Below are 71,126 nucleotides of genomic sequence, written 5' to 3'. Positions count from 1 at the left end.
ATTGTTCTCACTAGGCTGGGTTGTGACTTGCAGATTTAATTCCTGTCTGGACATCAGACTTGCTTCATCCTCTTGAACTTGCCTGATGACCTGGATTCTTAAATGACCCTGACTACCTTCTCCACATAAGCCTTGTTGATCTTGTTCAGGTGCTGAAGGGTGAGATTGTAGCTGGTGGGTACTCTCACAAGCTTAGAGACCCATTTTTTTTTTGGATAAGAGCTACAGACTTCCCAGGGAAAGCTTTCTTTTACCCTTATAAATCAATAAGGGTTTTATCATGCAAGATGAAAGCTGCTTTTTAAAAGCCCTGTTGCCCTACTGCAGCAGAGGGGTTAGTAAGACAGATGGGGGGGATGAGGACTGTTATACAGGAGAAGATGAAAGAAACAGGCCTTGCCTAGTCTAACCAAATAAACTTCAGGAGAGGATATGACTGCTGTCTTAAAATATATCAACTGGGGAAAGAAGTCCCCTATTTATACTGCATAAAAATGTTGGCACAAGAACAAATAAGTAGAAATGGCCCTTGAAAAAAGCTGTCTTCAGAGATATTTTTAGTCTCTTGTTCAAGGCTGCAAGAACAAAAGTCTCAGTTTCTCTTCAGAGAAAGCCTGCCCAGGTTATAGGCTGTGGTCTCCGTGATGGAGAGGACTCGGTGGCTTGGAAACCCCCTGCCAACTCCAACATCCAAGAGAAGGTTAAATTTCTTAATTTCAAAATTCTGGGGAAGGAGGAAGACTGACCATTTGACAGACAAGTATCCTCATACATACTGAAAAAAAGAGTACTCAGTTTTCCCAGTTAGAGTATATACTTTTTGCTGTTCTAGAATAAGCCCAGACAAACAGAGTGTATGGTTAGCACATATACTGAATAAGATCATAAAGTACTTTTTTTAAATATGGTTGCTGTCTGAACATCTACCATAAGTTATCACTGAACTTGTTTCCATGTTGCCTTTCTTTATCTGTTGACACTATGTGAAAGCAGGAGGGCTATCTCTGGAAGATCCCCTCCTTCCCAACAGAGGCTGGGTAAGACTGACTCTGTCTCCTCATCACACTTTTCAAGATAACTATTAAATGGACATGTATTAACAAGTGCTTTCTCAGAGCTGGAGGCAGGGAAACCTTCTAGAAAAGTTAAAAATCCTTTAGAACATGTAAATCTGTATGATGATTTTTAAGACTTCATTGTAATGCCTAGATACAGGACGAATTTTAATAGAGATTATTCAACTTCCTAGCGAACTCGGAAATACTAAGAAGCATTGTTAATAGTTTTCTGAGTCATTCAAGCTTGCCTAATGGAGAGGAAACCCTAACAGCCTCTGTGTTTACTTTGCAGTTGATGCCCAAATTATTTCCTACTGGTGACAATGCTTCTGCATACCCAGAACTGGAGAGTGGTGACACCTGAACTTGAGTGAGAAATCGGCCAACAAAGTTGGGTATTTCCAGTGAAGTGTTGTAAGGCTAATCATGGTTGAACAGCTTTCCCAGAGAAGAAATGCATGTACTAAATAAACAGTAATCCCTGATGAAGTAGTTGACCTGGATTTGAAGTCAAACTACATCTGTCCAGTGCAGATTTCTGGGAAATGCTCTGATGATGATGAAGCCTTGCAATGCAGGGAACAACTCTGCTGCATCAATGCTCCTGTACTTGCCATATCCCAGAAGCTGGGGTGTTTACTGGTACCACAACCACCTGGCTGCCTTGCTTAAGGGCCAGGACTCCCACAGTAGCAGCTGTGCACAAGAAGAATGAAAAATATTTTTTCTCACCCTGGAAAAGCTTGCAAATGGGCAGCTTACATCAAAACTTGTGAAACACTGAACTTGTGGTTGATTTTGATCTTCCTCTAAACCCAAAGATCTCAAGACACCATCAGAAGCACAGCCTTAATAATATACTGGTCTAGTGGAGTTGGAGATATTGGTGTGAGTGGCAAACAACTTTCCCTGCCGGTGTGTCTGCAGCCAGAACTTGCTCTTCCCATCCCTGTACCACAGCATGGCTTTGCTAAATAGGTTTTCAGTGAACTGAAAAGCTCCCTTTTCCTAAGACTTGATGTACCTTTTACCAAACGCACAGTGAAGATTATGGGGGGGCTATGTGACTAGTTTCCTCGCTTCTTATTGTGCTTGTTGCATGTATTTCTTATTTAAATATTGGGGGTTGAATGCCATTTGGGTGGGTACAGATCGGGCAAAAGGGCAGCCAGGAGGGAATGTATGTGATGAAATTTTTTCTCTAATGGTATGTTTTTCATTTAGTTGTAAGTAAAATCACTTTAAAAATTTTGAGATTAGGTAGATGCTATTAAAACATGCTAACCCCCAAACTTTTAGGAAAACCTTTCCTTGCAGTTTAAGGGGATTTAGCTTTTAAAAAATTAGTCAAACCTTTTTTTGGGGGGATGATTCTCAGAGCTAAAACAAGATAACTGTCTTTGTATGTGTTTTACATGGTGCCATCTTAATTAAGTTTATTCTGGCTTGCTCTAAACTAGTAAACTCTTATCACTATCTTCACTGTTTTGTATTCTCTGTGCAGGATGTAAAGTAATTGCATTTCAGTTGCATTATGATTTAGCAGGTTCTAAGAGAAACCTGGAGAGAGCTGAAGTTGTTTTCTCATCTTCTAGATTGGGGTTTTAAATCACAGCCAGCTGCTGACTTGCATAGGGGAAGCTAGATGGGTACCACAATGCATAGCCCAATTCTGTACAGAGTTTAATTTGGAAATCTAGACACAAGTATCTACTTATCATGCACAGATGTAGTCTAGGAGGTCAACGGGGCCAGTGAGGCATAGTCTGCTTTTATAACTCAGATGAGTTTACAGTGCTTGAGCATTTTTCTTTGTTATGTTTCGATCTACATGCTTCTCAAAATGGTGTAGTATCATGAAGAAAAATCACATAACCCCAAGAAAACCAGAAAGAAAGAGGTATAGATAGAAGAATGCTTCACAGGAGGTCTGGACAGAGATGGAGGGTTGGTGAGCAGCTTTAAGGGACAAGTGGTCCAGGTGCAGGGGGGTGGTTTTTAAGGCAAAGGCTTGTGACAGTGATTTTACTAGGTGAAGGGAATGGATGAAGAGGTTCATGTGAATAAGTTTGGTGAAAAAGATATTTGCAAGTAAATGAAATGGGATGAGGCTGCACTATGCTTTTCCACCTGGAACCTGAAATGAGGGAGAAAATGGCCCCTGCCGGGAGAATGCCATGTTTTGATGTGGGAGATGGTGCTGTGGTGGGGGAAAATGAGCCTTGTGGTGGCCACAGGGAAGAGACAAGACAGGACACATGCAGCAGAGGCAGTGTTGAAACAGCGGGATACAGAGAGATGATGCAGAGATGGAGATACAGATCTGATGACCCAGGACACAAGGGGAAAAAGGAGGGTTACAACCCTGTTCCAGACAACATAGGTGAATGGGGAAGTTATTTTGTTGTTTATTTGAACTATGAGGATTAGAAATAAATAAACTTAATGTGAAGGCTTCTCTCTTGGCAGCGTGAGGCTATTGGAAAAACAAAGCCTGTGCTGAAGAATCAGAAACAACGCATTAAATGTGGGAAATACAATAGGCATGACATCAGATTCCAGATACTGCAGATGATGAATGAGACCAGCATGCTTTTTCTGCATCTGGTAGCTTGTTGTATTTGCTGTATGCTTGCAGTGAATTTGTCTTTCCAAGCTAAAAAAAATGGGGGGGATGATGGGGACCCAGAAATAACCTGTGGAGTAACTTTCAGAATACGACCTGTGTACCAGGAAAGGACAGCCCTGAGGTCCTGTGCTATTTTATGCCCAACTGTAGAACTACATGTTTGTATGAAAACATGGCACAATAGTGTGCTTGTATCAAAATGGTAAGGAGACTTTCAGAAATATAAAAAAAAAATTAACACTTTGAAAACACTTTGATTTTTTTCTTTAAATGAATAGGAATAGCTGTTAAGATATGAGAAATAAAGCGGGTTTGTTTGGTCTTATGTATTTCCTTGTGCTATTTGTTAATCACAATGTTTCAGGACAGTATAATGAAACTGAACCTGGTTTTATAGGCTAGAGGAATAAATTGACTAACTTTCATAATTCAAGTGAAGAGAACTGCCCAGAGGAGTCAAGCAATGTTGTAGAGGGGAAAAAAACCTGAGCTTTGTCTAACTGGGTAACTAACTCTACTAACTTCAGTCATAAAATTCTTTCTTGTCTAACAGTTTTGGTTAAGTTATTAAGCACAAGCTAGAAAATTCACATCTTTTTTTTTATCTTGGTTGCTTCTGGAAGGGATGGTTCAGTAGAACAGGTGACGATTTCAGTGTACACCTCTGCCTCCTAATTCAAAAGACTAAATCAGGCTTTAAAAAGACAGACCTAGTGGGGAAGTAAGCTTGACTGCACCAAGATCTGACTCTCTTGCTGTTCTCCTAGGACAGAGAATGAGCAGAATCAGTTTCAGTAAAAGCAATGATTCATCTTTAACCGAAATTTAGCCTTCCTCTATTACTGGGTTTTGGGTCAATTAGCCACAATGGCCCATTGCAGGATCTGTAGCTGCCCACGCGTCAGTGGAACAGTGTTTATTATGTACGTGCACATGTGCATTTCATGAAGTCATTTGGAATAAATTTTAAAAGTACTAAACACAGATATTGTCTTATTTAAGAAATATCTACTGAACTACTAGATCAAATAGCTTTCTGAGCATATGCTAATTGCAAATAAGGAATAAGAAAAGCAGTGTTTTTCCATGCCACCATAACACAAACATCTCTGTAAGAAGAACAGCAACAGAAGTATGACAATAACCCCATGGGAATGGCCAATGAGTTAAATTTCTGAACAGTAGTAATTATTATCCTTCTCTGAGCTGATATTTTGGACTGGGGCACATATACCATGAGAGGAAAAAAAAGAAATGCCAGCATAGACGTTGCCCATCTGGGTCCCCTTAGGCAGGAGGAGCCCATCTGAGGGCATTTCCTCATGGGCTCGCCCTCAACAGATATTAATAGCTGTTGCTTTACTTGTCGGTTTGTAAGCCTATAAGTAAAATTACAGTGAAACCTGCTGGACTGCTATTTTTGACACGTTTTCAGGTAGTTCCAACTTCGAGGGGCTGCCAAAGGGAGGCTGCAGAGCGTCGCAGCTGGGAGCCCACGAGAGATTTTGGGCCTACCTCCTTATCTAGCAGGGAGAGGGAGATTGAGCCGGCCCTCCCTGCTGTGTAAATAGGGGGGACGGACGGACGGACGGACAGACATACGGCCGCCCCCCGCCCCATTAAATCACTGCACGTCACTCGGAGACCGCCCACTCCCCGCTCCTCCCCGCCGGCAGGGGGCGCCCCACCCCGCCCTCCCAGCAGGGGGCGCTGCTCGCGTCCCCCCCGCACACACCCCTCCTCCCCCAGCAGGGGGCGGAGCGCCGCCATAAGAGGCGCGTTCCGATTGGCGGTAAGGCCCCCGGAGGAGCAGAGCGGGTATGAGAGCGGCGCTCTGATTGGTCGCGGGAACCCGAGGGGGGAGTAAAGGCCTGGGCAGGGGTGTCCCCCCCCTCCCCTCCCCGTGGATCGGGGCACCCCCTTGCTCCCCAGCCCCCTGACCTGGCCGCCTCCGAGTCTTTTCTTGAGGACTTTTGTGCCCCATCTTCGCAGGGCGGAGGCGTTTCAGCCAATCAGCGTGCGGCGCCGCGGCTTGTTGCCAGGCAGATTATGGTAATGAGGTCCGGGCGGCCGCCCCCCCTCCTGCTCTGCAGCTACCATTGTGAGGTGAGGACAGGTGGGGGGGTTGGGGCCGCAGCGGGGCCGGCGGCGGCGGCCGGGACGCGGCACCCGCACGGGACCCCCTCAGGTAACGCGATGGGACGGTCCGGGAGGGAAGCCCGATCCGGGGGCACCGCGGGGACCCGCCGGGGGTTTTGGACTTGTTGTTTTAGTCGCACCCAAGATGGCGCCCCGAGCTGGCGGCTCCTTAGCGCTGGGGACGGGATAAACCGTTCGCTCCCTCGAGTGGGGGGGGGGAGCAGGGCGCAGTCATTCCCCTTCCCCTCCTCGCGGGAGAGGTACAGTCCGCATCCCCCCCCCTCCCCGCCCCAGCCGGGATCCCCCACCCGCCCCGGACAGAGGGAGAAGGGGCTGCCCCCACCCCTGTTTCCCCCCCTCCCTGGATGGTACAGTCCGGGCCCCGGCACCTCAGTGGCGGAGGGGTGCAGGAGCCATCTTGTTCCCCACCCCCCAACACTGTGGGCGCCTCAGCCACCCCCCCCACCACATTGCTCTGGGCCGTTCGCTCCCCTCGCCCCGTGGTTCGACCAGCTCCCCTACCCTCGGCTGCCGGGCCGTCCCTTCTCCTCTGCCGGCCCGGCGCGGCCTGTCGCCGGCAGCCCCCGGGCCCCCCCGCCCAGGGCCGGAGTGGTTGGGGCTGACTGACCGTTGGGCGCCTTCACGGGGGGCTGATGGCGCCTCGCGCTTTCTCGGGGAGGGGCGGGGGGGGGGGGGCCGCGGTGGTTTCTCACACTGGGGAGCGGTGGAGGGAAGCGGGCGGGACGGAGGGGGGAAAACGACACCTGCGCCTCCTGATTGGCCGCATGCCTCGCGCCCATGCCTCTCATTGGCCTAGTTAGGGGAGGGGGGCGCGCGCCCCCTCCCCGGATTGGCTGCTGTTGATGGCGGTGGTGGGGCGCGGAGGGTATATAAGGGGGAGCGGGTGAGGGGGACTTACAGTGTGGTCTGGGGGCAGGGGGGGCAGGGCTGGTGTTCCATGGGCTCCCACCCCGTTCCAGGGTGCCCTTCGGCTACCCGTGTTGGCCCCGGTGGCGAAGTGCTGCGGCCCTGGTGCTTGGTGTGGAGGGAAGGGAGCCCTTTCCCCACCACCTTGAGGTGCCGGGATGGGTCTTGTGTGGACAGACTCGTTCAAGAGCAGAGCAGGACCAGGCTGGTGGTTTGGGCCTTCTGCAGACTCCCATCATGTGAGGTGGCTCCGTCCCTCCAGAAGCTGAAGGCAAGGGCAAGGCCCCTGTGCAAGCAGAAGCAGCTTTTGCAGGTGGAAGCGGCAGTGTTTGCCACCCCTCTGCTAGCGTTGGTCTTTGTGCCAGCGGTGGTGGTTGCCTCTGCCAAATACGCCTGGTTTTGTAGTCTGGGATACGGTTATAGTGTGTGGCTGCTTGATCTGGTGGACCTCTCGCTACCTAGGTTTTGGCATTGAGTTGCTGTGTAGCTCTTATGCCAGAGCTGTGTTAAAATGTTAATGGGAGCTTGTTAAGTTAACATAGGGAAACATGGAATGGAAAAATGGGGTTCTGGTGCTCTTTCAGAACTACTCACCCTAAAGCTACAACTCACCCTTCATAGGATTAATTTCTCTGTAGAAGACATTTCAAACTATGCAGGGTGACCTGTTACTTTTTCACTGCTCATTGCAGATCCTCAGAAGGGAGGGCGTCTGTAGGTCAGAGGTAAAACCTGGCTTAGGCTGCTGAGTTTCATGGTCTCGAGAATGAAATGAAGCATCGGTATTTGCGATGTGTATTACTGATGTATTTGTGGTTCTTACAGGCCTTTAAAGTGTGAACAAGCACAAAGCTGGCTTTCTATAAGATGCGTATCAAGGCTTCTCTTTTGGAGTTTCAATGGGAATAGAGACTACACCGAACTTTAGCTTTCTGCTATTATTTTTTAAATACTTTTTTTTCCTTTTTATTGTTTAAGTTGGAAGGTGAAATGCTGGTGAATCATTAACTGATTTTACAAGAGGGTTCTTTGTGTCTTTTGTGGAAATAAAATAACTGACAGTCTCAAGCCTTCTAATGCCTTCATTTCTAGGGATAAAAAAAAAAAAGTAAAAGGGTGTATTTCTTGAGTCAGTCCTCCAATGGAGAACTTACCTCCCGAATTGTGATGCTTTTTGGCACTTTGTTATATGCGTGCTTCTCTTGTGTGTTAGATGTTTAAAATGAAGACAGCTTTGTTACCTTGGTTGTAGAGTGAGATATCGATGTAATTGTTGATATCATTTTCTGATGGAATAACTGACAGTTTGTTTTTAGAGAGAAATGGGTTTTTGGTGTGGCTTGCTTTCCTCTGGCATGCTTACTACTGACCTGCAGAAGACAATCTGTGGATGAGCTCTTTCATGGTAATTTGCTCTGCAGTCAGCAGCTACTCTGAGGGTGTTGCTGACCACCTGCAGCTGCTGTCAGCTGTGTAAACTGAATTTTAATTGACTTCTAAGTGTAGCTAATTATGGGGGCTGTACTTAGTATTGTGAATTTTGTTTTGACTTAAACATGCCATCGGGGCTATTTGTCACTTTTGTTTCATGCTAGTAAAACATAACAGAAATAGATGTTGTGTTGTAGCCTGTAACTGGCATTATATGTTAGATCCTCACCTGTTTTAATGTACAGGTAGCCTCGTTTATTCTCTGTGGCATGCAGTACTTTTGAGAAGCAGCTATTCTAAAAGAGACAAGTTGGGTGGTTTTTTATGTGCAGAAACAAGGCAGTTTTGTTTTTCTAATTTTAAGAGCTTAAAGTAGAGAGGGGATTGAATTCAGAGGAGAGATGCAGAGGAGTGGGAGAGGGAGGGGAGAAGCAGCACCGTCGGCCTGCAGGAAGGGGAACAACCTCCTTCTGTAATTGACTGTAGCTTTGGGAAGAGTTGCCTGAGCAGCAGAAGGGATAGGAACCAAAAAGGATGGCAAAAGGAAGCTGGGGGGGAATGGAGCGATGTGGTGGTGTTGGTAGGGTTTTGTTTTTTTTCAGTAAAACTTGAGAGTGCCGCCTTGAAGGCTGCGTACGCAGCAGTGTAGCACAGGTTTTGCTACAGACCTCTTGTTTTCCTTTTTTGTCACGTTGTACTTTTAAATATGTGTTTTCCCTGTTTTCGTGCTTTATCGTACTTCACCCTCTGTCATCTATAAACCAAGTAAATTAAGTAGGCAGGGTCACTGCCTCAAGCAGCTGGAGCCTGAGAATCGCTGTCTATAGATGATGATATCATAGGGATCTCAGGATACGAAACATTTGAAGAAGATGACATAAAGAATGTGGTCACACATTCAGGAAGCCAAAGATGAGAGGAAGAAATTAGTTGCTGCAGTGGATGTGTAGATTGAACAAATGGGAGGAGAGGTGACTGAAGAAGAGCATGTGCGTATCCAGAAGCATCGTTAACTTGTCTCTTTGCCTGCTCAGAGGTGAAGGACAGATGCTGTGAGAAACGCTGGGTTACGCAAGAATTTGGATTAAACAGAGATGTTCTTGGAGCGGGAACTGCATCTCCGAGTAGGTCTGTAGTTCCCCAGGAGGATGTTGACCTCTCCTTGGGGCTCCCTTGGAGTGCTTGATCCTCTCCTCTATTTTCTGGTAGAAACAGTTAGGCTTTCAGCTACTTCTCTGATATTTTTTGAGAGAATAGTTGTAACAGACTGTCACGCTCTCACCTTTAGTGCTCGGGCACTGTGCCTTTAGGAGACGAACTGTGTGACGTGTTGGACGCAGTAGCAGAGGAGTGGCCTTGAAGATTTAAAAGATCTCCTCCAGCTCATTGTTGCTTTGATGATGGATGTGCCATAAGGATGTAGATAGATCGATTAATTATGCACAATTTGAATAAAGAGTGAGTTTGTGTTTGGCTGAGCTCTTCTATTTATTATGTGACTAAATAAATTGAAGTCATTTTTCCTTTTGTGGAAATAAATAACCTTTGCTGCCCCAGCCCTATGTATGATTTCCATTCCGAACTGGCCAGTAAAACATAAATATTGTGGTTATATATTACCTGATTATTAACATTCAGCCAAAATGCACCCGAGCCAGGGTTCCTTGAAACAATATGTGCATTTGATGGATGAGAATGCAGAGGAGACGGCGGTCGTGACTCAGTCCTCAATGAGGTTAGAAACCTTCTTGCTGCAATGAAAGCGTGTTCTTGCCAAGGGATCTCAGGAAATGCACCGACTCTGCCTTCTAGGCAAGCTGGGGTAATTAACTTAAGTGTGGGACACAGCTTTTTGCAGACACATGTGATGTTCCTTTTGAGCACAATAAATCATTTTCATATTAAAAGCTGGAGGAAGACCCGTAGTCCTAAAAACCCCTTTTGTAACAATTCTTGCTGTCCTTGCACATGGTTGGCGGTGAAAAAGAGTGGTCAGTGAGCTCAGTACTTAAAGGATTAAGCTAATAGCCCCTGCTATTATTGCTGCAGGGAACCCCAATCTGTATGCAAGCCTCTTTTACACTGGGGAGTAAATCACATTAGCTGTTTTATGCACCATTATTGTAAAGTGGATTCTCATTTGAGGTACTGCCGTGGCTTTATGGCTCCCTGAGCAGGGAGGTAGACTTTTCCCCTTGCCCAGCTTTACTGTTCCCCCATTCTGCCCGCCCCAGGGAAGGGACAGAAAGGAATGTTTGGCAGCCACTGGCTCGGATGCTTTTTCAGCAGAATGTCCTTAATGAGACTTGGCGGGGGTTGCTGCAGATGAAGTCCCCAGTGTTTTTGTCTGTGTATCTTCTCGTGTAGTCCCAGCTTTGAAAGAAAGTGTCATTCCTTAATAGCAGGTATGCCAAGAAAATATGAATACTGTTGACTTTTTGTTGTTGTTCCTTTTGGGGTGGTGCTTTTCTCTGAATTGCAGAGCCGAGCTTTCTTTTGAGGCACTGTGCGAGTTCACTGTATTTCACTCGTGTCAAAAACTCTTGCGTGCCAAATACGAAACAACAGTGACTTTGCGGTTATTGTAGGCTTTCTGTTCAAGCACCCATCACTCCCACTCCCGAGGTGTTCGAGGTCACAGGTGCACCGATGAGGTGACATGGCATGGGTGCTGAGATGGCTGAGGGTGGGGTGTCTTCTGCTGAGGACGGCAAAGCTAATGAGGATGTTGGATAGTGAATGAGGTGCTTTGCCCCTGAGTGGTGCTTTCTCATCCTCCGGAGCTGAATGCGGTGACCGGGGAAAGCTGCTGATTTAATAATACAGCTTCAGAGAACACAACATGCTGCGGGGACAGGAGAGAGGGCTATCGTGGCGGCCAAAAGAAATTTTCAAGTTAGATTTCCAAAAAGATGAAGAACTGTTCAGGCAATGGTGTGAAGGCGCTTTCCAGCTGCAGAGGAGAAGCATCAGGTTTTTTGGATTGGATGTAATAGGCAAGAACTAGAGGAAGGCCGTAGGTCTCCGACATCAGCAGGTCCCCAGAGGGTGTTGAGAAAAGGAAGGTAAATGTGAATGGCATACTGAAACAAACCTGTTTTGTCGTGAAGAGGTGGTGGATTTACTTGCACTTACCTGATGAGGCAGACAGCTGGGTATTACGGGTGCGCATGTAGAAGAATACTTGACTTGCCTTGTGTTTCTGCCGACCGCGCTCCAACTCTAAATCGGATGCTTTCTAGTTGTGGTTAGCACCAGGTTGTTCCTGCGCTGGTAAGCCTCGCCGAGAGATAAGCACAGCCGCACGCTAGTGTCGCTTCCTAACTCTGAGCGTGCTTCTACCTGTGCAAAACGTGGGCGTGTCATAGGGAGCTCAAGAGCAGCACCCATGGGTGCTGCCGTCTTGGAGAGAGCTCCAGCAAACACAAGGCAGAATGAGTTGATCTTCCACTGGAGCAGATACTTTGTGTGCCAGGATGTACACCAGAATTTGGCTATGTGCAAGGTAACATCAGTGTCAAATTTAGATGTGCCTTTCTTTTAAAGTAACGGGCATTTTGTGGGTTTTTGATTCACGTTAATGTCTTGCATCTTGATTCACGTTATAGCTGACATACTGCGTCCTGCCACTGACGTACTGGAGTGATACTGGGTTATATTTATACTTATTACCATTTCAGCTTGTGTCGTCACCAGCGTGGACAGGGTGAGGCACGCCTGCTATTTTGGGGGAGGAAAAGGCCATCTTCACAGTCTCTGTAAATGCTTTAGCATCTCACATGTTGGCATTGCTTCTCGCTCGTGCGTGTGCTGCTTACCAGCTTTGTACGCAAGCTTTGGGGTGGTGACAGAATTGCGTTTGACCTGTTGGGTGATAGGTCTGATTACGTGTCTGGGTCCCCCTTGGACGCTGCAGAACTTGCCATTGAGGTGCTTGCCATGGCATTTAGCTTGTCTGAAAATGTCTGATGCGTATGAGATACGGGGAGGAACAAATCAACAATTGCAAAGGATAATCCAGGGGCAAACAGTGCAGAGAGCAAGCAGAGATGAGCAGAGAGTGTTCCCTTGCATGCCAGCTATTCGGCAGTTGCTGATGCCCAAAGTTTCGCATTTATTTCTGCTAAAAAAACAGCCAAGCTTCCAGACAGACGCTTTGAGAAAATAAGTGTTTTCTTTAACTAGATCTCCCAAACTGGTATTGCGAACAGGCTCGGTGTAGAGGCACACATACCCTAATGTACTCATCACGATTCTTCTGCAGCTAATTTTCAAAATTATATTGTGGTTATGGGCTGAGCCGGACATCTGCCACTTCCTTGTGCAGTGACATGTCTCTGCTGAGAGAAGACCACAGGGAAATTGGTAAAATCTCGAGGTGCTGTGGCTGTCGGCGTCACAGCTGTAATGGGTATTGAGGGGGGACTTAAAGCAGAAACTAAAGTTATGCGGGATTAATGAGGGAGAGCATCCTGTGGAGGACTAGTGAGCAAAGTTATTTTGGTCTTTACTGTCATCAGTGTTAGAAAACTTACGCAGGTGTCTGTTTTCTGGCAGTTTTGTTGTCAGTGACTTTGGACCAGATCACGCTTTCCAGCTCCTGACCTTAACTGCAGGTCTTGTTTCACTACTGCCTTTCGTACCAGCCAAATTTCAGTTCTTGCTCCTGCCTCGTGCCCTCTTTGTTGCCTGGCCTTGGGACCTCTCTGGGATGTGGCCTGCCTGCTCTCGCACTGACTCCTCACTCCACGTTTCCAGGGAAACGTGCCTTTCTGTGTATTTTGGTGATGACAGAAGTGATGAGAATTCACGGAGATCCAGCCTTTGATAGGAATGCATACCAGAGGCGCAGGAATGTACTGCAAAATACAGCCCAGCATGTATTTTGAATTACAGAAGTTGAAAGCATCAGCAAATTCTGCAGCTCCTGATATAGTCTGATTGTTATTGCTACACAATTGGCTGGGTTGAGCAGTATATTTTTTCTAATTTCTGTGAAGAACAGCAATAATAGTACCATTTATAGAAACTGCACCACCGGGCTACTGAATTTGGCTCAACCTTGATTTTTATTTTTTTTTCCCCTGGGATTTGAGACGAGTGTTAACCTTCAGAACCGTGGCAAAACTTGAAATGACTGTCGTCTTCTTTCTTTTCCAACTTTTTGGTACAATTTTTTTCAAAGATGAATCTTAATGCCCAGTTTTGTCTATTAAAGACTTGTCTGAACCCTTCGGACTCCTTTCCAGTCAAGTTGTAAGTTAGTTGTGCCAAAATGAGTCTGCAGGAGTGAGTCAGCATCTTCCTTCAGACCTTCAGTGTCTGCTTGTAAGGGAAGGTCAGCCAAAAATTCTACTACTTGTTGCATCATGTGGAATTAGCCGGAACCTTGCCTTTCTCTTCATTCAGTAACTGGTTAATTTAATTGCATTATTACTAACAAGATAATTATATTTAAAAAAAAAAAACAAAACCCAAACCCAAACCACTGAAACTTGAAACCTCGAGCATGTATTTTTATTTTTTGAAGCAATTAGGTAATTGATTAAACTGCTGGCTATTGTTAGTGCAATTACCTGAATTGGCTCCTGATTAATAATGACAGTCAAGAAGGAACGCTTTGGGGTAAACCAGACAAAGAATATCAACAGGCATTGAATTTTATGCAAAATTTGTGGTTCAGATTATGTTACTGACATAAATGCTGTCACTTTTCACACAAGCAGTTCTGGACCCCTTGGTGATCATACACTTGAAAAAATGAGCGTTGGAGTTGAGTGAAGGTGGAAAATAGGATTAGGTATGAGAAAATCCCCTGAATTAATCCTTAATAACATAACAAGTAGCTTGGAGATAGCTGGATGAAAGGTACTATGTATGGATGGATGATATTTATTTATATATCGGAGCTGGTGTGTGCTGTAATATATATAAATAATATTTATTTGTAAGTGACCCTGGCTTTATCAGGCTAACCGTTGTTTGCTGCACTTCATTTTTCCATACTAATGAGATCCCTTAGCTAAAACGTTGCACGCAGGTACATGTGTTTCTTTCTTCCTTTTCTCCTCAGTGCTTTTTCTGGATGTTTTGTATCAAGTAATATTAACGGAGATAGGATTTCTGTTCCTTTATCCCAGAACCCAGGGATGTATGGGTCTAATAGGAAGTCAGAACAGCCGTCGCACCGCTGCTCAGTCTCTGCTGGCATGGGGGACCGCCTGGCACGCGTGTACTGGGTTGCTTGGCATGAGAAAGTAAACGTTAGGCTCTAGTCACCAATAATGGCATGACTTACTGTCTAGTGATGCCCAGAAATATCTTTCCCACAGTTTTTCTTTGTATACATGGAAGTAATATGATTTTCCCCCCCCCCCCCACCATGCGGTTCAGTGACGTTAGCCCGAGACTTTTCTGTTACTATTGATTTATACGTTCTGGCCAGGACCAGTGGTACAGTCAGTGCTCGGGTCTGCAAAGCGTGTTCGTTGTTGGCGAAATTAGAAGGCAGAAAGTGCCTGCTGCTTTTTTTTTTTTCCTCCCCTCATCTTTTTTTAGCTTGTCAATGACAAGCCAACTGCTAGCATTTATGGGAATAAATTATGACTAAAATAATTTGCGTTTAAAATGCAAATGAATGAAAGCGTCAGCAAGGAGCCTTCTGCTTGCTTCCTGGTGCACAGACGGGGTACTGGCATTGGATCAGCCCGCCGAGGCCCTCAGTATAAAATGAAGTTAATTGGACTAGCTGAAAAATTAAATGGGCTCAGCCTCATGCTAATTCCTGGGCCTGTGATTTAATATGACATTGGAGACGAAGAATTGGGAAGGTGCTGAACCACTGACTAAACCAATCACCAGAGCTGTAAATTACACCTCTGAGATTCCCAATGGCAGATTGAGAGGCCCCAATAAAATTACGAGAGGTGAATAAAACCTAGCTTGGAAGCAATTTGTCAGGATCTTTGGGCTCACATGAATTAGAGTTTAAGTTTCATTGTTCTTCTTCTAAAAGTTGTCTGTTGTAACATTGCCTGAATACCAACTGGGACTACAGTTTTTTGTACAAGCTGAAAGCTGCCTGTACATGTAAAGCCAGTTGGTTCTTGAACAAAACCTCTTTCAGACAAGCCGAGAAACTGTTGATGCATCTCTGAACGTAGTGTTTTCTTGTGGGAGGCTTAAGGTCAATTTTCTGCATCGTTTATTGATTTCTGGGCCTGTAGGTGCCAGCAGGGCAATGTGAAGAATATTTTGTGGACTGCCTGCGGCCAAGGAAAGACATGCAGGAGGAGTTAGGTATAATCTTTCTGTGCAGGAGGCATTCAGTATAATCCTTCAGTGCAATTGTAGCAATGGTTGACTTGTTTCCTCCTTAATAGGACCTGGAAAGTATTATACAGCAGAACTTGAGCATGGTAAATGAGAATGTGCATGTTTGTAAAGCCAAGCATGCCTTACCGTGGCTGTGTGTTTCTGTAGTGCAGTAGCTGATGATAAGACCTCCTATCTCTGTGCTCACATTTGTCTTAATATCTCCATCTCTTCTCTTTTTTTGTTTTGTAGTCATGTTACTGAAGATCACCTTGACTTCTGGAAGTAGAAACACAGTGAACAGATGAATCTATTCAGCCAGGCATTCCTCCAGTAGATCCCTCTCCTCATGGAGCACCACGGCAGGGAGGAGATGGACTCCAAAGAGCAAAGTCCTCAGGTGTGGGCTGACTCTGCTGAGCAGGAACAGAATACTGCTCAGGTGACTAGCGCCTTCCAGAGCTCTCGGTTTCTGCTCAGAGTGAATTGGACTCGGTGCGGTGGCTTAGCAAGCAGGCGTTCCCATTCAACTGTTTCTTACAGCTTTCATTTGAGGAGAAATACAGACATGTCTGTGGTGGTTTTGGATTAAAGCTTCAGAAAGTGAGCTGTGCAAACCGCAGCAGTGAATACACAGACATCTGAAACGAGCTAAACGAAACCGGCCAGCGGCTATAGAAGTTTCAGTGTTCAAATATATGTATAACCATGTGGGACAGTGAAAGGGTATTCAGGTGAATTAATATTAACAAAATCTGTGGTCTGTGGCAGCCCATTTTGATGGTAACAGTCAAATCTGTTGGAACTGTGGGTGGACCTTGGGGAAAGTAATCTGAATAATTTTTTCCAGTTAGACATCTGGGTAGTGGGGAAGGGAGAAATGTTAATTGTTAGTGACTAAGGCAGTCAGATTCTGATGTATGCAGCTAGTCTCTGTGTTTCGGGGACAATGCAGCTGAGAATTTCTAGAAGACTGTAAATTGATTTATTCATTGGAATACATTACGAAGAGGGTGTTGCGTGTCATTTGGCCCACAAGCTGAGAAATTCTGACTCTCCCGGTAATTTCCAGCTTTGCAATTTGCAAAGAAAGGCACTTCTCAATGGCCTGTGTTCCGTTACCTATACAACGGGATAACCATACTGTTGTTTGCATGTGGCAGTTATAAGGCTTAATTAGTGTTTGCAGAGTGCTCTCCAAATGTGAAACACTGCATCCTTCCTTACCGTAATGTTGGCATGAGGATTTATTGTACAGAATTGGCACTTAGCATCTGCAGGGGAGTACTGGGTGTCTTCTAAAACAAAAGCAAAAAGGTGAAACAAAGAAAATAAAATGATGCCACAGGGTTGTTTGTTTTTCCACATTTTTATGTGAAAACATTTTATGTGAATATGAATGTGGATACTAAAACTGGGTTTCCTGTTAACTGTCCTATTTTACCCATATGCTGAAAAGGGTATTCAGCATATAAAGGGTGTCAAAAGATAAACATGTTCCTATTGCCTCTGGAATTAAGTATTCTAGCTTGTTTAAGTTAGGCCACTGATCATCACTTATGATCATAATGTTCTGTCAAAATCGACTTGTTTGGATTTGAACTGCTGCCCTAGACATAACTTGTTCCAGTAGTCCTTGGAATCATTGCTTAATGTTTTCAGTTAGATATTTCTCTGTGTAAATAGTTGAATTTTCTACTGATACTGTATGTACGTACTACAGAGAAGCAATCTAACATATGCTATTGCTTCCTTGTGATAGGTGCAATACTATTACTTGAAGCAGTATCAAAGTTAATAGGTTCTGTTAGCCATTCATCAAACAGAAAAAATTACCTCTGACTACAAAACTAGCTGAATGAAGTAATTATCATAAATCCAGAAAGGAATACGAGAATATAGGGAAGCAATATACCAATAAATCCCATAGATACACCAGTTCAAATGTGAACTTTCTTTCTCTTACGACTTTTCAAAGCATCATGCAAGAACTAAGTATGGGAAGGTGCCCTTTATACCAGTTAGGTCTTGCGCTAACATGCAGAGTAAAACCAGAAACCGATGGTAGCTTATGTCCAGATTTCTACATCGCTAGCCTAATTCAGTGACGCTTTAAGTGTGCATTATACAGTGTGGTTTTTATTGCTTTCCAAAGAATTGGCTAGGTAGTTGGGACACAACTGCTTTAAGGTATTCTCTGCTTTCCAAGGCACCTTGCAACCTCTGTGTCTTGTGTTGTTTCCCATAGGCATATGTTTCAGATTTGGTACAGGATCTGTTTTTTTTTTCTTCCAGGTGCACTTTGTCCCTGAGGGGGGGACAGTGGCACAGATTGTGTACAGTGATGAGCAGGACCGTCCCTCGCAGCAGGTAGTCTACACGGCGGATGGCACCTCCTACACCTCCGTGGACACCTCGGAGCACACGCTTGTTTACATCCATCCCGTGGAAGCGACGCAGGCATGTGTGGTTCTGAGCCCACCCCATTTCGGCACCTAGAAAACAAGACAATCTTGTTTTGAGATGAAAGGCAGTTACCAGCCAAGTGATATGACTGGAAAATAGCAGGCAGTTGCTCTTAACACTTTTATCTGACCGTTGCCGAACAGGGACTTCACGCTGCTTGTTTGTATGATGTGCAGATGTGGTAATCGGAGGATGTCGAGGCTATGAATTATGAAATGCTGGTTATTTTGCTGAAGGTGGATGAGATTATAATTAAATCAAAGGTGTTTTCCAAAACACGGGTAATCTCTCCAGAAAGTTTGCCTCTGTTGTATTCAGTAAAATGCTGAGAGCGAGCTATGTGTCTTATGGAAGAGTCCTTGTTTTGCATAGTACAGTTCTCATAATTGATAGTTACAATAACAGTCATGTCTTTTTGCAGAGGATCTCAGTGTATTAAATCTAATTTTGTAGTCTCTCTTCAGAGAAGCTGTTGATTTTTATAGACTTGGGTTCTTTTTCTTCATAATTATATCAAATAGCTTTATTCTCTGGCAGCATGTGTTGACATGGGGTTCATAGACTATGCATCTGTACCTCTGTGTGGACTGATTAAAAAAAAAAAAGAGGAACAGGCATGCTTTGTCAAGAACGTTTTATAGTGTCTTTGCTGACAGGTCAGATTAGCAGTGCTACAAAGTGCATGTACTTGACACCTGCAGCAGCACTGACATAGCCTTGTGCGGTGTGGTCTGTCTCCTGTGCAGTTCTTAGCTGTTAAAAATAATAAAAACAGTTCCTGCGTGGTGGGATGTTCTGAGAGGATACGAGAGTTTGAGAGGATATCTCCCAGGATGTTACTGGCCAAGTAACTCCAAAACTCTCAATACTATCATTTTGTCAAAAGAAGTGCAGTATTAAGACGCTATCATGTAACTGAGATGAAATTGCCAAAGTGCTAATGGAATTTGTGTTATGCCTTGCTTTATTTTTATTTGCAGATATTGCAAATTTTGGCAAAGCAAGCAAGGCTGACTTCAGTCAGTACTTAGTTTTCATCTAAGTCTGGCTTTTCCTTGGGGGAAGCCTTCCCCTCAGGGCTGTTTTAGCAGGCTGCTGCTGGAGTTGTTGTGTCTTCTACAAAATTTAAAAAAACCCAGCATCCTGGCCGTATCAAATTCACATGTAGGATATGCCCAGTAGTGCCTCAAAAGGAAGCATGCAGATGTCTTGTGAATTTGCAGAAAGATAAAGCTAACAGTTACCTTCTGTCCTGCCCTCAAGTATTGCGTAGTGTTCATATACCTATTGAATTTCATCCTGTAGAATTTATCAAATCTCGTGAAGCACTTTAGGTATATAGATGAAAAATGCCACATAATACAATAATACCTTTTTATGGAGCGCCACCTAATTTTACTTTAATTTCTATGCACGTAGGTCCACTTGAGTGAGTTGAACTAATCTACTGTGAATAACAGGCACATTAGAAGTTAGCAAAGGACCAAATGTGGATCACTTCTTGGTGGCAGGGTAATTTTTGTGTGAGTTGGGAGTAAACAACCCCAAGGCCAGTTTGATAAGCCTTTTTCACTTTGTCTAGACTCTGTTTACAGATCCGTCCCAAGTGGCTTACGTCCAACAGGATGCCACCACCCAGCAGGTAAGGAAGAGACATTGTTTTCCTTGGGCCTGAAACTGTAAGGAAACTGTTACCAGAGGTAAAGGGATGTTTTTGTGGTGCTAGACAGTAATAAGCTATCTTTGAATTTGTCAAATGGCAGTCTTCAGTCAGGTACTGTCATCCCAGTGACCAGGGGCGAAAAGCTTACGATAACAAGCCACTGTTATCTTGGCTAGTTTGTGCATGAATGACGATGAAAAGTTAAGAGAGTTTGAGGTTTGGTGGGATGTTTTTTTGCTTTTTTTTTAATTCATCTTCAACAGAAATGCTGATTTATTGCCTCAGATAAAATGAAAAATCTTTTAACATTGTCCCTTTAAGTCAGCAAGCTGATATGGCTGACTTTATTTGAATGTCATTCTGGAAAGGCTGGGTCCTCATACAAATTCTGATCCAAATGCCTTTAAATTCGTAAAAGGCTCTCAAGGGATAGAAATTTTGGATCAACTTCTAGATTTACCAGAAACTTCACGGGAAATTAATTATAAAACCTGAAGAAGTTAAATTACTGGCTCCTTTACCTTACTAGGGCCTCCCAGATCTGATGTGCTTGCCAGCGGTGAAGTGGGCAAGGAACAGAACAAAATTGGAGCCTGTGGTTATAAATTTTGATGCTTTTTCTTTTTTCATCTGTCATGGATGTGAAGGTTTTGTTGCTACCTTTTACAAGGATGTTTGGGGACTGTATTGTGGTAATCCAGGTATAGGTGCTTTCCGATCTAGATCTCTAGTTCAAATTCTCCGCTTGTCGTAGGGACTTAAAATCATTACTGCTTGGTGAATCCTTAATGGCACATGCAAATTGACCTGTTAGATCTGAATCATTACCAACACCATTGTTAAAATGCATATTTATTGACAGTCGCAGGGCAGAGTGAGGGATTGAATATGCACTGCAAATAAATTTTCTTCTTGCTGAAAGCAGACCTTCTAAACTGTTGAGGCGTAGGCAGGGAATGATATGACTGACCCAGTAAAGGCGTTGCCTGTTTTCTTCCAGTTCTCTGGGAGTATTTGGAGTGTCATTCTGGAATTTTTTGCCACATCAGTTTCCTTGCATTAAGAAGCCAAAAAACCCCCATTTAATTATTCAACAAGCAAACAGACAATCTAATTAAAAGCAGAGATTACTTAGATGTGCAGAGCAAATGACAGTCTGACAGGAGAGGTGGTGTGCTGTTACTATCCCATGTTGAGTATCAAGGGCACGAGCACTTGTCTGTGTGTCCTCAGCCTGTCCTCCCTTCCAACGCCGTGACAGCAGGCCCAGCAGAGATGTTCCTTCGCTTGTGAACGGTTAGTCCCTCATTATGGCAAGCTCCTGCCTTTGCAGGTGTTTTTACATCAGCATTTCATGTGGGACGTCCCTGAACTGACAACAAATGTTAAAATAATAGAGCTCCTCTTGTCCTTCAAAGGAAACTTTATCTTAAAAAGAAATGGAAAGGTTTTTAAAAATAATGCCTATATTCCTTGCAGTGTCTGCCGTGAAAGTGAAAGTAAGGATGTGTTTGAAGTGTCATTAGTAGTAGGAAATGCTAATATGAGGTATGAATAGACGCAAGCTTGTGTGAACCTCTCGCTGCTGGCAGACCTGGAGGTGAGCCATTGGATAATGATGCCTTTTCTGTTGCCTCTTGGCATCAGAAATGTCAATACCAGACAGCTTGGTTCAGCTGTCGCCTTGGCGGTTTCCTCGCTGTCACACGGTTAGCTCAAGTCTTTTTGCTGTAGTTTTTAAGCTGTTTCATAAATTACTCTTAAAAGAAAGCAACGAGATTTGAAGTTTTTAGACTGTCTATCTGCTTATGTTATGGATTTTCTTGTCTGCTCCTTCACAATTGGCTGTTCTCGGTTTTATCTGATTTTTATTAAGCACTCTGTAGAGGGGTAAGGGATTTAATTTTAGTGTAAAAGCTGTTTAACAGTCAGAGGCACAAACTAGAAGCCATATGATGTCAACTGTAGAGAAGGATGAAAAATCATGCGGGATAACGGTGCAAATTCCTGTGTAGATAAGCAGGAAACAAAGACAGGAAAGGTGGTTCCGAGAATTATAATTCTGCTTTGTTTTATCGCTGAATGGACAGGAGCAGTGTGGTAATATGCATTAATTTCCTTGTTACTACACAAAAAAATGAGTATGAAAATAACCAAAAATGTATAGCGTGACCAAATAACGTGAAGGAAGAATAATTGTTGGAATCCTCTCATTTGAGTGCTTGATCTTCCAGCGAGGTCAATACACCATCTTGTTTTTATAATGGATCTTGGTTGGCTTGAGAAAAAGAAAGATAGGAAAAAAGAGGAAATGCTTCTTTTTCCTTCTTTACCTTTTCCCTTAAAAAAACGTAAATTTGGAGGTAGAAGAGAAAAAGACTACACATCACTGGTTTTACCGAGTGCTAAAGAGCTCTTCACATGTGTTTGTAGTGCAGTTTGAAACCCCAGCTGGGTAGGACCTTAATTTAAAGCCAGAAGTGGGACATAGGAAATTCAAAAGCTGCAAAACCTAGACTGAGTTTTGAAGCCTTTCCCTTTGTCCCTGGATCTGCAGGTTTTGTCCAAGTGCATCATCCCTACTTTAAAAAAAAAAAAAAAATTTAACAAATCATTCAAATGCTGCAGTTTTTGACCTAGTGTAGGACTCCAGGGAGCTTTGCATGCAGGGCACTGCCCGTATGTAAGTGACTGATGGAAATGACGCAGTGCTAAAATGAGTGCCTATAATTTTAGGTAACTGTGCTTTTGCCTGCTGCTGCTCAGAGCATGAATCCCACCAACCTGTCCGTGCTCGGCAACGTTGCCGAATCCCCTCAGCAAATGGCTCTGGAGCAGGGTCCGCAAGCAGATAGAGTAAGTTGCCAGGCACCCTTTTCTTTTAAATGTACGAGTACACCGATTTCGTTGCTCCATTGTCTCGGGTGATGAAACATGTCTGAGTGAGATGAGAGGAGATGCGAGAAAGCTGTAGCACAGATTTGTACTGTCTTTCATAGTCTCACCATGGAATGTGTGGGGTTATTTTTTAGGGAGAGATCATGTATTTAATACACGGAGAAACCTGTTCTACAGATTGTTCTGTCTTGAGCAGCCACCTTAAAATACTCTTCTCAGCTTTGGAAAGCAAAGTTAACAGAAGGTGTAATGCTGACTGGCACATAGGACCAACATCCACTGGGTCTCCCTGCCAGTCTTTTAAGACAGCTTTAGTGTGCGTAGTATTTCTTGTTCTTTACCTCAGAAGCTTGGCGTGGGTGACAGAATATTCTGTGCGGTGCACTTCCATTAATTTTTGGTTTGTTTTTTCTAGGGGAAGAAAGGGATAAACTTTAAAATTAGTGAGAAAATACAATGCCTTCCACTGTCCTCCGTGTCCCATAGTTTATATCTAGTCCCCGTGTTGTCTCATCCCTTATTGATCTCTACATGTGTGCTCTGGGGATTGTTCTAGTTTGATTGTACGATAGGAGAGAAAAGATCATGTGCCAAAGCGCAGCATTCTCTCACTTGTATGGAAGAAGCTAAAATACAGCTTTAGGTTGTAGATAATATCCACAGCGCCTGGTCTTTGTTTCAGACCTTTTGTGAGGGTCCAGAACTTCTCCTGATTTCAGTTTCTTCTCCTGAGATGTCGGTCCTTGACAGGGTCGAGCTAGGTAGTGACACAGCGCTGTCCTGAGCGAGGCTGTTGGCAGCAGCGATGCGAAACATCCTTCGGCAATCGTTTGTCATGTTGCTTCGCTTCCCCTTGTCCTTCTTTCCATTACCAAAGGAAGCAGAAAGGGTAGACTAGTGAGAACCTTCATTGCTCGTCTTTGTAAAGAGAATGTTTTCCCTTGTGTATCAATTTTGATTGTTGGTTATGAATTCTCTCCTCAGGCATCATTACCGGTGCATAACCAGGTGTTACCTCCTATGGAGGCAGTGGATGGTTCTGACCCTTTAGCACCTCTGCAGAATCAAATGGGAAGGATGGAAACAAAAGAGGAAGATGATGAGGATGAAGATGAGGATGAAGAGGGAGAAGACACTGACATGGATGAATGGGATCCGGATCCACCTCGACCCTTTGATCCCAATGATTTGTGTAAGCATACGAAGTCGTATGTAGTGTGTTGGCTGCCCTCCCCTGTTTTTCTTTCACCTCCATCAGCCCTCTAGTAAATGGAGTCAAAAACCACTCAGATTTTAGCAGTAATAAGTAAACTCCTTTATACCCAGCAATGTAGACTCATATTGGGCTGCTTTACCGGAAAGACAAGATTCTGTCTCAGGTGGAGTCTCTGAGCTGCTTTGTTCTTCATTTTGCAGGAGGCTGCCCTCTCTCTAATGTTTTAAAATGTAGGCAGACTATAGGAATAAAACGTTCCCGTGGCTGAGCCAAAGATGTTGGGAGAGAGATAAGGCTGTCTCTTCTGAGCTGGTGCGTGAGCGTCTGCCTGACAGTCGTGTCCTCTCTGACTTTGTGTTGTAGGGTGCGAAGAGTGTAATAACGCGCATCCCTCTGTGTGTCCAAAGCACGGACCTTTGCATCCGATCCCAAACCGGCCTGTGCTGACCAGGGCGAGAGCCAGCCTCCCCTTGGTGCTCTATATAGACAGGTTTTTGGGAGGTGTGTTCTCCAAACGGCGTATCCCAAAACGCACACAGTTTGGACCTGTGGAAGGACCCCTGGTGAGACAAACTGAACTCAAAGACTGCTATATCCATTTGAAGGTAAGGGGGGGTGTGTGTGAGGCGAGACGAGGGACCCATTTGTGCTTAAGCTTGGATTTTAATGAATATGTTACACTCAGAGATGGAAGTAGCAGAAGAACATCTCTAGGGATGTAACTCAGAAATACCCAGATTGCTTTGGCTTGAATCTAGTCTGTTATTCAGGGAGATACAATAATCGTGGTGAATATTCTGGCATGATGGTGTTATGATCTATAGGATGCATAACGCTATGAATCACTCTCACATGGGCTGAAGCAGCATCTGGACGTAAAAATAGCAGGCCCATCTGAGGATGTTTTGCAGCCATTATTTTGTGTCATGCTGTAATTTTAGTTTAAAATATTTTTCTTCCCTTTTCCTTCCCCTCCCCCAGAAGATGTAGGGCAGCGGAGGGTTTTTTTTTCCCCTTCGTCATGACAAGTCATTGGTGTGAGGTATAATAGATTTGACTGACTTTTATCCATTTATTTACTGGTTTCATTATAGGAGTTGGTCCTTTATTTGCTGGAGATTAGGTCCACAGTCTTAGGAGCGCTGGTCTTGGATGGTCAGCATCTGACAAGGAAGTGTTGTGACTGCAGGCAGATGCAGTAACGCAACAGACGTTCCACTAAAGAAGTGCAGCTTCCAGCTTGAGGCAGTGTCATGAGTCAGGAAATGAAAGAAGTGGGTCTCCAGTCTGAAACATCTGACAACTGATGCCGTATAACCTACTAAAGCTCCAGTTTTTTGTGCCTCATTTATAGCCACACATCAAGTACTGTGCCTAACTCTTAGTGAATGCTTCTTGGCCCTGAAAGCCATGGAAGGGTCTATTGTGGCTCCCTAGTTAAATCTCTACCTGTTTTTAAGTATTTTTCAAAGTGCTGCCTGTTTCTGGATCCCTGTTAGCAAAGAGAAAATTAGCTATGCCTGCATTGCTTTCCTAATGTAAATGTTGCATAGTCACAGTAGTTGTTTGTTTTTAGAAACTCAGATTCTCTTGAACCTGCTGCCAGGCAGTTACAGTCATATATAATTGGATTTTGCTACAGGTGTCTCTTGATAAAGGTGACAGAAAAGACAGAGATTTGCAAGAGGACCTGTGGTTTGAACTTTCTAGCGAGGCTCTTTGTAACTGGATGATGTTTGTGCGTCCAGCTCAAAACCATTTGGAGCAGAACCTGGTAGCGTATCAGTATGGCCACCACATTTATTACACAACCATTAAAAACGTGGAGCCCAAGCAGGAGCTCAAGGTATGGCATATTGCTCGTGACTCACTTTTCTCCTGATGAAATAAAATTGTAAGAGTTACTCCCTCATAAGTGCATCTCCAAGTGCCAGAAATGATTGCTGTAAATAGTTTTAGGGCTTTTTTCCTCTGCTAAAGCACATGATGGTCTGAATCAAATGTCACTGAAGTCAGTAAGTAGTTAGCCACCGACTTGCGGATTTTAGATGAGCTTTGTCTGAGGTACAAAATGAGGAAGTTTAAAATAAGAGTACGTACATAATTTGTCTGTCACTGTCATGCTTTACACTGCATATATTTTGCTGATGCAATCTAATTTTTATTGCAGCAGTCTTATTCTTTTTAGTTCTGGATGCCCTTTCCAGTTAGTCCTGTGTGCCCTTGACTTGTTTTCTGGTGCCTTAAGTGAATATGGTCTCTCACTTTACCTGGCTTTCCTGGAACTTTTGAAACTTTGCATGTGGAAAATGATAAAGGATATTGTGACTTCCCTGTGAGTTACTTTTTGTTCCCTCTAAAAATGTATTGATTACTTTGAGCTCAGAGTAGCGTGGCTGGCTGAGACGGCCTTTGTTTTCAACATCTTTGGGGAACTGGGGATATCAGGAAATTTTTTGTTCTTCTTCAGATCTTTTCTTGCACATAAATTTCAACAACAAATAAAACAAGACAAGAACAAAAAAACCCCACATTTTAAATACACTTAGCTAAACCAGGGCAAAAGCCTGCTTACATACTTATTGCTGATTTTTAAGAGTAGAACTCTTGGTTTCTTTGAAACCAGTCCTTGATTTGTCTAAGCTGAACACTAGCAACCGTGTTAATCCATTTTAAGTATATACAAACATCATTTTTTCAACAGTTTTGAAATCAATTTGAAATCAGACTTTAATTACATCTGTACAGAGCTGCCTGTAGAAGCACCATTTTTCTTGCGTCGTGTGTTAGTAGTGTCTTTTGGAGTAAAATCGGTTTGATAATTAAAAGCTAATTACCTAGGCTCTGTCATGTGTTTTCCTCCCCAAGTGTGAATGTAGGGCATTCATACAAATATTGTCCAAAGCTTGAACTAGGAGGATCAGTCAGTTAAACTTGAGAACTTCTTTATTGCGTGACAGGTGAGTAGCCTAGGAGCTAGTGAGATGCCTGCAAAGTAACACGCACCTGCTACTGAGTCTTTGAAGGAGTTAGAAATGCCACTCGCCACTGCTGTGAAAACGCCTGCAGCCCTCTACAGGTTTAAACTTGCCTGGGTTTTTCATGCTGAAAATCTATTCATGCCTTCTTAAAGAAATCTCTTCTCAAACTGAACCTTTTTAATCCAACAGTAAGATAAAATGAGAAACGCTGCAAGAATGCTCAGCTCAGTGTGAGCATCTGATTTCAGGCTCTAATAAACTTTGTCTGCCTCCTGTGGTTCTCTCTGCTGACGGCTTCCTAAATCCCTTGTATTACAAAAGTGGGTCTAGCATGCTGCAGCCTGGCAGATCTTTGTTCTGGGAAGCAGGACCTTATTGCTCCAATCCGTCAGAAGTTCAGAAACATTTTAAATGAGTCGCTGTGGATGCTGCTGCCTGCACTGGAACAGGCTGCCCAGAGGGGTTTGTGGAGTCTCCTTCTCTGGAGACCTTCAAAACCCAACTGGACGTGTTCCTGTGCAACCTGCCCTGGATGATCCTGCCTTGGCAGGGGGGTTGGAGCAGATGATCTTCAGAGGTCCCTTCCAACCCCCACCATGCTGTGATTCTGTAAAGAGAGCAGGAAAGAAATGGGAAATCCCCCAAGTTAAACTTTTCCATTCCTTTTGGTACAACAAGTAACAGTACTCTGCTGACATCCATCGTTTACGATCATACAGTTGGGCCTAAAGTGATTAATCTTACTTCCTTTAGAGCTGCTGGTAGCCATGTGTGAGATGAACGTTCATATTAGGAGGCTATACCTTAAAATTAAATGGATATGCTTTCTGAGCAAAGCTCTTTTATTCCTCAGTGGGGGCATATTGATCTCAACAGGCATTATTATTGAGGATGAAAGGAGCAGTAAGATCAGTGGTTGAGGCGAGTGAAGTAAATGTATTGCTTAAAATCCATTTTCAAATGAATTCCCCTTAGTTCTGGTTCCACCTAAGTGTTCTGTTATCTTGTGTTCCTGGTGCAGGTGTGGTATGCAGCCTCTTACGCAGAGTTTGTGAACCAGAAGATCCATGACATATCTGAGGAGGAAAGGAAGGGTAACTTGGGCTCTTCTGCTCTCGGTTGTTGCAGTGTGATGGTGGCTGGGTGTTGTACTTCTTAGTCGCAAGAATACGGCCTGTATAGTGCTCCCAAATTTCTGCTAGCTTAAGGAAAGTTGAACTAAACCTACATGGTATTATTGGGGCTTATTTCTGCTAAATCTTCTCATGCTCATATTACAATAATTTTAACATTTGCCTCAGTTTCTGAGCAGCATTAGTTGCTGCTGGAAAGAGGTACGTTTCTGTATTTGATGTCCAATGTTGAGTCTGTGTCATAAGCCTATGTGCTGCTGCTTTAGACGGAGAAGTTTCTCTTGACCTCCCCTAATTCATGCCAGACACACAATCGTGTAGGTGCTCTTCCATACAAGGGTGTATTTCCAAATCTACCTGAATTTCAAGCAGGGTTATATAGTCCATGTGAATTGTCCCCAGTGACCTTTTTCTACGATGAGCTGTAGTCATGCCACAGTGCAGAGGGGATAAAAGCAAAGCTAAATGGAGCAGTGCTGGGTATTCTGCGGTCTGTCTAACCTTCAGGGGAGAAATACAGCCCACAGAGGACAGAAGGGCTTAGTGGGGGTGGGAAATGAGGTGTTTAATTGATGGTGACTGAAATGCTGTTATTGACATCTCCAATTGAACATAGTTCTCAGAGAGCAAGAGAAGAACTGGCCGTGTTATGAGTGCAATCGTCGTTTCATGAGCTCAGAGCAACTCCAGCAGCACCTCAACTCCCATGATGAGAAGCTGGACTTCTTCAGCAGGTACTGAAAGCTTTAGCTCTGTCTGTGTATCACTATGGTGCTTCCCCAAACTTGCAGAAAGGGGGGTCTTTGCCCTACAGATCTTACTGACCAACTTTGGTACCCATGAGAGAGTGGCTCAGCACCACGAGGTAAGAATATGGCACCAGGAAGCTGATTTGTGAAAGAAGTAGCTTGAGGGAAATAAATACCCCATTGAAACTGGTGAGATTTTTTTGGTTTGCTCTTGGTTTTTTGCTAATGACTTAAAAACCCCACAATATTTCAGTACCGCAATACTGAAACACCGATGCTTCTCAGATGTATGCAGATACAGAGCTTGGAGAACAAAACTTCTAGTGCTTTGGCTCCTCGTTGGGCTGCCAAGATAGCTAATCCTGACCTATTAAAAGCTGAATCTGCAAACATCCACCAGAGAGCAGAAGGCATTGGTACCTTCTTTTTCCTGAAACTTAGCAAGTGGCTGGGTTCCGTTTTCTTTATTTTTTTGGCGCGGAAAATTGTTCACTTCGGCTTACTGCCTGACATCACTGGTGAAGTGCCTTTCTGGGGAGGGACATTATGGCTTCAGGGTTTAAATTGGTTTCCTTGTGCACTTGTTCCATCTAGCTGAAAGTGCTTTCCAGCACACTGTACACGGGGGTGTTGGAAGTAAGAGAGTTGCCGTAGCAGAGGGCTTGCTAGATGCCAGTAGTCCTCTCAGTCCCACGATTAGTGAAAAAGATCTTAGTGCATTCTGGGCTTTGGTTTCTCATAGAGCACAAAATGAATAGATACCAGCCAGTACCCTATGGTTTTTTTTGCTGCCAGAATTTCTTCAGGTTTTATTATTTACTGCAGGCCATTGTTACTGAGTTGAATGGGTGAATAGTGATGCTGAGAGAGAATGTGTAAAACCAGTGGAGATTCCAAATCCATCCTTTTTTGTCTCTAACCGGGAGCACTATGTATTCTGCAGAGCCAGAGGCCGAGGTCGTGGGCGAGGAAAGAGAAGGTTTGGACCAGGCAGACGCCCAGGGCGCCCTCCCAAATTCATGCGTATGGAAGTAACCAGTGAAAATGGGGAAAAGTGTGAAGAAGGGACACAGGTATATTTTTGGGGATGGGGAGGGAGGGAAAAAGAAAATGACGTGGGATGTAAACTCTTGACTAAAAGAACTTTGGGCATCAGTGCAAATTGAGGGTGTGCTTTGGACTTACACCCAAGTAATTCTTGGATTTCTAGCTGCCAGGGGAGCGTGCTACTTTCCTGCTATAAAAACTGTAAAAACACTTGCATTTCTATAGCAGCTTTCATCCCAAAGCACTTAGCAGTGAGATAGGTTATTGCTGCAGTTTAGCAGTATCACAAAAGTAATTTAGATGCTAAACCTGTAATGGGAACTTAGGTTTGTATTTGTCCTTTCTGGAACGTGAGGTCAGAGCCTGCTCTTAGAACTGGTGCTGGTAGAATTAAATCAGTTTCAGCGATGATTCTTTATGATGTTTTAATATTAACGAAAAGGCCTCCTGTAGGCATACTTACTGCAAAATGTTCTCTTGCTGGTGGCTGTTGGTTATATCCTGTAGGGACCTAATGTGATGCATTTCCTTAAGTAAAATGCTAAGTTCTTTCTGATGCTGACTGTGCTTAAGTTACCACCGAGTCCTTTTATGAAAGGTGTCAGAAGAGATCAATGACTCTGTTTTATGACTTTGCTGAAAGCTGATACCTGGAGTGGTAATTTTCCTCTGACATCTCACTGGGTCGCAGTTCAGGGCTGATTCAGAGGGAGCAATGCCACTCGTTTTCTGAGCATGCAGAGTTGCCCTAAATGTTGCATTAAGCGCAGACAGTTGCGAGATCACCCTCTTTGCAAGCTGACGTGACCCAAGCCAGCCCCATTTAGACAAGTAAGCATAACGGTGTTCCCAAACTTGTAACTCCAGAGAGATTGGGCTTACTGGGCGCAGTCCCGTGCTCATGTGTCTGAATGGCCTCAGGATTGGAGGCGGCTCGCATCCTGCTGGCTTGGAGCATGGCCCAGAGCTAGCTCACGTGTGTCTATACGGTTGAGCAGGGCCACGGTTACGTCGCAAGCCTTTGGAGGTCTGCCTGCCTCGCTAATGACTAGGCAGGAGTTCATCTGCCTGAGAACTTGAGACTCGGGATGCTGTGAGCACAGTTTAGCATCAGCAAGTGTGGAAACTTCCCACCTAGACCAGGACTGGTCATTTGGCTGGCATATTGCTCTACGATGTGTCTCTTATCTGGTAAGCATTTGTGGTTTGTAGCAGCTGCACTCCTCCTGGCACCTCCTCATTCTTCCTCTCCCACACCAGCTTTTGTGCTTTGACAGTACCAGCCTTGAGCTGATTATACTTCTGGTGCTGTTTCCTAGCTTGTGCTTTTAAGTTTCCTTAGTTACATTAAGTGATGTCAAGTAAGGATCTATGGTTTGGGGGGGTGTTTTTTGTAATATGAGAGGATTCCATCCCAGAGGAGTTACTGGAACTTGTATGGAAAGGATGCAGATTTTTTTGGTATGTGCTTCCTGCTCCCAATGCCCTCTCTTTTCTTTTATGCTAATACAGTAAAGGAGGAAAGCAGCTTTGTGTGATAAATACAAGTGATGCATACAGCTGGGTAGGTGAGAGTATGCGGAGCTGGGAAACTGGCTAGCAAAACACACTGCACAATATAATCATCTCGTTTGTCACTCTCCAGTTCAGCATTCCAGCTAGTTTGTTAGAAAGGAGAAGACGCTGCGTAACAATACATGATAATGTTTCAAAGTGACAACAATTTCAACGAGACAGAAATTCTCTGCTTTCCCTGGTCTGTGCTAGTCCCTTTGGTCGTCAAATCTCTCACAGGTCGGCCTGTGTCATCTTTGGTTAAAGTAGTGATAGTCCTGAACGCAGAAGAACTTGCTTGGCTATTGACGGCTGGGTCATTTTGTTTGTGTCCGGTCAGACAATACAATGGCCAAGAGAGTCGTGTACCTGCAGCGCTTCTTCCCTGGCCCTCTGAATGTTGTTGCTGTAAGCGGAGGTGATCTGTTGAGAGCATTAATAGAACACAGTAGGAAAGCGTTAGCGTGGACACATTTTGTTTATAGCTTGTGATTAAATATGCAGAAATCTTGTTGTCTGCTGAGTATTTTCAAGCATTTTTCAGTGGGTGGGGGGAATAATCACTGGTTGTATGATTTGCGATTTCAGGACTTGCTGCATTTTTCCAGCAAGGGGCAGTTTGATGAGGCCGGACAAGCCACACTGAATGGGCTGGAGCAGCAGGAGCAGACTCCAGTGCCATCAGAGACGCAGTCGGCACTGGAGCAGCAGTCAGAAAACCACCCGCTACAAATCCAGCCGCAGCATGATGAGAGCACGGTGCCTACGCAGAGCACCATGACAGCAGATGATATGAGGCGAGCAAAGCGTATCAGGGTAAGCAGGGAGGATGGCGGATCACGTCTTCTCTCACCCTCTCCCCTTGCTGTAACCCAGAGAATGCTGGACCTGCCTGCCAGGACCAGCTGGTCTCTTTCTCTCACTGTCGTATCCATTTCCAAATCCTGAATAAAGCATCTCGTTCCCAGCAATTTTCTTTGCACTGAGAGGAACACAAATCTTGTGTAAAGAACTAGCATCTCATGAGATGCTAGTGAGAACTGGTCACCAATTGGAGCTGATTCAAGTCCAGCACAGTAATTCTTTCATAGAAGCACAGTCTATGCAAGCTGGCAAGCAGGAGTGCTGCAAACAGCCGGCTGAATCATGGTGCTGTGGCACAGACTAATGACTTGTTCACAGCACCATCTGTGTCTCTCGGAACTCTTTTCTTGCCAATAGTTTTGGGAGGAACCAGGACCTCAGTTTAGATCCACTTTGACAACGATATTTAGTGATAAAATCCTTTCTTGGGGTAGGGAATCCTGCCTGTCTTTGAGATTAAAACCTGTGCTGAGAGCTTTGAGTACTGACAGCAAACACTTTTTGAGCCTGAGCTTTGTGTCAACTGGGTGAGCTGTTTTTTCTCTACTATGTGTGGGAGGGAAAATGATTCAAGCAAATAATCCTTCAAGCAGAGTAACTGTGAGATTGGTTTATTTAGCCTAAAATCTTTTTCTTTTTCTTCCATGTGTAAAATTTTGATTACAGAAGGGAACAGCTGCAATTGGGGTAAGACTTCATTTCTAGGGGATGAGAAAGGATTAGGAAAGAGTTGAGTAACTCTTCCGTATAGGAAGACGTTGAGCCAAATTTTGCTCTCAGTTGATAGCAATATATACGCGAGACCAGTGGTGGTGTTACCCCATAAATGCAGCGGCATATCTTGAAGGAAGAATTTGGCTCAGGCGCGTTAAGACTGCAGAATTTTTAACCATATAAAAAGCTTGCACCTCTGAGTGACAAGTTTCTACCGGTAATTTAATTTTTGTATGTTAAAAGCTTGGTGGATTTTTACTGAATGTATCGAAGGGTGGATAAGAGAGTACAAAGACAAAATCTGAGTCTCTGACAATAAAGAGCATGGGTATTTACTGCTTACGATATGCCACAACTTCTTCAGTAGAAAGTTGAGGCCTGGGTGTGATGGGAAGAGAAAGTGTTGCCTGTTTCCCTGAACTTTAGAGCTCAAAATATGAACTTAAGATCTTCTTAAACAGTAAATGTGGGAAGAAAGGGACAGAAATTCTGAAGTTACTTCGGTGACTTAGCCTTTGTTCCCTGGAAAGTCACTGCAAAATGGATGACAACTAAGGGGAGTGCAGTGGTGGTTTAGTCCTTGGTGACACGCTTGTATCTCCACATCTCCGTAACTTCCCTGTACACCTGCAGCTTGTGTTCAGCAGAGTCCTGGGAATGTTTCAAGATAGGGGCACTGGCAGAATGGCAGATGGATGGTTGCGTAGCACCTTTCCATATTGTGTCAAACTGTGAGCAATGAGAACTTGAGACAAGAGTAAACTAGCAAGCATTATTTAAGCACTGAAAAGTCACGGCAAGCTCTAGCCCCCTATGAGCACTCGTTCAAGTCAGCTATTCACAGCACCTTCTTACAATAACATGCACTTCATGTTATAAGCAAGCAAACGTTTGGTTTTAAGATGTGTAGTACATGATTCACTTCCACAGAACAGGTAGAAAGTCTTGGCTCCTGGTTATGATCTGGAGACGTGTAACTCTAGTTCTTCGTTATTAGTCATGCAGGATTTAATTTTCAGAAACAATAATCCTTTGTGAATTGCTTCAACTTTTCTAAGGTTTAAGGCACTGATGCTCTGAGAGTGCTTTCATCCTAGCTGGAAGTGCTGATCTCTGCTGCCCCTGGGTTCAAGTCTTGATAGGATTGGTTTATTTTTCAGCATTTGCTTTAGAGCCTGTGGAGATTCCTTGGAGATCTGACCGTAAATAAGGCAATCGTCCTTAATATTGGAGAGAGATACACCTACCCTTCAAGATACTCTTGTGATAAATTAGAGGAATGTTTGGTCCGCAGCCAAAATGAGTATTTGTTTTTAATTCTGTTCCAGGCAGTGTCTGGAGTGTCTATGGGCTGATCCCAAAAACATCTGCATTTCCCCGTTACTTTTTTTTCTACATACAGACCTGATCCTAAAACATCCTTTGTTTGGTTGACTGCTTTACTCAGAGGAAGGAACTGGCAGGGGTAGGGATATGATTTGGAAAGCACAGTGGCTTCCTTGATGCTGAAAGAAAGGCAACCAGTTGTGTAATGACGAGTACAAACAGTAAGATGAGGTTAAAAAGAAGCCCCTACGCCTTAAATTTTACACTCTTCTACTCCTCGCGCTGTTGTCATCCTGCCCTAATTATTTCCTTCTAGTAAAAGCATTTCATTCTCACTGTGGTTCTGCAGCACATGCTACATCATTATTAATCAACTCTGAGAAAACATGAAAGGTCACAAAACACCTTCAGGATTATCTGTGGTTTTTATCTTTGCCCTTTTAAGTCCCCTTGGGCAGTTATTAACTACAGGGTAAACCTTCAGTCTCCTTAGTGTTTCCTGAGGCAAAATTGTCGAAGCAGTTTTTGCCCAAGTAAAGAGTAAACTCTAGACAGAAGACCTGGCCCTCGTAGTGGCCTGCAGAAGCGTGACTCTTGCAGAAGTCAAGACTTCTGTTTTCAAGTCCATTGCATAACAAAAGTATTTTTCTCTCCCTCAATGCTGCCTGCTCAGCTGGAGCTGCAGGTAGGTTCGGTTTGGTTTTTTGTTTAGTTGGGTTTTTGCTGTATCTAATCGAATGGTACGTAACAGCACCACCTTTCATGTTGTTTTGTCCAACTTCTGTTTAGTGTCTCCTGATTGACCCCGCATTGTAAATTGTCACTTTTGCTCTTCTTTAAGCAACCGATGTCCAGAACTAAGTGTTGTCTGAATAACAATTTGCATTCTTCTAGTTCTTTTCACACCAATTAATTGCAAATTTAAGGTGAATATTATAGGAGTAAACTGCTTGGATGAAATACTGTAATATCCATCTTAAAGTTTTGGAGGGTTTGTTTACACAGTTGTTTGCACTGGATCAATGTTATCGGTTAATGAGACAACACTTAGTTCTCTTTTTATAGTTGATGGATTATCTAACCAAAGAGCAGTAAAAGGTTTCACCCTTTTGAGATAGCAACGGGACTGTGCTGATCTACACAGATCTACACAGATGTGGTGTAGAAGGCTGGCCTGCTATCTTACCAGTCAGATTGTTGGGTGTCACAGATAGCAAAGTACGCTAATAGTAGAGTTAAGAACTTGAAGTGCATCTCTTCAACTGTTTGGTTTGTTAACATATCCCCGTAGTTGAGGGGAAAATTACATACTTCTGACTCGAAGCAACAGATTAATTTTTACACAGTACCTGTCTGTCTGTCCAGTTCACGGTGTGACTTACAGCAGGTCCCTGTATTTCCCATTGTCTCCACTTCTCCACTTGTGAAATGGAGAATGGAGATGACGACAAATCATGAGAGGGCTCATTTGGGGCTCCTGTATGAAACTGTTAGCTGTTTTTTTAATAGCAAAACAGTTGCTTTTATGTTTCTTTTTCTGGAATGAAAGTATAGGTTTCCCTCTGCAGTTCAGACAGTGCAAAGGATCATTCATGTTCACTAATTTAATCTCTAGCACAGCTTTTCACAGTATTCCCAAGCTGTTTCCTCATTCCAGCAGAAGAGCTCCTAACTTTACTTTCTTGGTGTCAGCTGTTGGCACATACTTAGGGGACGCAGCAAATGTCAGCCCAGACATTCCTGCAAGAAGAGGAGAGAGGAAGCCAGGGAAATCTGTTTGGAGAAGTCTTGAACGTATCTCATGGAGAAGTATGTAATATTGAATGTGTGTAAGCATAGGTGCCAGCAATGTTCTAGCGCTATTTCCCTAACTATCATGATGTCGATTCTGTGCGTAACGTCTGAAAAGAGAAGACACCGATAAAAGACGATGTATAGATCTTATTTTGGAGAAGACTAAATATTCCTTAGACTTATCACAGAGAAATGGCAGTATTGCAGCGTACTTTCAGTACAGTATGGGTGATAGTGTGCTGTGGGATTTCATGCATGCAGAGGTATGACTGACTTCCAGCTTTGCAATCATCCAACATAAAAGTTCTCATCCAATATTGAAATGCAGGCGCAGGGCACACTTGCCTGTTTCAGCAGGCAACATGTCCAGCAGCAACTGTTCCGCCAGTGGACAGCGCTGGTATCAGGACTAGGATGGCTCTATAACATTTCTCTGAAGGGGAAGGGGAGAAAGGGAAGAGATAACAATCACAAAATATTACAGAAAAGGTAGACTGAAGGAAAGCACCCAGCAAAACAAAGCAGGGGCTGAGAAAGGAAATTGTGCACAGCAGGAGTGGAGAAAAACAGAGAAGAGCAGCCCAGTGTATTAAATTTTTAAATGCATATTCGCACAACATGCATTTTGCTCAATTCCTGATATTATTAAAGCTTCTTGCAATACCAAGAAAAGCAGTTTCAAGTTTGACTGTGTATAATCAACTAGCCTTTGAATAGACAACAGAATCTATCAGAGTTCCTCTTGCTTTAGCACCAGTGTGTTTGTCTTTCATCTTTCTTCTTCTTTTTTAGGCTCTCACACTCGATACATGCTAAATGGCAAAGACAGGCGAATTGCTCACAAGTTCTTACCTGTTGCTTGTAAACCTGCCATTCTGCCCCTGCTGTAACGTTTAGAAACTCTATTCTTCTTTTTGATAATAACAAAAAGGTTTAGGCGAGCATCTCTTGAATGTGTGTTCCACCAGAAGTTTTCCAGGCAATGCTAAACCACTGCTGCACATCTCTGGTGACCTTTGGTGCAGAAGCTGATTTTGTAAATGGCTGTGGAATTTCATTAGCTTTTCACTGCTCCTGCGTGAAAGGCAGGGCACTAGCTCGCCCTTCCTTTGTACGGTGGCTGAACTTGTGACCCGATCCCCAAAAGTCATCTGGAATTGCAGCTTTTCTCAGGTCCAGGTCTGTACTTCAGAGAGGACTTAGTTGTTTGGGTTTTTTGTTGGGGTTTGGGTTTTTTTGGTTGTTTTTTTACAGAAAAATGCCATGCTGAAGACAAAAGTTAGCTGAATCGGCAGAAAACAGGGACTGGAGAGGAAACTCCTGCATTGCGTTCTCCTAACTCAGTGTGCACCTGCAGGTGTATCCCTTAGCTTCTGCCTGTCACAGCCTTCCCTTCTGAAAGTGGAGACAGTATCTATAATGAAAAAGCTTTTTTTTTTTTTTTTGTTCACCGATGATCTGGTGTATTTAATCTTGAAAGTATTTGGATGTGGAATCTATACATAATAGCTAATGGCTTCTTTGATGGTTCTTTCAGAATGCAGCTCTTCAGCACCTGTTCATACGGAAATCCTTTCGCCCGTTCAAATGCCTCCAGTGTGGGAAGGCCTTTCGCGAAAAGGACAAACTGGATCAGCACTTGCGGTTTCATGGACGGGAAGGAAACTGCCCTTTGACTTGTGACATCTGCAACAAGGGCTTCATCAACAGCGGTGCTCTCGAGAGTCACATGAAGTTCCACATGGACCAGAAAACATACTCATGCATTTTCTGTCCTGAGTCCTTTGACCGCTTGGATCTGCTTAAAGATCATGTGGCAATTCATGTCAACGATGGCTATTTCACCTGCCCTACCTGCAAAAAACGCTTTCCGGATTTTATCCAGGTGAGATGCCGTACTGATTTGAAGCACTGCTTTCCGGGTCTCTTGCAAGCACTCTGTTTATGAATTCTTCAATACTGTTCTTGTGTAATGCTGCATGTCAGTTGATTCTCAGAAGATAAAGGGGTCCATGTCAGTCAGAAATTAAAAAGGAAGAATGACCAAGCATTGCTAGCTGTTGTCTTATGCCACTGAAGTTCTCTCTCCACTAAATCATCAGATGTGGTACTTCAATCTGGCATTAGAAGGCACTGTACTGTGGAACAGGTGGTCCTTTATCCCCAGAAAATGCTTAAAGCAGCAGTCCCGAATACTTTTGGTCAGTACAGATCTGCGGCACAAAAAGGAATTGTCTTTTGCTGTATGCAGCTTGTCCTTAAATACACCTGGTCCTTCATTGTTAAAACTCTGAATCAAAAAAATGTGTGGTTGTACGTGATACAAATATCTTTTAATCCCTTGACTGTTTTTGGTCAGGATAATTCATGTGAGCACCTTGCAGAAATGTCAGAAGAGAACAGGAAGCAGAAAATGCTGACTTCCCCCCTCCCTGGTCTTCAGTTGGGTGCTTTATTCCTCCTCTCCTCTGCACGCTGCTTAGGAGAGGTTGCAGTGGAGTCGTGAGTAGTGGAACTACTTTGTGCAGTGTGCAGAGCCATTGGAGAAGATCGTTAGTAGAATTTAAGGATGCTATTTTGATGTTCATTAAGAAAAAATGGAGACGTACCATGTACATATTCATTATCCTTCACAGGGACAAAGAGGTTGAGATGTCTTACTGAGCTGCCTGACTTAAACTGCATTTCTACATTTCAGTTTATGTCAAGTAATGGGAACTGATAGACTATCCAGTAGGTTAAAGAGGAAAGGATGGGGAAAAGTGATTTATTAATAGAATTCCATCCTGGCAAAAACCCCTTTATCTTCTGTAAATGTTGAACAAGGAAAAATCTTGATGATTCAGAAATGCTGTACTGCAACCTAATTCCCCATAAACTTTCCTGTGAAACTGGTCAAGTCAGAAGAAGGTCCCACAGCTCTCTTCCAGCTTTTCAGCTCTATTTTGGAATTTAAAGATGATTTTTTTTTTTTTATTTGGTGCTATGTGAATAATTTAAGTCCAGTCACCATAGGTTGCTGCCTGCTTCAATACTTTTATGCAGAACAGATAAGGTACCAAGTTGTTCCATGTATGATCAGTATTAGAAGATGGCAAATGGGAGACCCATTTCTTGAGTAGTGCTTGGATTTCAAATATCAAGTCTCGTTAGCTACTTCATTGTGGGGAAAAAACCACTAGATGCATGGAGAGGTCAAGGATAGTCCCAAAGTATGCAAAAGTAATTCCTATTCAGGAATGGCGTGCAAATCCTTTTCTGTCTTGAGTCTGGGGTGTTTCTGCCGTTTGTAATTGCAAGCTTGTTCTTTCTGATTGAAAGGAATTAGCCCCTGTGTTTAGGTTTCTTATAAATGAAGTAAAGATAATGAACCTCAGGTGAATGTGTTAACTCAAGGATGATTCAGTAAAACTGGTACATCATGGACTTTTGCTGCTCATTAAATGCCCAACAGTGCAATAGCCGATGCCTTCAAGAATCAGTCTTGAGGAAATTGTCAAGTCCGACCCTCCTGCTCAGTGCAGGGGGGTTGGACTAGATGACCTTAAAAGGTCCCTTTCAACCCAAAGATTCCATGATTCTATGAAATGGTGCATCCAGATGCATAATAAAGATGTTATGGCTTTGTAGAAACTATTGTCAAGACATCAACTGTTCTGATAAAATACTTACTAAACCAAAGCAGATGAGAGAACTCTTAGAATCTTTTTCCTTTCCCCTTTTCGCTAAGAGTTTCCTAGACTGCTCTACTGCACATTCTTCTCTTGTAAATAAATTCCATTTTTCTCTGATCTGCAATTCTAGGTCAAGAAACACGTACGCAGCTTCCATTCAGAAAAGATTTACCAGTGTACCGAATGCGACAAGGCTTTCTGCCGTCCTGACAAGCTGCGACTCCACATGTTACGACACTCAGACCGCAAAGACTTCCTGTGCTCCACATGTGGCAAGCAGTTCAAGGTAAGATGACTCTTGACTGGATCATTCCCAATACAGGTGGAGAGCACTACTCTGTACTCTCCTTCAAGTAGAGAAGCTCATGTTCTCAAAGGTGGAAGAAACTAAAGCGTAAACATGCTAGACTTGCCTGCAAGTTGCGTGCACTGCTTTGTGTCGTGTGTGAGCTGGTGGACAAGCGGCAAGATCCACCCCAGCACGCTCTGCTTAACAGAATGTCTCATCTATGAGATCTTATTTCTAATAATTAAACAGCAAAGGAAGTTTCAGCTGCTCGTTAAGAAGTGGGTCACTATATAGCTCAATTGCCAGATGCTTGGGTTGTATTGCTTATGTTAAGAAAACTTCTTGCTGATATCAGTGGATTAATAATATTCATGGCCGAGGTGCCTGTGCTCATGGCATCCATCTTGTCAGCGTATGATGTCCCGATGTCTTTCCAGATCCCATCAGAACAGATGGAGCAGACTGAGAGCCAGGTAAACTGTGGTGGCAGCAGCCTGCTCCTTGTCACTTAGTTTCTTATAGGATACTGAGGGAGTGGATACTTTTTGGGTGAAGAAACACATTCTAGACAACGTGTGTCCAGAGGGGCTGGATTTCATCTGGGCAGTAGGTTCAGTACTGTTGTAGGACTTGAGGTTTCCAGCCATATAGCGTTGAACACTAATATCTTAGATAAACTCAAAGAAAGGCCAGAGTGGAGGGGTTTGTTCTCACAGAAGCTGCTAAACTAGCATTAGCTTGGCTCCTGCTTTTGTGGCTGAGCAACCTCAGCTTGGTTTGAAGGATAAACCTAAGCCCAAAGGGTTCCTGCTGAGTTGTCCGACACTGAGCATGCAACTGTATCTCATGGCATCACGGGAGAGGAAAAGCCGTAGAGAGATCTCTGAACAATTTACATTGTGGTACTTCCTTGTAACAGGTAGTAAGGCAGTAAGTGGTGCTGATATTTTTCTCCCCGATTGCCCTTTCCCTAGAGGAAAGACAAACTGCGAGAGCACATGCAGAGGATGCACAACCCAGAGAGGGAGGCCAAGAAAGCTGATCGAATTAGCCGCTCGAAAACATTCAAGCCTCGGATAGCTTCCAGCGACTACGAAAGCTTCATGTTCAAGTGCCGACTCTGTATGATGGGTTTCCGCCGGAGGGGGATGTTGGTGAGTGTCTGTGTGCTCTAGCTTCTCTTACAACTTCTGTACTCAACGTTGATGAATAGTTTAAGGAATCGGGATGGAATTCCAATGGTTGGAACAAAAGGGTGCTGTGAACCTGGGAGAATTTTGTAGCTGAATGAGATTATATATATATATATCTATCTTTTTTTTTTTTTTTGTCTCTTCAGCAACTGTGTGCCTTTGTGTATTTCATTGCCTGTGTTGTATGTCTGGTTGTCACTACCGTATCTCAACACTAAGTAATGCTGATTGATTGTGAAATATATTTAACGGAACATGAGATTAATATATTGCCGAGTTCAGCCTTACTGCCTCAGTTTTCCTGTCTTGCCTGTCTTTTTGTTTCTCCCCCTTCTTGAGTGGCCTCTCCTGGCCGTGCCCTGTAACTGCCAATCTGTAAAGGGTATTATGCAGCAAGAGACCTTATTTGCAAGTATTTCATGAGGGTTGTTATCTCTGCTAGCAAAGGCTTCCCTGGGCAGAGGTCCTTTACATTATCTCCCTCTCAGCTGCAGGAGAGCTCTGGCAAGGTATTTTACCCCTTCCCATCTTACTTTGATTAGAGAAACTGTAAATGAGATCTAACAAGAAGATGTTTACCTTCAGCAGCTGACTGAATGCACAATAACCCTTGCAGCAGCAAATGCTTCTGATGCTGCTGGCTAGCATCATTAGAGTTTTGGTTTTGCTGTTATCCGTGTCTAGGAGAAGCAGCAATTGCTTGGCTTCCAGCTGTAATATGCTCTCTTGTTCTCTTTGTTTCTTCCTCCTAAGGTGAATCATTTATCAAAGAGACACCCAGACATGAAAATAGAAGAGGTGCCAGAGCTCACGTTGCCCATCATCAAACCCAACAGAGATTACTTCTGTCAGTACTGTGATAAGGTATGTAAGGAAGTCACCCCTCAAAGGGTAGCTCAGTCCTAGACCTGTATGCAACCAATTTGTCTCTGCGTAGAGACATCTGGCAGGGTTTGTGGCTGTTTTTTTGAGGTGTTTGCCAGCAACATTCCTGCAGTATTGTCCAAAAAAAAATTAAGACGAAATGCACTTATGCCAAGGCAGCTGAATACTAATTGAAAACTGCAGTTCCCCTTTTCTGCTGTCTTTGGAGTTGGAAAACTTAAATGCTGTGATCCAGCAAGCAGTCACCCACCTCTAGTCCTGTATCGCTTTTTGCAGGCCAGGACTAAGGATCCTATCTGCCTATAATTCCTGAGCACTAAGTTCTTTTGGTTTCTGTATCACTCGTAAAAGTTAGTCTCTAGCCCCTTTTATTTTAAGCTGCTTACTTAGTCACATGCTAGTAATTCCCAGTGTTCAGTGGAGCCTGAAGCTTCTTCTGCACTGCCTTTGGGTTCCTGTTCTTATTCCATAGCCTTTGCTTTTTATGTATGTGGGCCTTAATTTACCAGGGAGTGTATTTTGACTGTCGTTATCCTCGGTACATCTTTCTGTGATGCCTCCTTCCTTTTGTTTAAAGGGGGGAAAAAAAGGGATAGTTTTAAACAATATTACAGAAAATTCGTTTGTTGATGTGCCTAAAAAGAATTAAAAAATATGTTGCTCACTGAAGGCTATTAGAAGAATTTGATGCTTTGAGTGAGAGTGGAGGCATCAATCCTCATAACAAATTAACATTGGAACAGTTACAGCTTTGGTGATCAGTGTCTTGCCTGATACTTGAAGGTCAAATGTCAGAAGAAAAAAGGTTTTCCTCTTACCTTCCTGCCCTGCTTTGATGTTTTGTTGTGGCGTACAACATGTTTTCAAACAGCTTCTGCATGCTACACAAGGAGGAGTTGCTTTTACAGGTTGATTAAACACTGGGAGGTGTATGTATATTCACGCATTATGTTGGAATGGTTTGGGGATTTAACTAATGGTGCTGTCTAAACCGACATACAGACCTTCCAGATAAAGGTAACTGGTAGCTGGGTTTTGCACAGACTTAAGGATTACACCATTTTCATTCCAAATCTTTACCCTGCAGGTGTACAAGAGTGCCAGTAAACGCAAAGCACACATCCTGAAGAACCATCCTGGTGCTGAGCTACCTCCAAGTATCCGGAAACTGCGCCCTGCGGGCCCAGGAGAACCGGATCCCATGCTGAGCACCCACACCCAGCTGACGGGCACCATAGCCACCCCTCCGGTCTGCTGTCCTCACTGTTCCAAGCAGTACAGCAGTAAGGTACAGGGGTTGTCTCATAGCCTCAGAAGACAGCCTCTCCCTGGTGGTGCTTTTTCACCATGGTCTCCATCATCTGTCAGTCTGCAAGCAAGGCTCTTTCATTCTGAGTCAGAGCGCTGGTTTCATGCTGCGTGCTGACAATACAGGCGGAGCCTACTGCTCGTGTTATGTCCTATAGACCCATATGCTACTGACTCCTCATAATACTTTCACATAGAGGGCATGAGCTTGGAAGAAGACATGGAAGTGTTATCAGAGCAGTCACAAACAGAAAAGCTCGGAAACCGCTCACTGATAGTTACAAGGGAGGGGAGCAGGGAAACAAAATGCAGAAAAGGTGACCTCTGGAAAATATGTGGCTGTGTTGGTGTAAAAAGTTTATGGGCTGTGACATTTGGGGCATTTGGGGCAATATTTAGATACCTCTAATCGGCAGCCAACTTGGTGGTCTTTATTTCCTTCTTGCTGACCAGAGCATCCCATAGTGTGAATCTTGATGCTGCTTTACTGAGGGAAACCTAAAAGCTGCAGTCCGCAGGGCTGTTTTGATTTCAGTTGGCCCGAAGCAGTGTTACTGACCATCTTTCTAATGCTCTTTTGTATCTGCGCGTAGACGAAGATGGTACAACACATTCGCAAGAAGCACCCGGAGTTTGCTCAGCTCCCTAACACAATACACGCCCCGCTGGCGACAGCTGTCATCAGTTCCACTCCTGCCGTTCTAACCACCGACAGCGCTACCGGGGAGACTGTTGTGGTAAGGATTCAAGACACATTAGATCGGGCCAATGGAGGGAAACAAATAGAACAGAAGCCCTCTGGTATAGTACTCTTGCTGTTTATTTGGCAGATGTCATTTTAAAGTGTCTGTTAGGACGTTATTTGAGATCACTTCCGTTCCTGAATCCGTGTGGTGTAGTTTTGCTCTGCCAGGAGCTATGTATTTCTCTTTTTGGAGCTCTAAGGATTTGTCTTTTTTCCCTCCTCCATTCCCTTTTCTCATTTAGACCCATATGCTACTGACTCCTCGTAATACTTTCACATATGCCTAATTAACTCAGGAATACACATCTGGTGGATTTTCACTGGGACTGTTCTCTTGAGGTGCTTGCAGTCCTCGGGATCAACAGAACATGTTTAACGATGACTGGGGAGTCAAAATCTTTCTGTAATCCTCTGGACAGCACAGAACTGAGCGATATGAGCCTCCAGTGGCTAATCTCCACTGTTAATACATCAGCTGCTACAGAAGTGGAAGCTGAGACTAGAACATCATTCTTGTGTCCTTTAGTAGTGCTGGGATGCTGCATAGTTTTAAAAACCTTATTAATCACAGTTTAAAACTTCCGATTTGAAGACTGAGACTGGATAAAAGACTGTTTTGCTTGAAAATGAGCAGTTTCAACCGGGATGCTGTTGGCTTTGTAAACCCAATTAGGTGCTAACTGTCTTTAAACACTGTAGAAATACAGTTGTCAAGAAAAGTATCACTCTGGCAGGTGAAGAGGAAAGATAGAGTATGTCCGAGAAGCTCTTTTTGAGCTTCAGTTTCCAGGTCAACTCTTTAGAAATGCAGGATTTTTGTTGTCTAATAGAATACTGTTAAGTCAGAAGATTAAAATAACTTTATTACTATTGTATGTTAATGGTCCTGATGAGCATTTAGACAGAAGAGAGCAATCCTAGTGGACGATCCTTGGTGATTGCTTGTGACCCCATCCTCTGTACACATTAAGCTCTTGTAAATAAATGACTAGGCCCAACGATGCAAGTGTAGATTCAGTGTGATGAAAGAACTACAGCCCTGCAAAAGTATTCAAGCCAGCAGACGGTATGTGATGATGGTCTGTATCTCTCTCTCCCCGCTCAGACAACAGATTTACTGACACAAGCGATGACGGAGATATCCCAGACCCTCACAACAGACTATCGAACTCCCCAGGGAGATTACCAGCGAATCCAGTACATCCCTGTGTCTCAGTCTACAACTGGCTTGCAGCAGCCTCAACACATACAGCTGCAGGTTGTTCAAGTGGCCCAGGTGAGTAACCTGCTGGGGGACTTGATGTGCTTTTGACTCCCTCCATAGCAAGCCTGTGCTTTCCTGGGGCTATAGTGCTCAGAGGTTTGTTAAGTAATAGTTAGAAAATGTGGTGCAGAGTACTTTTTTACAGATAAATTGACAGATAATTCTTACGGTTCCCATTGTAAGCATCGTGTACCGAGCATAAAGAGTCCTGCCAGTCGTGATCAGCTTGTTGGAAACATCTCAACACAGTCCTAATTTAGTTCTACCCATCTGGGCACCTTTGCTCGAGTCTGCTGTAGGAAGGTTTTCCAGCAGCTGCAGAAGTGGGTCAGTGGGCGACCCATTTTTGCAGTTGAGGAGACAAAATTTGTACTTCCTTGTTCTTGGAGAGCCAGAGCCAAAATTTGAAAGTACAGAAAGCACTTGCCTTTTCCCTTTATATCATCTATTAGAAAATTCGTTCTCTATGATGCTCACAGCCTCCTGACAAGAAAAGCAGAGTGTAATTAGGAGTAACTGAGCTGAGGAAAATAACTCGAGCAGCTGTAGGAAATGGCTGTAGCCTTCAAGTCTATCGTCCGCTGGGTGAAGCTAAAATTCCATGTTCTCTCTGGCCCCTCATTACAAATTAGGTTATGAATTTGGTTAATAAAGGCCTAAACAATAGCTACAGTTAATAGTGACTGTGGCTGTTCTAACGATACTATGGCATGAATAGAGAGATTCCTGCAGCTAATATTAATTTTGTCAAGATTTGAGACTTGTAATTAAATTACTCCAATTGGCACCATTAGCAGGTGGCATTCAAAAAAGCCTTTAATCAGGAAGACTCTGAGCACTTGTCTTGAGACAGAGCTATGCCAAACTACAGTATTGGATACGCAGGTCTTGACTACATATATGTTTTACAGAAAGATGCTTACAAAGAAGGATGGTCCAGTGGTTGACACTAATCCTGGTTTTTAGAGCCTTTGATTTGAGTGCAGCCTGTGCCCCCAACAGCCTGTATGACCTTAGGCAAGGCCTTTCGATGGGTATCCCCAAGATGTAACCATCTCAGTGCCATTACATCTGTTAAGTGTACATCTTTATCTCCCAGGAGTACAAAGAGGGTAAACACAGGCTTGAATGGCAGTGCTGCATGGCCTCACTAAGGCTCATACCTCATTGTTCCAGACCTTGTATCACAGAACAGGTTTACATGGCTGCTTCTGTGAAGAATTTGAAGTATACGCCTCTGCTTTGATTTTATTTTTTCCAGGCTACCTCACCTCACCAGTCCCAGCACTCCACAGTGGATGTTGGGCAGCTTCATGACCCCCAGACATACACCCAGCATGCTATCCAGGTGCAGCACATCCAGGTCACAGAGCCGTCGCCGGCAACTCAGTCATCATCACAGGTATTTCACTCTTCTCTTGCAGGAAATGTTTTCCCTACCAGTCTGCTCAGCTGGCATATTACATCTACTGATGTAGGACAGCCTTTTGTATGTCATTTAAAGGAACACATATGAACATCTCTCAGACCATCAAGTAGTTACCAGATGCCCCTACGGTGTGTGGGGGTGTTTTGTTGTGGTTTTGTTTGGGTTTTTTGTTGCGTGGTTGTGTTTTGGTTTGTGTTTGGGTTTTTTTTCCTGACAGTGTATACAAGGTAGAGATAAATGGCTGGGAACAGACACAGTTGCAGCTTAAATAAAGTAGCCAATTGAAAGATGCAAATAGAAACTGGCATTCCTCAAATATTTGAAGTCCAGCTCTTCATGCTGTTGGGTAGTATTTAGCCTCTCATCTCAGTTCTCTGCCACAGACTTGCTATATAACCTTTAGCAAGCAATGTCTCTACTTTAGCTTCCCAATCTCCTCTTACTAACCATGAAGCAAGTTGGAGGAGAGGGAGGAGAGCTTTGCAGTTCTTGTGCTTGATATGCTATAGAACCTGCTACCCCTGCCCCGTGTTTTCCCTTAATGAGAAGAATATGTTTGTAACAGTGCAGAGGTATGCAATCCTTAGTACACCGAGAACACATATACCTTTTCTTTTTTTTCTTTTTCCTAGGTTGGGGGTCAGCCTTTGAGTCCCTCCTCACAACAATCTCAGCAGGAACTCAGCCCCTCGCAGATGCAGACAACTGCATCGACACCAAACCAAGCCCTCCAGCAGCAGCAAGGGTCGTCGGTTCAGCACACATATCTTCCCAGCACATGGAACTCATTTCGGAGCTATTGTAAGTGTCAACAGTAGCTCTCACTAGTAGTCTGGCTAGCGTGTGGGACTAGTATGTGCTCCATTTCACCAGCTACCAAATGGGATAGTATTTTCAGAGCTCATTGAGCTTTGTGATTAATATTCATAGAGGTCTAAGAAGATAAATGGTTTTAGGCAAATGAAAATGGTTGTACTAGCTTTTTTACTGTAGGTGCATAATTATCAGATACATGGTTTGGGCAGGCAGACTGGGCTTCTTTATTCCAAAGAACTTGCATTCAGCAAGAATCCCTGTGTTGGATAGCAGCTTGTTCAAATTTGGATGGATGCTTGAAAGAATTGTGACATGAAATGATTTCTCATGTCCGTGCAGCTCTGGGTGGTAATTCTGTGATTTCTTGGGTGAGAACAGGATGTGTTGTCTATGCCTGAATTGCCCAGTCTGCAGCTGGTGTTAGCTGGCATAATTCTGTTGAGGCCTGTGGAGTTTTACAGGTACAGTTTTACAGGCTTTACGGTACCTGAATTTCTCTTCAACAGCTGCTGTTTGAGGCTCAAAATCTTACTGACATAAGACATTATCTTTCAAGGTGGTCTTTGAGTTTGACTGAAGGTCTTGACTCCCCAATTTCCATTTTTTAGCATCTGAGATTCAGATGATGACCATTCCCCAAGGCCAGTACGTGATCACAGAGACTGCTGTAGGTACACCGGTTACCACTGTCAACACGGGGCAAGTGAAAGCAGTTACTCAGGTAAGGAAAATAATCATGGCCTTTTTTTTTAATCCGGAATAATGTCTGAGGCTTTAAGCCTTTAGTTTGGACTGCCAAAGTGATGACTGGGGCACAGAGAGTAGAGAATAATAGTGTACCTAAAGAGGTCCAGGCTGTATAGTCTGAAAGGGCGTTGGCCTTCTGTAACAGTGGTAGCGAGTTCCCTGCTGGGCAGAATCTATAGCCAAAACAGCTAAGAAATGATATGATGTGTTGTGTCTAAGCTAAGGAGAAAAGTGCTCCTAGTAATGTTGTAAACTTCTGATTACAGAAGGCAGGAAATAATCTTCATGAGCATCGAGGAAAAGATCTTTTTTCTTTTTTTCTCTGAAGTAGCATCATACTCCTTTTATCTGGTGATTACAAGTAGTTGTCTGCATCTAGCCATCTACAAGGCTCACGCTGTCTGGCCCCTGTATGTATGACCCCTTTAAGTTTGAAATGTTCCCTTAGTCACATTTGCAGGCAAGGTATGATTTAGTGGTATTGATAGCTTTAAAAATACCTGAGAGTAAGCTGTATCCACTAAAGCAAACTTCAGAGCAGTTTCTGGAAATATTTCTCATTCTGTAATCCTACGGATAACAGAAAGCTATCGAAGAGTTACTGTCGTGTTACCTAGTAAGCAGTCTGGCATAAGGAGGCAGGCTGTTGTACTGCATTGATACTGGACACTGGAAATGCAGCTTCTGCTAGAACATGTGGAAAATAGAAAAAACTTTCAGAATAGTTATATTAAAAATTGCTACTTGAATTTTGTACTGATGGGTTAATTGTGCAAATAGTTTAACCGTTTGTAAGTTAACCAAATGCAAAGCAGTGCAATGTACTTCAAAACAAAGGACAAAGATTATGTTGCTCTCAAATACATTTAAATGAAATACAACTTAATTTCAAAGTTCCTTGTTCATACCAAAATGTCTTCCAGCACGACAACAGGAAAGTTACAGACTATTAAAATGGAAAAGCTACAGGAGATGCAACAATCATTACTTAATTTTTTTATATTCCCCATGCAGACTCACTATGTGATATCTGAAGGTCAGCCTGATCTGGATGTCAAACAAAACTCTTCGCTCTCCAGCGAGGTACAGGTCGGTGTTTCCCAGCCGCCAGCCCACACGGATACCTTGGAATCGCAAACGAGCGCTCAGCAGCAAACTACCCAGTACATAATCACTACAACCACCAACGGCAACGGCGGCAGTGAAGTGCACATCGCTAAACCAAGAACTTTCTCAGCAGAACACGAATGAAGCTGCCTTGCGTTGTCATTTGCTTGTACTTGTCACCTTCCCTGAAAGCCCAGATACATGGGTATCCTGGGGCTCAATATGTCTGAAAGTATATGCCCACATAACTTCAGCTAAAATCTTGGAGCTCTTTTTAATGCTTTAAGAGGGTTTAAGTCCCCAGTGACCATGAAGAAGTACCCTCAAAATCCTTCTAGGATGCCATTTTATGCAGCTTTTAACAAAAAGAACAAGAGGAGAAGTGAAACCTCTGCTTGCTCTGGACTTTATTTTTGGCATGTCTGCTGACCCTTATTTTTCCTTTTTGGAAGTGTCTCCAGTAAACAACTTTTTCTTTCAATTGTATGGGAAAAAGCTTGCCTAACTGAAGGCTAACTGGCAGATTATGTTGTATGTATATTTTTAATAGGAGCTGTTAAACAGGAGGACATAATGTAAATTGCCAGAATATGGCAGAGCTGCTTCCTGTGGCATTGTTTCAGCAGCCAAGGTGAAAGGGAATATGCCAGCTTGATGCAAGCAGACTGCCTGGAGCAAAAGAGCAGCAGCAGCAAAGCAGTGGCTCCGCACATACATGTGCAGGGATGGATATAACAATGAAGCTGTGAAGATGTGCCGAAGCAGTCCATTAAATTATTTTTTTTTTTTTCCCAACCCTCAAGAACTGTTTACATGCTGCCCCGCCCTATTTTACCAAGCAGTTCCAGGAAGAAGGGAAAGTGCAGTCTTAAACCTGTGCTGTTTGGAACAAACTGATCAAAAGCATAGTAGCACGTAAGGGTAGTAAGGAGCCGCTGTTATCTCTTTTCCCCTCCAGCATTTGCAGAGAAAATTGCCTTTTTGCCTGTAAACAAAAAAGGCTCAGCTCAGCCTGCCTAGCAGCTTCTGCTGTGACCTAAAGATAGTTTTGCCAGGAGAAAATGAGGGTACAGGAGCAGACCTCTGTGAAGATGCAGGCTAGTTAACTCTGTTCCCACCTCAAAGCGGACATACTTTTTTGTTTTTTTCCCTTGAAGACTGGATGGAGAGTTGGTTACTTTTTGATTTCTTTCCAAATACGTTGTTAACAATGCACTGTAATTCCTTTGGACAGTTCCATAAAATGACCAGCCCTGGACTCAGGAAGCATAGAAGAAACATGCTGGTGGACCACTACTTATGAGACACAGAAAGCCATGTGAGGGTTGCCTGCTTTGGTAGACCTGGTCTGTGTACAGAACTCGCGTTTAGGGACCAGGAGAAAGGGAAAGAGAAGGTTTATGTTTTAAGGCAGTGTATTTTTTTTTTTTTCCTTACATAATTCTCCTCCTTCACAGGTCTTGTTGTTTGGTTATTTAATGCATTCTTGTATTTGCAACAATATGACTACAGCTCCACTGACTCCTGATGGGATATACTGTGTATGTCTAAACCTCCATTCACTGCCTGAAAACTCATCCCAGAATGTCTGTGCGTAATAGCATACGTTTATTTATAAAACAAAAGCAAAGAACGATGTTCTATCTTAATGGCCCTTGAGACTGAAGAACTGATGAGAGGGTTTTTTTGGTTTGTTTTCTCTTGTGCTGCACAGAGTGTGAATCTGGGACTCTTGCGTAAGTACTCCCACAGATTTAGATGAGGATTACCTGTGTGAATAAGCGCTACGGATGTTTACAGGTTGTGGTATTGGGCCTTATGGAGTTAAAGCTCTTAGACGTGAGAGAACTTAACACTCAGACCGGACGAGGGGAAGTCTGGTTCCTTGCGGGCAAAGCCTTGTAGCAGGTATTGTTTTGGTAATTAACAACATACCTGTTAATACGGCGTGGAAATAGTGACTGCACGTGGTAAAATAAATCAGATTGAAAATACCGGCCAGTTCAGAACTCTTTTGAGGTAGCTTTGAAGTGACTTGCCAACATGCAGATTAATTGGTGCCTGGGATTTAGCTTCTCTTGCTGTACCACTGTACTGGGGCGTTAACGAGATTGGTAAAGTTAATGAGGACCAGAGCTCCCATTTACTCAAGCGCAGTGATGAGTGTCTTTCAATTCAGTGGATTTGGGAGCCCATCGACTTCAGCAGCACAGCCCAGCCACTGCAGTTTCCACTGATTCACTTGAAGCCACACTGCTGAGGGCTTCTGAATTACGATGCTGGGCCTCGCAGCGTTTGTGTGAGAGAAGAGAGGGGAGATTGTCTTGGTGTTCTTTTAGGCTGCTAGGGTATTTAATGGCAAGCCCAAAGTGGTATGAGTAATTGGGAAATTAGGAGAGGTGGAAATGGGATATTCCAGGCAGATACTGCCCTACAGGAGCAATTTTAAAGTCTTAAAAGGTCTGTAGTCTTTATAGATGACCATTAAACTTTTTCCCCTTAATGATACTGCAGATGTGGCGTTTAAAAGATATTTTGCTCTAGTCACCTTTGTTGGAGAGGATCACCGAATGAGGACAACTGTACCAGTTAAAGCTGAAAACTACAGCGTGTTCCAGAAAACAATTTTAAAACAGCCTCTTTGAGCTCAAATCATCTTTATCAAAGTTTCTACTCTCTCCTGTCAGCCTGACACCCGCGATAGGTGGTTCACAGTGTCCCGAGTTAAACGAAGGCCTCGTTCTGAAAGAAGCATTCCTGGAAATTGAAGTATCATGAATTTTCCTTCCTAAATAAGGAACGACAGTGATGGCACAGAGGGCAGGGGCCTGCTTTTAGAAAGACACCAACAACAAAAAAAACCACCCAAGACACCCCTATGCATGGATTTTTTCCAATTTCTGCAGTGTAGCAGGTACAGGGTTTATTACTCTTATCTTTAAACCAGAGAAACCCAAAGATCTCTCTCCCTTGGATAACGTCCCACAGGAGCTTAACCCTGGAGTCCTTGCGGCTGCCTGCAAGGACTGCGTTTTGCTCAAAGATGGGCACTGCTGCAGGCTCCTCCGAGGTGTAATGCTGTTCCCTGTAGGCGTTTTGCATCCGATTCTGTATTTTCCTGGAGATGAACACAAACCAGAAACCGACAACCACCCCACCCCCTGAATTTGCACCTTTCGGGACTGCTCGGGCTCTTTTCTCTTATTTAACTGTGTATGTTTTGTTGTACATTCAGTGACTGTTATCGTGTTCATAGTCTCGTGCAACCTGCCAGGTGTTAAAAAAAAAAAAGGCAAAAACAAACCAACTCGGAAAATAATAAATCTTTTTCTCTTTTTTTTTTTTAAATACTGGCGCTGACCTGTCTGTTCCCTAGGGCCGGGGTGGCAGGGGGGAGGGTTGGGAGGGGAGCGTGTAACGGCCTTTCGCTGTTCTCGACTGCTAAACGTCGCCTGTCGCCGCTGTCGGTGGCGACAAGGCGCAAACCCTGCGCGCCGCCGCCTCCCTGCGGCGAGACGCGCACTGCGCAGGCGCGGCGAGCCGGAGGCGTGACCGCGCAGGCGCGGGCAGCCGCTTCCGCCTTCCGGTGCGGGCCGCGTGCGGCGGCTGCCCGCCCGCCCCGGCCCGGCCCGGCCCTGCCCAGCGGTCGCCGCCGCGGCTGTGGGGAGCGGCCCTTGGCCGCGGGGAACGGCCGGGGCGGGGCGGAGGCTCGGCGGCCTGGCCGCGGGGTCTCGGCGTGCCTTCGGCTCCGGCACCGGGGAAGCGCCGTCGCGCCGAGACGCCGGCGTCGGGCCCAGAGCGGGTATGAAAAGCGCTTTTTTTCTTTTATTTCCCTCTTGTTTCTTACTGTCCAAGCCTGGTTTTGTTTAGTTACATATTTGTGATTTTTTCCCGTTGATTTATTCCGCGTGGTTCATGCGTTTTTCATCTAGCAGGGAGCCCGGAGCTGCACAGCTCTTCCAAACTGTGCCTGAGGGGAAGAGGGCTCTTGGCCCAGTCATAGCTGCAAATCCAGCCTGGGAGAAAGCCTAACTGAGACCTGCCGTTCAGTTTTGCGCGTTAAAACCACTTTCAGGATTTAGATGTAGTTTTTCGTGGTATTTAACTCTATTGGCAACCGTTCCTGCAGGTGGGAGGTGAAGTGAAACGGGTCGCTTTACTTTCCAGTCCTCCTGTGTGCATGGTACAGGCTGTCTGGAAAAGCGTTTCTCTTGTTGATGTGACTGCTGTTGTGCTCAAACAGTAAATTAACGCTGTCATATCTTACCTATCTTACTGCCTGATTCTGTAGCTTTAAACAACAGCTTAATCGAATGCAGCTTCTCAGTCATTCCTCAGCTGGGTATGTAGCTGGGTTTGGGATTTTTCGGTTGTTGAGGGTTTTGCCACTGTTTTTCAGGAGAGGGTGAAGAATGGACTCTCTGGATCACATGCTTACGGACCCGCTGGAGCTGGGACCCTGCGGGGAAGGAAATGGCACACGCATTATGGAGGACTGCATGTTGGGTACCACTAGAGTCAGTCTGCCCGAGGACCTTCTGGAGGATGTGAGTAGCGTGAACATGCTTTACCTTTTCAGAGCCTTGATAAAGCAGTGTGTTTAACTCCCTTTGTGGGGCTTGCAGAGCAAACTGAGAAGAGAGGAAATGTTTCTGACTGTCCTGGAAAAGATCTCAAAAAGGGCTTTGATTAATCTCAGGAAAACGTCTTTTAAAGCTATTCTGTTATGTTAATTTTCTAGATCACAATCTCTCTTTTTTTTAAAATTACCTTTAAGAAAGTTTTGTTTGTTACAATTTTTGAATTTATTTTCTTGTTACTAGTACTATCATTAATTTCCTCACCTTTCCTCTATTGTTTTCTGCGTTTGGTGAGATGCTGTCTCGTGACTTGTGTTATTTAACCACAGAAAGCCTTAAGGGCTAGAAAATTTTAAAGGGTGTGGGTGCATTTTCTTCACTGTATTGTTTTTTGCTTTCTTTAGCCTGAGATCTTCTTTGAAGTTGTCAGCTTGTCTACGTGGCAGGAGGTGCTGACAGCTGCGCAGCAAGACCACCTAAAAAAATTCCTGCCTCACTTTCCTGAAAACAACCGAGAGCACCAGAACAAACTCATCTCTGCCTTGTTCAGTGGTGAAAACTTCCGTTTTGGAAATCCACTGCACATCGCCCAGAAACTCTTCCGGGGTCAGTAAGCGTAATAAGCTTCTGTGAGTTTTCGGGGTTAAGTTCTCAACTAGCAGTTGATGAAAACTCAGGTGTTTCTTACCTCTTTGTTGCAGACGGACACTTTAACCCTGAAGTTGTGAAATACCGGCAGCTCTGTTTTAAGTCCCAGTACAAACGCTACTTGAGTTCTCAGCAGCAGTACTTCTACCGACTGCTCAAGCAGATCCTCGCTTCCCGCAATGTGAGTGCATTGTGTCTTTCTTGTCTTCCCTAATGAATAGGTTGTTTCTGCAACAAAGTGTCTTGGGATTTGTGCGTTCACGATTCTCCAAGGTCTTTCCTTTTGAATGCTGCGTTTCTGGTTTTCCAGTGGCCCCTATAATACGAGAACACAAGTGACGTTGTTACGTTTGCAAATCTCAGGTTTTGAGACTCTCATAGCTCTCACTTGTGTATAGCGTCTTTTTTCCACGTCCGCCTTGTCCCCCGCTTCCTGCATTTGCCCCTTTACACCTTACTGCCCTATTAGCGAGTCATTCTGCTTTCATTTTCTACTATTTCTGTCACTGTAAAACAAGTAAGGTTGCTCATTATGTAGTTGTATGAATTCCCCAGCTTCACCGGAGGCTGGTATAGAATAGATAGAGAACTGCGATCCTGATGCCTGTAAATCCCTGATGAGGGCTTCCTCTGTGGATACTGCTGTCTAATTTGGCTAACTGCTGCCAACTGAAACGTGTTCATTGCAAATACATGCTCGCTTATTGTTTCATTACGCTTGGATGTTGAAATGTATGGCATGTGTGGATGAAGCTGAAAGTCTGTCTTTGTAAAATGCCCCACAGTGATATGGGAAAAAGAATACAGAGGTGTGTAGGAAGTTACTTCCTCTGTAGCCATAAGGGGTGAAATGTTTTCTTCAAAAGAGACAGTATTCTATGTCTGCATTATGTATTTGGCATGGAGACTGCACAAGTGGATCTCCGACCAATGGTGAGGTTCCTCTCAACAATCCACAGAAAATGACAGTGAGGTACTGGGTGTGCAGATGAAGGTGCAGAAATTTCTCCTTGCTTTTTCCCCCCGCTTTCAATGGTGGTCTAAACCGCTGGTTTTAAAACGTGGCAGATACTGATAGTTCTTAAGGGTTATCATGCAAAGAACTGAGGTTCTTACTGCACCAACTTCAAATGTTAAACTTGCTGAAAGCGTGTGAGTTGGCCTTATCTGTTCTAGCTTACAACGCTGTAGCTGAGATAGCTAATGTCACACGCATCTCTCCTTCCAGCATTTGCTGGATTTAGCTAGGAAAGGAGGCCCTGAAATGACCCTAAGGAGAAAGCACTTCTCACCAACGTATGACACAGAAGAACGAGACAGACGGACACATCGGCGCTACTTGAAGATTCTGAGGGAAGTGAAAGAGGAGTGTGGAGATACTACCTTATCTTCTGATGAAGAAGGTAATGCCCTGGACTGAACTAAAGACTTGAGATGTGAATGGGGAAAGACAAATTTTTGATGTGAGGACAGTGTCTTTGATGGAAGAGTGGAAACTGGGCTCCAGTTTTATTGGCTGTGCTCTAACGAACACAGGGGAATAGAATTATGTAAAAACAAATCTATTTATTTCTTTCTTTTAGATCTGAGCTCTTGGCCTCCGAGTTCTCCAGCACGTTGTCCAAGTCCACCAGTTCCTCTGAGAGTGATCCCCACGTTGTCAACCTTGGACATGAAAACAGCAGGTGGGAACCAAACTAGGGCTTGATAGGGCTTTAGGGGTGAGAATTACTTTGAGAAGTAATAAAAAAAAGCTAATAAGAAATTAGTTTGAAAATCTGTTGTTTCGTGGGAAATCTTGTAGTGCTTCATTTTTGCAATCTCTAAAACAGTTGGCTCTTCTCAGGGTTTATTTAATCTTTTTCTCCTTGGAAGGCTAGTATTTTAACACAAGGGTCTACAGGTTGTGTAATATTACTGATTTCTCTGTTACATTTTGACTTTTGTAGTTGAAGCATTAGCATAGTCCAGTTCAAAATATTTTGCTGTGTGTGCTGAGGCAATCTCTTCGAAGGTTACAGTAATCAAGTCTGCAAACTGTTTGTGCAGCACAGCTGGTTCTCACTTCTTTTCACTTCCATACTTGCATCAGCAGTGACATCTGATGACTCGAGGAAGTATTGAAATAAATGGGTTGATTAAAAGAATGAAATTCAAATACGGCAATTTAGTTATTGAAATTTGGAGGTTGTGCAAAGTGGGTAGAAAATGGCATTCTAAGAAGTCTGTAAAGTAACAATAATGGAAAACTGGGCGAGTAATCTCTGAATGTTTTTTTGTTCCAGACAAGATAGAACTTGGGGAAAGTGATTTGAAGATGATGTTGAAGAAGCACCATGAGAAACGAAAACGTCAACCTGTAAGATGTCGAGAAGTCCGGTGGGGTGGGACTGCATTTTATCTATTAGTCTTTTATCTGTTAGCCGTAAAGTTCGGGATACTGCTGAGTGACAAAATGATGACTAATTTTTTGCGTGCAACCACCCTTCAACCCTTTATCATAACCTGTTTTTAATTGTCAGCGCATATATGCAACTCCTGTTTGTGCCTATCTGTTTAGAAGAATTTTGTAATTTTAGTTGATGTGTTTTGGAAAGCCAAAATTTTGGATTTGAGGGTTAGAAGATTCCCAACTTTTATTGCAGTAAATAACTTTATAAGCTGATCCTGGATAAGTCTGGTTGCCTTCTTTACCCTTGTTGCTATCTTAACACTTTGTCCTTTCGCAATTTTAATTTCTATCCCATTGTCCGATGTAGGACCACCCTGATCTAGTGACGACAGACCTGACTCTTGAGGACATTATGACTCGAGTAAATGCTGGCAGGAAAGGTTCCTTAGCAGGTCAGTGGCTCGGACACTGTACTTGCGCACCGCGTGAATATAGGGTGTCCCGTGTGTGTGAAAAGCTGAGGGTGAAGGTGGTCTCAATAGATTGTTGTATCCTTTTGCTCTTCGCATAGCTGGCTAACCACTCTGGGGTTGCAAGCTGTTCCATTTCGGTTGCTCACAGACAACTCCAGTTTCCACTGAAGGTGCTTCCAACTAATTGGTGAAAGTTAATTTGTGTCTCTGCTCTAAGCAGTTACCTTTGCCTTTCTAATTTCATATACGTTGGTTTAAAAACTAGAGATTTTCTATTACAACAGAGCACGCTGAGGGGAAGATTCATGGAAATTACTGGGAAGATGGAATGAATGATGTGTGAATGAGTTATATGCACGCTACAACATCTCTGAATATATATTTAAATATATAGTTAGTTTATGACTCTCGCTGAAATCTGTTAAGAAGTTTTCTATTTATTCTTCTTACCTTTGATCGTGTCTTAAAGCCTTATTTGACCTTGCAACCCTCAAGAAAAAGGTGAAGGAAAAGGAAGATAAGAAGAAAAAAAAGCTGAGGATTATTAAATCCGAGGTGGAAGATCTGGCTGACTCTCTTAGCAATGCAGATGGAATCCCCCCAATGTCTCAGGATCCTTCCCCCATTCCTCTGTCATCTGTCAAAGAGGAGTAAGTACTTCAAAGGGCCCTGAACGCCTTGCACGGGTGGAGAGAGCAACAGATGTTGCAGCTCAAATTTTTGTGGGACTTCTGCAGGCTTGGGTTTCATGCAGCTTGGGATGTGTGAAATGTGCGGTGTTCATCTTTGTACATGAAGGTGAGTATTTACTCAGGGAACTTAACTCTGCTTGTGTTCTCTTTCGTTTGAAGACCTCTTGAAGAGATGAAGCCATGCCTTGGAATAAATGAAATATCTTCCAGCTTCTTTTTCCTTCTTTTGGAGATGCTGTTTCTGGAAGGACCTGCTACTCTCTCTGTGGTAAGGAACCACACACTTACCTAGGAGTCTTTGCAGAAAGCAAAATTAGGAGATGGAGGGTTTTATAGCTATGTAATAGTGATTTTTATCCAGAGTTGTCCTGCTGTAAATTATATTAAGATATAGATTATGTATTAAAGAAATGACACTCTTTGGGAGTGTATACCATGTTCTGTTTTTAACATGTTTCATAAATGTAGTCAGTGGAATCTGTAAGTCTTTCCATACCCGTTCTTTAGATCATGTTTAGATATATTCTATATATTAAGGGCAGAGATGGTGGGGAAGTTTTTCCCCCGTTCTGGTCTCTGTTGTCCGAAATACCATGTTGTGGTTACATCCAAAAGTCAGGTGTTTTGTTCTTTTTTTTTTTATGCATAAAAATCTTTTTGTCCCCTGGACATGTTTAGCTGTTTCGTTTTCTATTAAAACAGTCATAGTTTAAAGTGCGAGATCTTTAATAGAGTATTTCTTTTTCCTCTTCAGCTCGAAGATAAAGTTCTAGATTGGCAATCTTCTCCTGCCAGCGCACTAAATAACTGGTTCTCCTTTACCCCTAACTGGTCTGAACTGGTTTTACCCGCCTTGCAGTACTTGACAGGTGACAGCAGAGGTAAGAATGGCTGTTAAAAATACTAATGGTGCTTGTACCTCGGTTCTAATCAGTGCTGGGTTTATATTATAGCTCAAATCAACTTCTACTTCATCACTGCAATAAATGGTTGCATTGTTGACAGCGTTTCTATGATAGGCTTTATGGCTTACATTTCTTGATTGTGGTAGGCTTGTTTTGCATGTGGATGGTAGGTAAGACCCAGCTCGATTCCTGAGTACGTGAAAATGTGTGAAGTTGCCTCTAGACAGATAGTTTCTCCTGTTCGTATCATACACTTCAGGTGGGATGTTTGAAGCAGGAAGAAATCAGTCTCTTCCCAGTGTGAAGACGTTGTGGTTGTCTTCAGAGACTAGTAGAAAATAAATCAGATGAGCAAGCCGCTGGAAACATGAAGTTGGCCCAGCTTTGACCTGGGGCTTGGGCCAGCTAAGCTTCAGACATTCCTTTCAAACTAAAACTTCCCACTAAGCAAATGAGAACCACAGAATAATTTAAAGGGAGAGACAGCATAGATTGTAGTGGCCTTTGCAGCATGAATATTTAATTTTCTCCCTAATGCTGGTGAATGCTGTAAATCCTGAGCTCGCTTCCCATCAGCCCAGGAATAGTCACTGTACAGTAACAGTTCCTGGTGCCTCACAGCATGAACAGGATCTCATCTGACAGCCTGTAGATAAAAGACTCATTACCCTCTTCTATTCTTTCTGGCACTTGTGCTGTTACTGTGAGATGCTTATCTTCCTTTTGGGCAAGCATAAATTTAGAGATGCGCTTACATAATCACTTAAAATGCTTTATCTGTCATTATGAGCCTAACTCAACAGCTTGCATTACAACAGGAGTATTTTGGGGGTTGGATGATTGTGTGATGTCTCTGACATGCATATTTTTCATTTTAGATGTTCCTTCCAGCTTCTCACCTTTTGTTGAATTCAAGGAGAAAACTCAGCAGTGGAAATTGCTTGGTGAGTATCTTGTGCTCTTCTGTGGTTTCTACTATAGTAGAAAGGTTGGTTGTTTTCTCCAGGACTTGATTTTTCAGCTTGCTGCAGCCCAGAGAGAAAGGCAAGCAGAGCTGTTAATTTCTTTGCTTAGGCCTTTTCTTTTAGCTGAGTGAAGATGTGCTTTACAGTCTAGGTTTTCACAAGACTCGAGTATCAGCAGCAGACAGAGAATAAGTAAGCAGAGGCATTGGGCTTTATTTATGTTGCTGACCTAACCATGTTTACGTCACCCATCAGATCTCTCTGACCACCTTCATATTTTCCCTTCTGCGGAGCATTCCTTCTGATTATTCAGAGTAATTATTAATTATTACAATTATAAATTAATTAAGCTTCTCTGTGGAGCAAAGTGATACTATTCTCACTATTAAAAGCGGGAACCAAAGAGCAAATTAGTAATAAATGTGCCCAGGCTCATACTGAGTGAATGACAAATTTCTTGTGTTTATGTTCGTTCCTTTAGCTACTAGGCAGAATTTTTCCATTCTTATCTATAGTGATTCTATTTGCAGGCTTAAACTGGCAGAGCTTTGGAGCCAGGAGGCTACTCCTCTGGTCCCTTTCGCAGTCTTTGGTGGAGGTTATGTAGGCACGTGTTTCCGCTCATGGACTCGGTGACAGGGATTACTCTGGAGAGTAGGAACCGCCTCCAAATATCAGGTGGCTGTGTCTCAAACAGTGTCTTGCCTGCTATGCCAGGAGTTGAAGCACCGTCCTTTGTACTGGCAGAGGGGACTGACTAGGTTTTAGCACTTTTCTAAGCCTGGTTATGTTCCAGCTATTGAAATGGGAGCATCTGTGAAGTGTGTAAGATGCCTTGTGACTGGTGAGGCATAGGGGAAGGAAGGGAGTAGGAGATGACTGAGAAGTACAAGCAACCGGCTTCATAACAAATGAAGACTTCAATTTCCTATTTTTCTTGCTTTCTTTGACTAGGCTCTTGCCAAGATCATGAGAAGGAATTGGCAGCACTGTTTCAGCTCTGGTTGGAGACCAAAGACCAGAGTTTTTTCAAAGTGAGTCAGAAAAAAAATCACTTTCTAGCAGCACAAAACCTGAGTTAACATCCAACACTGACGATTCTCTGTTTTTCGATAGGAAAGTGAAGACAGCTCAGATGCCACAACACCAATTCCCAGAGTGTAAGTATATAATACTGCTTAAAGCTTTTGCAGCGCTTGCTAAAGCTATGAAGCTTGGCCCTCGTGCCTCTGGATCTACATGGCTGTTTGCTTAAAATAAAAAGATTTTACATCACGGGGTAGCAGGCAACTTGATAGTCTGACTTGACGCAAAGTCAGTTGATTTTTCCCCAGTTTATGTCCTGATGACTAGATCCAGTCCAGTCTTTGCTTACCTTTAGGTAGTGCGTAGAGCATGTTTTAAGATCTCTGCAGGCCTTATTTATATTATCATACTTTCAGAATTTGTTCAGCAGAATTTGCAGAAAGGGTGAGGTGACTAATCCTTTGAGATGTTCTTTGGGATTGTTGTGGGCTTGCGGTTGCTCGGAACTGATGGTGACCCTTGTTTCAGAAGGACTGACTATGTAGTCCGACCTAGCACTGGAGAGGAGAAACGTGTGTTTCAGGAGCAGGTAAGAAGAGAATCATCTTAATTTTAAAGGCACGCGTTGAAACAGTTGGCCACTAAAACCAGAGAATTTGTATGGGATGGCAGTTTTATACTCTGCACAAACTTTGCTAACGTAAAGAATCAGTATGTTTCTTCTGCCCTGAAGTAGGTATCTTGGCCTTACGTAAAACTTGCCAACAGTATAGCCTAGCTGCTTACTTCAAAACCAGCTGGATCTCTAAGGAGCATTGGGCAAAATTAATTGAAATTGGTAGTGCCAGCTTTTCTGTCTCGTCTGCCTTCCCCCAGCAGAAGAGGATGACTTGTCTCTGTACTTTTGGGGCAGGTATGAGTACAAGTACAGGTACTTAGTTACCTTGTCTGTAGTAGAAGGAAGTGTGTATTATAGGGTAAACACACGATGGTTCTTTTCCTTTGGTACCTGTGCTGTGCATGTGGTAGAATATCTAGGTTAAATTTTGAAAATCTCTCCTGCCACATTGGAGGAGGAAGAAAGGGCTTGTTGTTGCTGGGGGAAGGGGTGTTTTCTGGGCAGAAACTGTATCTCTGGCACCTCTCTAGTCTGTGCAGCTGCTTAACAGTGAACCTAAGGTATTGCACCTGCACACTTCGGTTAGGTGGTGCTTTATATTCTGCTTGAAGTAGTTTGTGCCTGTTTTAATCCAAAATATGTTTACACAGCGTATTTGAGCCTTTAATTTAAAAAAAACCCTTTCTCTAGAGAATGATCATAACTTCTAATATATATGTAGCATATGTTTTAAGACTTTGCTGTATATGATTACTGCTAAATTCAGTCCTCTTGTTTCCAAATACAGGAACGTTACCGCTACAGCCAGCCCCACAAAGCTTTCACTTTCCGTATGCATGGCTTTGAGTCAGTTGTTGGTCCTGTGAAGGGTGTGTTTGACAAGGAAACCTCATTAAACAAAGCCCGAGAGCATTCTCTCTTGCGCTCAGACAGACCAGCGTATGTCACCATCTTGTCCCTCGGTAAGGTGATGGCCAAAAAAAGATTTTTTATAAAAAAGAAAATGGCTCCCCTGACCCTCCCAAGCAATGACTTTAGGAATCTACATTATAAAGGGAAAAAGTGGCCCGGCTGGGATGACATAAGCGAAGAAGAAATCAATTATACGAAATAAAAGTGATGAAATGCTGGGAGCAGGAATAACTAGAAAAGAAGGCATCTCTGTGTTGCTGTTGAACTGGGAGAAAATGGGAAATAGAGCAGAGAGTTCATGGGGCTGGCTGAAGCGAAGGCTCGGATAATTGGGAGAGAAGAGAGTGGTGGTTTCAGTACACTATTGTGAAGTTGGGGCATTGCAAAGTCATTCTGGGGTTCAGTGCTGTTCCCCAAGTTCGTTGCTCCTGGCACAAAGCTGGCACAGTTGATGTCCTTTAAAATGATCCTTTGGAATCTCTGCTCAGATCTCAGAGGGGTCATGGGGGCTAGATTTTAGTGAGCAAGTAGGCACTGGGAGAGCGGAGATAAGAGAGCAATACCAAAACGTACCCACCAAAGTACTCCAATGCAGCAACCTAGTTATAGCTGGAAGTCTAAGCTCTGGTTTTGTATTCCAGTTCGTGATGCTGCTGCTCGCCTTCCTAATGGAGAAGGAACTCGTGCTGAAATCTGTGAGCTGCTTAAAGATTCCCAGTTCCTAGCTCCTGATGTCACAAGTGCTCAAGTAAGTTGGATGCCATGTCTAGCCTCAAACAGATTCTCCTAAAAATACACTGCGCAGACCCGGGCAGTATTGAGTGTCGTGAGTCCCAATAATTTTTTATGCTGTTTTGACTAGCAAATGAGAGCTGTGCTCTAGTCTGGTGAACTGCTGCAAATCTGCACCAAACTCTGGATGATGAAAGAACAGCTAGAAAAGCCATAGAATTAACACTATGTCATATATCTGCTCACATTTTAGATTCAGAAACAGTCAATTTTCAGAACTCTCAGCTTTGGTAGAAGCTCCGTTTAATCCAAGGTGGCAAACAGCATCCTGTGCTGCAACAGCTGCTCTCAGTCAGTTCTTACTCAAACGGATGGCTAGCAGCTTGCTTAGGTTTTATGCCAAGCAGGATTACTTTTTCTCTTCGTGACTTTTGGCTAGCCTGACCAGAGACATGTTGTAATTCTGTGAATTCTGAACTTTCAGGTTAATACTGTTGTTAGTGGTGCTCTGGATCGATTACATTATGAGAAGGATCCCTGTGTGAAATATGATATTGGACGCAAGTTGTGGATCTACCTGCACCGGAACAGGAGTGAGGAAGAGTTTGGTAAGCCTGGCGTGGTGATATTTTAAGAATTGAAAATGTTTATAAATCACTTGAGCTTCTTCAGTCCAGCTGGATAATAAACATTAATTTGTCAGTCTAGCTTTTTTCTCTAGTCAGTTTGCTAATGTTAGTCCATCAGCACTTAAACCCAGTCTTGCAGAGCAGTGTGTCAGTTTGAAGTATTTGCTTGAAAAATAGCATCCCATGTACAAGAACTGCACATGTATGTACAGTCACAACTTTTTATGTGTCTTAGTTTCAGCCTTTTTGGCTAGTTTTACTTTATATTTTTCTTTGCACTATGACACGACTATGTCTGTCCGATTTATTGTCTGAAGATGAGCTTACAGTTCTGAATTGACCTCTTTTCTTAAATCAGTTTGCTTGTGTTCAGGAGCTCTAACCATTAATTTGTATTTGCAGAACGGATCCACCAGGCTCAAGCTGCTGCAGCAAAGGCGAAGAAAGCTCTTCAGCAGAAGCCAAAACCTCCAGCTAAAATGGTAAATTTCCTTGCACAGGTTTGCACAGATGCTTTTGAGATTGAGAAGGAGATACAGGACGCCTAACTTAATCTATGAATTCTGCATCCATAGTGGTTGATGAAAATTGCCACCTATTTGAGTTACCAGTTCATTATATTTATGAATGTCGGTGTTATTCTAGCACCAGCGCACAGAAGAAAGAGGGGACTTGTACAGCTCCCAGCTCCCGCTGTTATCCTTGTTGATCTCAGCAGAAAGATTAATGGAATTCATTTGTGCTGCCTATCTTAGGGATGGCCTTTCAGATCTAGTTTTGAGGTTAATCTATAGCAGAGTGTGTGGAACATGTCTGCTGTCCTCTCCCTTGCTGTGCTGAAGCACTCATGATTTGGATGTGGTGGTGGTGGTGGTGTTGTTATTGATACCAAATACCTCTAAAGTAGTTGCTGTTGGCGAATTAACCAAGGTGGAAATCTGCATGTTATGAATGTTTGTTGCTGCTGAGGTGCACTTTTCCCTGAGAACAGGAGCAGCCAAACGTGTCAGCCCACTTGTGGTTGCAGTTGAGGAAGGCAGTCGGTCTGTCAGCTGTAATTTCAGGATTTAGCGCCGGGGCATCATTCATAACCATACAGAGATCAGCTTAAAGTGCTCAGCCCGCTCTCTAGAGTGCAGCAGTCAAACCCGGTTTTGGTGAAGACCTTTTATGCTTGACATGGTTTCTTTGCAGAAGACTAGTAGCAAGGAGAGTTCTGTGAAAGCACTCCCCAGCAGCACGTCAGAGCCCAGTCAGCTGAGCCTTAGTGACTCCAGCATGCCACCAACTCCCGTGACTCCCGTGACGCCAACCGCACCAGCATTACCAGCAACGCCTATTTCGCCCCCACCAGTGTCTGTGGTTAGCAAGAGTGTATCTAGTGCTGGATCGGAGCCAGCAAAACCCAGTCAAAGGTAATTCTTCCGTCTCACACATCGCTTATGAATGTTGCTGGTTCTTTCTCAGTCATTTCCTACATCTTTGCTGACCTACTGGCTTTATCTTTTCCGTAGTGTTCTTCTGGTATCGTCCCCTACCATGCCACAGCTCGGGACATTGCTTTCCACAGCCCAGAGTTCACAGACACAGCCTGGGCCGCAGCCACCTCCCACGCGGGTGGTAAGTCATACCACCTCCTCAGGACTGCCGCAGGTCCGGGTGGTCACTGCCCAGTCGAGCCTCCCAGCTGTGTCTCAGCAAGCCCCAGTGGTAACCCAGCAGCAGCAACCTACGTCAGTGCCTCAAATCCGCGTTCCAGCTACAGCCGCGCAAACCAAAGTGCTCCCTCAGGTGAGTTTGGCTGCATGGAAATGGCGGAGTAGCTCTGACGACTTCTGGTATTTCGGTATGGTGCACAGGGATTACTTGCTCACTTGGGACATGCAGTAACTGGAGGGCAAGAGCAAAGAAACAGTTGTGCACAAATAATACTGTTCAGTGCTCCTTTTTTCCTCCCTGTTGCCTGTTCATGTGGCACCACTAAATTGTGCATTACAGTAAAAAGTCCACAGAACTTGCAAGCTATAAGTCACGAGACAATAAAAGCAAATTATTAGTCTGTTAGTGTTGTGTTAGCTTGCTCATAGGCTGCCTCTGTGTCTTTCTGTAGGCTGTGATGACTCTGCCGGTAAAAGCTCAAACCAGCCCAGTGCAGGTGCAAAGGCCAGCAAGCTCCGTGACAGGACAGACAGGCATCACTGTGACAGGACTGTCTGCAACGCCCAGTCCTGCTGTAAAGCCAGTAACCAGCTCTCCAGGCAGTTCTGCTACAAGCACCTCCTCTACCACTGTCATCCAGAACGTAGCTGGCCAGAACATCATCAAGCAGGTGAGAGAGAGGGATAGACGAGGAACTGGGCTCTATGACCCAGTCGTTTCACGTTTGCTGTGACAGACATGATATGCAGATGTCAAGATAGTGAAAACTGTAGCGGGTAACTGTAGTGCTACATGAGTTACTGACCATACAGGCTTAGGCAGTTGCTGCTCTGGTGTATTTGAGCCCTGTTTTCACGTATGGGTAAAAGATACGTTAGTCCAAGATTAACCATCTTCAGATGCTGATCTCATTTTCATTCATTGTGTTTGAAAAAGCAGCTCCACAATTTTCATATTTTATATGGTTTTGGGAGTGCCATCTGATACGCAAGCAAAACCATTTTCAGCAGTGTGCTGAGTCCTAGCATCATGCCGCTTCAATTCTGATGGGAGCAAACATCATCCTGTTGGGAAGTTTTACTTTGTTGCCTTGGACTGCATCCTGGTTTGATACAGCCATCTCTCTGATCTCTTCCAGGTGGCTATTACAGGGCAACTTGGCATGAAGACCCAGCCTGGAAGTGGCATCCCACTCACAGCGACCAATTTTCGGATCCAAGGAAAGGATGTGTTGCGCCTACCCCCCTCCTCTATCACCACAGATGCGAAGGGACAGACAGTGCTGCGTATCACGCCGGACATGATGGCCACCCTGGCCAAATCTCAAGTCACTACTGTCAAACTGACTCAGGACCTCTTCACAGCAGCTGCGGGAAGCAGTGCTAGTGGGAAAGGCATCTCTGCAACTTTGCACGTGACATCCAATCCTGTCCAGACTGCTGATTCCCCAGCCAAGACTAGCACGGCCACTACTGCTTCTTCCAGCCCAGCTGGAAGCACAGTGGTTAAAGTGACTCCTGACTTAAAGACCGCGGAGCCAAGCTCTGCTTTCCGACTGATGCCTGCTCTGGGCATGACTGTGGCGGATCAGAAGAGCAAAGCTGTCACTACGGTGGCATCCACTGAGGCCAAGCCAGCTGCTACTATAAGAATCGTGCAGGGGCTGGGGGTGATGCCGCCCAAAGCTGGGCAGACTATTACGGTAGCTACTCATGCTAAGCAAGCGCCCTCTTCCTCAGCAGTGAGCGTGCCTGGCACAGTCCATACCTCAGCTGTCTCTTTACCAACCGTGAGTGCCACAGTGTCGAAAGCAGTTGCTGTGGCCTCGGGAGCAGCTGGGACTCCCATAACTATAGGCACAGGAGCCACTGCTGTGCGGCAGGTACCCGTCAGCACCACAGTAGTATCTACATCCCAGGCAGTAAGTAATGCTAAACTTTTTCTGGAGGTGGGTGAGAAAGGGGAATGCTGAAATGTACTGATGGTTTATATCTGCAAATTTCTCTTTACATCCACAGAGGCTCAAATTAAGTACAGTAGAATGTGGGTCTGCAACTAATTTCATGGTGTTGGAATTGTAGCTAAATGCTGACTGACTAGAAAACAGTGAGATATGTCTTCCCTTACCTCCTGTTGCGAGTGAACGAAATAAACTTTGCTTATCTGAAGTCCTACCTCGTGCAGCTCAGCGTCTTGCCCCACGCCGCTGAAATAATTTCCCTTGGAATGGTGTCAGAACTAGAATTGCTTGTTACTTGTATTAGTTTTTTTTACCGATTTCCCCGTTTAATGCAATTTTAATGCCTAAAGCTGAAGGCCCCATAAACTGTATCGTGAAGCGAATTGACATTACGATAGTTTCCTAAGGATAAATATCATGGACGGATACAGTGATCCTTCCCAGAGAAATACGGTGGTGCAAAGATGATGCGGGTTTGTGGGGCTCAGGCAGCTGTGAAGTGAATGAGATGGAGGTGAATTGTAATGAGCCTGAAATGGAGCACAGATTTCATCAGCAAAGCTGCTGTTGGTTTCTACTCCCAGGACTCCTAAAAAGCAAGCTGAGTGGTAATTGCCTGTTGTCAAAGCAGTTTCTCTGCTGAACTCCCCGCGGCTCCTCATGTGTTCTTCAACTTCTCTAGGGGAAACTACCAACACGAATAACAGTGCCTCTGTCAGTGATCAGCCAGCCAGTGAAAGGCAAGAGTGTGGTGACTGCCCCCATCATTAAGGGCAACCTCGGGGCCAAGTGAGTACTTTGCATGGGGTAGTTTTGCTTTAGAAATAGGCTGAGGAAGGTCTGTGTTCGATAGGTTCCTGGGGAGCTAGCAAGCAGAGGGTGGAATAGACTTGCAGTCCATTAGCTGCAAGAAACTGAGTGAGTATGGTGTCTGGCAGTGAGAATATAGTCTTTGTTTAGGTGCCCTGAGATGTAGGTTCTAGCAAGTACACTGAAGAAAAAAAATGTTCTTTGCCTTGAAACCAGCCATTAGATTCATTCTGTGTGTTTGAGCACGAATTAACCTGGTGACATACCTAAAAATACATGTAATCTGAAGCCATCTCTCCGTTAAAGAAGCTAGGGAAGTGTTAACTGCCTCAGTGAAAAATTCCTCTGGCATTCAGATATTGAAGTCTTTTTGTTTATTCTTCCATGAATCCTGGTAGTGTCTCCCTTAGTTAATATTTCAAGGCAGAGCACAGTGTGCTCAAGCTATTTTCCGCCTTCTTTGAGAAGTGTTCAGGTCTGATCAGACTAACCCTGTGATATGCACAGTCGAGAATGAGAGGGTTTAATTTGCATAATAAAGTAATTCTCTATGATAGTGATAAATGTTGACATAAACTTGTCACTTGTGTATTTGCCATTTTTTGCAGAGAAAAAAAACCCGCTACTTAAACTCATTAGTAAATTAGATAAGTAACTTTAATCTCCTAGCAACTGAAGAACAATTTGTGAGTCTGAAAGACCTAGCCTGCTGTGCTGTTTACTAACCTTTCAACAATTCTCTTTCCTTAGCATCAGTGGATTAGGTAGAAATATCATCCTGACTACGATGCCAGCAGGGACAAAACTGATTGCTGGGAACAAGCCAGTGAGTTTTCTGACTGCACAGCAACTACAGCAGCTGCAGCAGCAAGGCCAGGCCACGCAGGTAATGGCACCTAGCATGGTAATATTATTTGCTTTTTTATGACTTAACATCTCCATGAGGACTTCACACTTGGTACACAGGGTTCCATAAAAAGTAGAGGTACATGCTGTAATAGACACATTAAGCACATGCAGTGCATCATCTCCTTTACCTTCCCTCCATCCAGATACGGTTTTTAAATGTTTCTGAGGCACTGAATAGGAATGTAAGCCCAAAAATCCTGTCAGGAAGAGTTCCCAACTGCTTGAAGAATTGTTTCTATACACTTGGCTTTTTTTGTGGTGCTTTGTACTTTAGTTTCTCTGCAGGTCACCTTTCCTTGAAGAAGTCACATCGCTTCTTTGTGTATCTGTTTTTCTGCCTGGAAACTTAGCGTTATGTAATTCCAAATAATTAATCTTTCTTAATAGAGAGCTGCTAGTGACAAGTCTGTAGAAGTGTTCAATGGATCCAAGTCCTTCTTCTGAAAACTTGTAAAAGCAGCTGACATGTAGGTTTATATTCAAACTAGTTTTTAGGTCTTCCTCTCTAATCTTGAAATCTCTTGCCACCATCCCACATGAACAGCGGATGGAGTGATCTTCTTGCGACAGATTCTGTTCTTGATGTGTTTTGGTGCTTGGTCTTGTTCATGTAACTGAAACTTTGTTGGCAGCAGAAGCAGATCATTTACCAGCATTTCAGAGCACGATGCAAGTGCAATGTGTCACCAGGTTGTTCTTGACATGAGTTTTTTTCTTTCCATTTGGAACAGGTGCGAATTCAAACAGTACCAGCCTCCCACCTCCAGCAAGGAACAGTATCTGGCTCTACTAAGGCAGTTTCCACTGTGGTTGTGACAACAGCTCCATCTCCAAAACAGACCCAAGATCAACTATGAACACTGGTTTGAAAATGGATCGCTCTCCAAGAACTTCCCCGAGTCCGTTGTCATCCTCCATCCAACCACCCAAGACTACCTAACCACAGTCATGGCTCGGGATTGGACTGGATTCAGTCAGGTTGCTTGTCTGGAGTCAGCGTTGTGATGTCTAGGTAGAAATTCCACAGCAAAAGATGCTGTACCTACAAACCAAAATGTTTCAGTCCGGATGTGTAAAGCCAAGTTCTGTGGCATTGATCATTTAAGAAATGTCTTCCTTTTCTTTGTTCTCTTCCCATCTGAAGGGTTTTTTGCAACTATCACTTCTGTGCGTTTTGGGTTGTAGACAAAGCAGTTGATCTTGGGTCTTCCTTGACCAGGGAAACTTGCTTGGAAGGGCTAATTCAGTGGCTTTTCAAAGTCCTGAAGAAGATGCCTCCTTTTGCTGGAGTCTGGCTGTCACTACTTTTATATAGGTGACTTGGACACCAGAGTTTGTTTGTAACATAGCCTGGAAGTAGATCCCTAACACATTCAGTGTACTATTTATAGATGTTTTAAATACCTCTCCCCTATCTCTGAGCTCAGACTTCTTTTGAACAGATACCACTTCCATGTCGAATTTCTGTCAAAGGCAAGATGAGAGTCAAGACGGTTTTTGCTGTAAAAAAGCTAGTAACCATGGGGAAGAGTGAGAAGTGGAGGAGATACAGAAAGTCATTGTGTGAACAAGTCTGTCAGCATTTGGGAATATACTGGAAAGGAAATAGAAAGTGTTCACCAGAAAGGTCCTCCTTTAGTTTTCCTCAACAAATAAACCCTTTTACCAGTCAAGAAAGACTGTAGCTTGTTTTAAAAGTTTGGAATATGTTTTCAAATATACCCGAACTGTAGTCTCTTGGTCTCAGAAGAAGTATTTTAACCCATGATCTCCTGGCCTTTAGTTTTGTTTTTACCTTTGCCATTTTATCTCTTTATGTAAATTTGTTTGAATTTTGCACACATCAGAGATGAAT

The 71,126-nt window shown here is 43.8% G+C and overlaps 2 protein-coding genes across 2 annotated transcripts; both read left to right on the top strand.

The window, feature by feature from the left end:
• Positions 1-15,847: 15,847 nt before the first annotated feature.
• Positions 15,848-49,504, top strand: PRDM10 (PR/SET domain 10; the record flags this gene model as incomplete). The annotated part of the gene is made up of 22 exons (XM_082009967.1): positions 15,848-15,940; positions 17,794-17,958; positions 19,547-19,606; positions 22,364-22,483; positions 23,510-23,717; positions 24,105-24,346; positions 25,384-25,587; positions 27,744-27,816; positions 28,472-28,589; positions 29,548-29,677; positions 31,794-32,021; positions 37,441-37,788; positions 39,708-39,863; positions 40,841-41,020; positions 41,813-41,923; positions 43,032-43,232; positions 43,846-43,989; positions 45,103-45,273; positions 46,523-46,663; positions 47,323-47,491; positions 48,115-48,227; positions 49,268-49,504. The coding sequence occupies 22 exons, from the start codon at positions 15,848-15,850 to the stop codon at positions 49,502-49,504; spliced, it is 3,612 nt and encodes a 1,203-aa protein (XP_081866093.1).
• Positions 49,505-53,738: 4,234 nt separating this feature from the next.
• NFRKB (nuclear factor related to kappaB binding protein) lies at positions 53,739-70,128 on the top strand (the record flags this gene model as incomplete). Its single annotated transcript, XM_082010015.1, has 25 exons — positions 53,739-53,907; positions 54,345-54,546; positions 54,642-54,769; positions 55,817-55,991; positions 56,172-56,273; positions 56,874-56,947; positions 57,348-57,432; positions 57,923-58,103; positions 58,305-58,413; positions 58,900-59,026; positions 59,929-59,994; positions 60,970-61,049; positions 61,132-61,175; positions 61,570-61,630; positions 62,448-62,622; positions 63,214-63,320; positions 63,789-63,912; positions 64,336-64,415; positions 65,128-65,348; positions 65,448-65,724; positions 66,044-66,262; positions 66,731-67,513; positions 68,235-68,341; positions 69,113-69,248; positions 70,003-70,128. The coding sequence occupies exons 1-25, from the start codon at positions 53,773-53,775 to the stop codon at positions 70,126-70,128; spliced, it is 3,924 nt and encodes a 1,307-aa protein (XP_081866141.1). The 5' UTR covers positions 53,739-53,772.
• Positions 70,129-71,126: the final 998 nt, after the last annotated feature.

The sequence above is a fragment of the Phaethon aethereus genome (assembly GCF_964289735.1).
Source record: "Phaethon aethereus genome assembly, chromosome: 23".
In the NCBI taxonomy this organism is placed as follows: domain Eukaryota; kingdom Metazoa; phylum Chordata; class Aves; order Phaethontiformes; family Phaethontidae; genus Phaethon; species Phaethon aethereus.
This window is presented reverse-complemented; position numbering and strand designations above follow the sequence as displayed.